The 72,089-nt window shown below is 43.5% G+C and overlaps 1 protein-coding gene across 5 annotated transcripts; it reads right to left on the bottom strand.

Annotated features, from left to right (window-relative positions):
• Positions 1 to 18,160: 18,160 nt before the first annotated feature.
• Positions 18,161 to 64,723, bottom strand: LOC117438201 (zinc finger protein 131-like). Of its 5 annotated transcripts, XM_034073690.1 has the most exons (9): positions 64,673 to 64,723; positions 61,069 to 61,191; positions 60,308 to 60,446; positions 59,619 to 59,720; positions 57,541 to 57,685; positions 49,582 to 49,942; positions 49,257 to 49,479; positions 45,506 to 45,636; positions 18,161 to 21,872 (listed from the first exon to the last, which is right to left on the bottom strand). In XM_034073690.1, the coding sequence occupies exons 3-9, from the start codon at positions 60,429 to 60,431 to the stop codon at positions 21,213 to 21,215; spliced, it is 1,746 nt and encodes a 581-aa protein (XP_033929581.1). In that variant the 5' UTR covers positions 60,432 to 60,446; positions 61,069 to 61,191; positions 64,673 to 64,723; the 3' UTR covers positions 18,161 to 21,212. The 5 variants fall into 5 exon arrangements, with proteins under 5 accessions (XP_033929581.1, XP_033929579.1, XP_033929580.1 ...); XM_034073688.1 differs by having other exon boundaries at positions 49,257 to 49,942; XM_034073689.1 differs by lacking the exon at positions 64,673 to 64,723 and adding an exon at positions 62,131 to 62,178 and having other exon boundaries at positions 49,257 to 49,942.
• Positions 64,724 to 72,089: the final 7,366 nt, after the last annotated feature.

Here is a 72,089-nt window from a genome sequence, read left to right as displayed (position 1 = left end):
GACTCCATCTCTAGGCATATTAAGGATGAGGGGGTTATTAAGAACAGCCAACATGGTTTTATGAGTGGGAAGTCATGTTTGACCAACCTTACAGCCTTCTATGAGGAAGTGACTAGGTGGCGGGAAAATGGTAGAGAGGTAGATGTGGTTTTTCTTGATTTCAGTAAGGCATTTGATACTGTCTCCCACAGCATTCTCATAGATAAGCTAAGAAAGTGTGGGCTTGACGATCAGGTAGTGAAGTGGATCAAGAACTGGTTGAAAGGAAGAAGGCAGAGAGTTGTGGTCAATGGGGCAGAATCTAGCTGGAGGTCTGTGATTAGTGGAGTCCCTCAGGGGTCAGTGCTGGTACCAGTGCTGTTTAATATTTTCATCAACGACCTGGATGAGGGAACTGAGTGTACCCTCAGCAAGTTCGCTGATGACACTAAATTGGGAGGAGTGGCTGACACACCAGAAGGCTGTGTTGCCATTCAGCGAGACCTGGACAGGCTGGAGAGGTGGGCAGGGAGAAACTTGATGAAATTCAACAAGGGCAAGTGTAGAGTCTTGCATCTGGGGAGGAACAATTCCATGTACCAGTACAGGTTGGGGGTTGACCTGCTGGAAAGGAGTGAAGGGGAAAGGGACCTGGGGGTCCTGGTGGATAGGAGGATGACCATGAGCCAGCAATGTGCCCTTGTGGCCAAGATGGCAAATGGCATCCTAGGGTGCATTAGAAAGGATGTGGTTAGTAGGGCAAGAGAGGTTCTCCTCCCCCTCTACCCTGCCTTGGTGAGGCCGCATCTGGAATATTGCGTCCAGTTCTGGGCCCCTCAGTTCAAAAAGGACAGGGAATTGCTTGAAAGAGTCCAGCGCAGAGCCACAAAGATGATGAAGGGAGTGGAACACCTCCCTTATGAGGAGAGGCTGAGGGAGCTCGGTCTCTTTAGCTTGAAGAAGAGGAGACTTAGGGGTGATCTCATCAGTGTTTACAAATATGTAAAGGGTGGGTGTCAGGATGATGGAGCTAGGCTTTTTTCAGTGATATCCAGTGGTAGGACAAGGGGTACTGGGTGTAAACTGGAGCATAGGAGGTTCCACGTTAACATCAGGAAGAACTTCTTTACTGTAAGAGTGACAGAGCACTGGAACAGGTTGCCCAGTGTGGTTGTGGAGTCTCCTACGTTGGAGATATTCAAGGCCCGCCTGGACAAGTTCCTGTGTGATGTACTCTAGGTTACCCTGCTCTTGCAGGGGGGTTGGACTAGATGATCTTTCGAGTCCCTTCCAACCCTCGGGATTCTGTGATCCCCTACCATGCACCAGCCTCCGGAAAAATCCAACAGTACAATGGGCTGTTAAAAAACACACTGGGTGGTAGGACATTCAGACATTAGGATACACATTTACCAAGACCCACCTGATTGGTCAACACGAGGGGATCTGCTAACAGGGCTGACCCAGCCCAGTGAGAACTTTTACATACTGTAGAGGGCAATAAAGTTCCTGTGGTGCACATGAAGGATTTGCTGAGGAAGATAGTCTGGATTATTCCTGCTTCATGTAAAGGCAAACCCACTCATGGGATTGCTTTTGCTCAGGAACCCGGATATACTTGGTGGGTAATACAGGAAGTTGGGGAAGTCCGATGTGTACCTGAGGGTGGTTTTATTTTAGGGAAAAACAGCCAATGAACTCAATTGTATGCTGTTGCCTTCTATATAACACTTTTGTAGCCCACCAGCCAGATGGCTTCAGATCACCATCAACTAACCCTGACTTCCCTCCAATCATCACCCCTAACAAAGACTGTACTTTGCCGAAACCAGATGAGCTCGGCAGTGACCAGACAAGTCCCGTGGTGTCATCAGCAGGCAACAATCAGACACTGCACACAGCCTCTCCTGCTCTGAAAGACTTACAAGAGATGGAGCCTGACGTCATGGACTGGATTAATTCAGCAGCTTTATAGGGACTGGTCCGTGCACTAAGGAATGGTATCTCTCTCTTTGCGTGTGAGGGGGTGTATATATATATATATATTTATATATATGAGACAAAATGATGGCATATTGAAAAATGTGGGATTTGAACATGACAGGAATGGTATGGAGTAAGTAATTCTGTCCTGGGTTCAGCAGTAGTAGTCATTTTTCTTCTTCATAGTAGCTGCTGCAGTGCTGTGTTTTTGACTTTCAGCCTGGGAGCAGTGCTGGTAACACTGATGGTTTTAGTTGTTGCTAAGTAATATTTACTTCGATCAAGGACTTTCTGAGTCTCATGCTCTGCCAGGGAGGAGGGGAAGTCAGGAGGAAGCAGAGACAGGACACCTGACCCAAACTAACCAAAGAGGTATTTCATACCACAGCAAGTCATGCCCAGTATATAAACTGGTGGGAGTTATCCAGAAGGCCCAGATCACTGCTTGGGTTGGGCTGTGTATTGGTCAGCATATAGTGAGCAGTTGTATCCTCTTCCCTTGTTATTTCCCTTATCATTATTATTATTGGTGGTAGCAGTAGTGCTTTTGTGTTATGCCTTAGTTACTGGACTGTTCTTATCTCAACCTGTGGGAGTTACATTCTTTCGATTGTCCTCCCCATCCCTCTGGGAGAGGAGGGAGTAAGAAAGAGGGGAGTGAGCAAGTGGCTGCATGGTTCTGAGTTGCTGGCTGGGCTTAAACCACAACAGTTGTTTTTGTAATTTGGTTTGCTTAGGGACAATATGATAGCCTAGTTTGGGGTACATTTTCTGTGTACCATGCTGGCAAGTATATTGAGGTTTTAGCATTCCTCTTTTAATACTGCTCACTTAAATTCTCTAAGGATCTTGGATATTCATAGAATCATAAAATCATTTAGTTGGAAAAGACCCTTAAAATCATTAAGTCCAATCGTTAACCTAATACTATCAAGCCGACCACTAAACCATGCAGCTAAGCAGCACATCTACACATCTTTTAAATGCCTCCAGGGATGGTGACTCAGCCACTTTTGTGGCCAGCCTTTTCCAATGCTTGATAACCCTTTTAGTGAGGATTTTTTTCCTAATATCCAGTCTAAAGCTTCCCTGGCACAACTTGAGGCCAGTTCCTCTTCTTCTATGGATCGCTACTTGGGAGGAGAGACTGACACCCACCTCACTACAACTTCCTTTCAGATAGTTGTAGAGAGTGTTAAGGTCTTCCCTCAGCATCCTTTTTTCCAGATGAAACAACCCTGTTCCGTCAGCTGCTCCTCATAACACTTGTGCTCTAGATCTGCTATGTTGCCCTTCTTTGAACACTGTGTTGGGTGAGCAATTGGATGAAGGGTCATACTCAAAGACTTATGGGGTTACATCATGCTGGTGGCCATTCACCAGTGAGGTTCCCCAGGGCTCAGTGTTAGGGTCAGTGCTCTTCAATGTTTTTATAAATGGTCTGGACACAGGTATATTATATTATGTAAGTTTGCCAATGATACTAAACTAGGAGGAACTGTGGACTCACTTGAGGGTAGAGAAGCCTTACAGAGAGATCTGGATAGAATAAGGAGCTGGGCAATCACCAACTGTGTGAAATTTACCAAGAGCAAGTGACAAATTCTGCACCTGGGATGGGGTAATCCTGGTTATATATACAAATTGGTGGATGAGAGGCTGGAGAGCAGGCCCGTGGAAAGAGATTTGGGGTTTTGGGTTGATGGCAAGTTTAATATGAGTCAACAGTGTGCCTTGGCAGCCAAAAGGGTCAGCTCCTAGACAACTCTGATCTCCTGGGGTGCATCACGTACAATATAGCTAGCCAGTCAAGGGAGGCTCTATGCTGCACTGGTGCAGCTCCACCTCAAGTACCGTGTCCAGTTTTGGGTGCTCAGTATAAGAAGGGCATCAAACTATTAGAGTGTGTCCAGATGGCAATCAAGACGGTGAAAGACCTTGAGGACAAAACTTATGAGGAGTGGCTGAGGTCACTTGATTTGTTCAGCTTGGATAAGAGAAAGCTGAGGGATGCCCTCATTGTAGTCTATAACTTACTCAAGGGGCCAGTGGAGAGGGAGGTGCTGAGCTCCTCTCTCTGGTAACCAGCAATAGGATATGAGGAAATGGAGTGAAACTGCATTGGGGAAGTTCAGATTGGACATTAGGAAAAGGTTCTTCACTGAGAGGGTGGGTGGTCACCAGAACAGGCTCCCTAGGGAAGTGGTCACAGAACCAAGTCTTTTCAGAGTTCAAGGAGCATTCTGATTCTCCTCCCCATCCCACAAGGGGGAGGGGGCAGTGACTGAGCAGCTGCAGGGTGCTTAGCTGCCATTTGAACTTAAACCACATCTTTGAAGATACAGTAGAAGTCTTAATCGTTTTGGGGGGTGTTGATGTGAGTCTTGACAATTTAGTAGCCAGCTGTACAGTTTCTAGGGAGTATGTACAAAGTGAGATTTTCTGAAGTCAGTAGCTTGACTGAATTTGAAATGACCACATTTTCAGAGGGAAGGTCAGAGAAATATTTGATAGAGGCTGGATCTCCTCCATTGACATCTGAAAAGTTCCTACTCTGAAGAATAAATATTTTAGCAATAATGGCCATTCATTTTATAGGAGGACAAACACATAAAAACTAATGACAACTGACATTATAGGAAAACACCATTTCTCATAGTCCATAATGGATTTTCTATTCATGTTAATTTTTACTACCTTTAGGTATGTAATTCAATTATTGAAAGCTTATGTTTTCAGTACTTACTGATATTTTTCATACCTTCGTACAATTTTTATTAATTTATAATACTCACTGTGTGTAGAACTTAAACGTGAAAGAGGCTTAAAAACAGTATTTAGCCAGCTTCTATAAGCTATCCAAATGGATTTACAAAATGAAGATATTTTAAGCTGGAAATATTTAAATAAATTTAGTTAAATATTAATAAATTAAACATTTAGGCCCTGGAAGTGTATCTTCACACTGATATTTTCAACAGCCTTGAAGAACTAAAACATTGCAGCAGAAAATCCTCATTTAAAGTAGGAAAGTAATTTATTTTGCTTTTATATTTCCTTTATTAAGATATTTAGTTGTAGATAGTGTTGTATAGAAAAGTTCCCTAGTGCTGCAGTCTTCCTCCCTTTATAGACTGCTGAGTATAACAGAGATTTCCAGAGAGTTTGATACATTATCTGGAAACTCACAGATCCATCCCCACGGCTGCCGCTGCTGAAAACAAGATTCACAATTCCATTAGTCACATACATATTCATAATTCCTGCGTATAGGCAGGGAACATTATAACTAAGTCGAGTAATTTATTATCATGAGTCTCCTCCTCTTGGCATCTACGCACTGCTCTTCAATGATTGTGGGCAGGGGTCTTGAGGATGAAGTAAGCAGTCTTCCTCATGTGAGTAGGGGTCTTCAAGATGAAGTAAGCAGTCTTCCTCACAATGTACTTTTCACCTTTGGCACAGTTGAACACCCCAATAATCACACAACTAGCTAAAACCAGCCATATCTGTAATTATTCTGATAACACACAAAGATTTAAAACAGTGTGACCTTCCTGCAAAATTTATTGCAGGATGGGCAGACAAGGAGTATCCCAAGCTAGCAGATGTTTGGGAGGCTCTGTCTCTAAACTAACTGATAAGTAGAAGGATGGTGTGAAATAACTCATTCACGTTTAGTGGGGCCACTAAATCTTGTTATCTCACCACAGACTTACAACACAAATATTGTTCTTTAAAACTAAAGATACTTTAGAGGACTAGTGTGAAACAATTAACTCACATTTAGTGGGGCCACTAAATTCCACAGGCTAACAACATAAACATTGTTCTCTTTCTACAACCTAAGTTAAGCTAAAAAGTACCTTAACTCTATATTTTACAGGCACCAGCTTTTCTTATATCAAGCATGCAAACCCACCCCCTTCTCTTTACCTTTACAGATTCTTCTATGTGACTCCGTTTTGCTAATCTTGTGTCTTTATCGAGCTATGTTTTTGTTACTATAAACTTGTATAGTTATATCCACATAACCACACCTATGATTTGCAAAAGCCAGTACATTTATGTGTTTATCACAAAATGATGAACAGATGTTCCTCTGTCGATTCATTAAAATAGTTCCACTCTTATCGTGGGGACCTAGCTTCAATTTTAGTATCTGGTATGCTGAACTTAATGGCATTGATGATCCAGATGTGGTCCAGTCATGCCTCAACTGGTACACCAAGTAGCGTGAACAGGAAGCCATTTTTCAATTCTCTATCCTATACACTGTGTTCACTGCATCTTTCAAAAATAAACAATAATTCCTATACACGCCAAACTGTTTAAATTGCTACTAACAAAATATACAGCAGGCTTTCCTCTTGCATGCCATTACCTTACCTGAAGTAAAAACATGGGATAATAGCATTGCTAAATAAGCCAAATCTAAAATATGGAGCAATTTAAATTATTCTTGATTTAAATGCCCAATCTTTTTTACTTTTTCTGAAGTTTTCTGGTTTGCTAACAGAAGGCTAAAAATCTTTAAGCTTATTTATATGGTGAAAGTGAGTGCCGTGATTTAAGCCCAGCTGGCAACTCAGAACCTTGTAGGTGCTCACTCATTCCTGCCTGTTCTTCCTCCCCCCGCTCCTGGGGGGAGAGGGGAGGAGAATCGAAGGAATGTAACTCCCACAGGTTGAGATAAAAACAGTCCAGTAACTAAGGTATAATACAAACCCACTACTGCTACCACCAATAATAATAATGATAAGGGGAAATAACAAGGGAAGAGAATACAACTGCTCATCAAATATAAATATTTTTAACATAAAATTTCACCCTTTTTCTAACAGCTACAGAAACAGAGGAAGAATGTATCCAGTGGACAGTGGAATTATTAACTTTTCTGTGACTGAATGGTTATTGGGTATCCAAACAAAAGGCCCAACTAATCCAAACCCGAGTTTCCTACCTAGGAGATGAAATAACAGGAGGACAGAGAGAACTTGGAGCTGCTAGAAAAGAAGCCATCTGTCAGACTCCATGACCGTCAACTAGCAAGGAGCTCTGGACATTACTGGGAATGACTGGATGGTGCAGTCTTTGGATCATGATTATGGTGTTCTGGTAAGACCACTATATGAACTGTTGAAAAGAAAACCTCCCTCTTTAGAATGGACTGATTCAGCAGAGGGGGGATTTTAGAAATCTAAAAACAGAGCTAATGAGAGCTGCAGCTCTGTGACTTCCGGATGTAACTAAATCCTGTTGGCTATATTCCTGTGAGGAACAGGGAATAGCTTTAGGGGTCCTTGCTTGAAAACTAGCACCCTACAGAAGGCCAGCGATGTGTTTTTCAAAACAGCTGGATGAATCGAGCAAAGGATGGCCCAGATGCCTAAGGGCTGTGGCAGCAGTTGTCATGACTATTGAAGAAGCTCGCAAATTCACCTTGGGACAAAAGATTACTGTACTCATGTGTCATGTTGTATCAGCAGTCCTGGAACAGAAAGGAGCCCACTGGTTATCTCCTTCACATTTTTTTTTAAATACCAGGCCACCCTTGTGGAACAAGACGATATAGAAATTGTGGTCACTAACGTTGTGAATCCAGCATCCTTTTGTAGGAACAAACGACAGAACCACTAACACAAGACTGCTTGGCCACCATAGAGACTGTATATTTAAGCTGACCAGACTTGAAAGAAAAACCTGTGGAAGATGCTGATTCTCGGTTTACTGATGGTAGCAGCTTCATGAAAAATTATAAACAAAAGGCAGGATATGCCATTACCACCACTTCACAGGTAATAGGGGCTAAACTTTTACCCGTGAATGCTTCTGCCCAGAAGGCAGAAATCATAGCTTTAACGAGAGCCCTGGAATTGGCTAAAGATGAAAGGATAAATATTTTGACTGATTCTAAATATGCATTTGGTGTGGTCCATGCACATAGTGCTATCTGGAAAGAACGAGGACTTTTGAACACACAAGGGAAACAGATTAAACATGCTACAGAAATTCTACAATTACTGGAAGCTGTTCAGCTACCTGAAGAAGCAGCTATTATGTACTGTAAAGGGCATCAACAAGGTGACTTTGATCAGGAAATTGGAAATAATTTGGCCAATTTTGAAGCCAAACGAGCAGTTGAACAATCACAAATCATGTCTTTAATCTCTGATGGCAAACTAACCATTGAAAAATCTAAACCTAGGTATTCAAAAGAGGATAGAAAATCGATTCAAGATCTGAAAGGACAGGAAAATAAAGAGGGTTGGGTTCAGGTACCTGATGGGCGAATAGTAATCCCCTATAACCAACTCCGGAAGTTAGTTCATGAAGAACATAATAAAATTCATTGGGGTAGCAGCTCTTTATATAAATATTTAGACAAAAAATTGTAGAAAGAAATCTATACACCACTGTTCAATCAGTGACAAAACAATGTCAGCTATGTTTTAAGAATAAGCATAAAACTGAAAATAGAAATCAAATTGGGACAATTAGGAGAGGAAGTTATCTGGGACAGCAGTGGCAAATAGATTTTTCTGAATTACCAAGAAAAGGGGGTTATAGATATTTGTTGGGGTTAACAGAGACTTTTTCCGGCTGGCCAGAAGCATTCCCTTGTAGGATAAATAATGCAAGACAACTGATTAAAACATTATTAAATTAAATAATACCTCACTTTGTAGCACCACCAGCAATTTCTTCAGACTAAGGTTTGCAGTTTAGTACAAAGTTGTTACAGGAAATTAGCAAAAAATTGGAAATTGATTGGCAAGTACATGTTCCGTACAGACCTCACGCCAGTGGGAAAGTAGAAAAGATAAACCATCTGATCAACCAACAGATTAGTAAAATATGTCAGGAAACTGATTTATATCGGTGCCAAGATTTACCCCTGGTTCTATTACAAATTTGAACTAAACCTCGGTCGAAAGAAGAGGTTAGCCCATTTGAAATTTTATATGGAAGATCGTATCAGTCCCAGTTTAGAGGAGAAAGTCTTCAGGAAGTGGGAGAAAGCTATCTCCAACAGTGTTTGATCAATCTCGGAAAGCAATTGGAGGAGATAAATAAGAGAGTAGCAGGGACAAGAGCAAGAGGTTTGGATTATCTGATTCACCCTTTCAGATCTGGATACTGGGTTTATGTTAAGAATTTTTCAGGAGATCCTCTACAGGAGGAGTGGAGGGGACTGTACCAGATATTACTGACCACCTTTACAGCAGTGAAGATAAAGGAACAACCTGCTTGGATACATTACTGAAGAATAAAGAAAGCACCAGAACCATAGAAGACATGGCAGATCGAATCTTCAGGTCCCTTCCATATGAAATTGTGTTAGTCGTAATTTGGACTCATATGATAACTGGTGCACAAGCTTGGGACCAGAACTCATATCTGAAATTAGTGCAGAATTTTACTGCAGTTTTTAATCGTAGTGACTGTTGGGTGTGTGCACAGTTGCCTAAATCAGGAGAAAGCCTGGAGCTCCCATTAATTGGAGTTCCAATTCCTAACACTGTTTCATGGACAAATCTGTGGGTGAACACTAGCAATTTGTATTCAAAGGAAAGGTTAAAATTTGGAATAGTTAATCCTAATCCAGGTAATAAATATTACACCTGTGCACAAAGATGTATTACATCAGGAACCAGGGTAGGAGACCATACTTGCTTAAATGCCACAGATGTAGGTCACCATTCAAATTGCAATCACACTATTAATATAGATGGTATCCTAGTTCAGTGGTGGCCTATTCCTAAAGGGAAAGGATGGTATTGGTTATGTGGAGAAAATGCTTTTAAGACTCTAACCTCCCATCTGGAAGGGGGCATGCAATCTAGGTGCTGTAATACCCAATTTTACTATTATCGACAGATATCCTTCTGGAACCTGGATTGGAAGTTTCGTGAAAAGGATTAAGCTATGGTTTAAACCTATTATTGAAAGGCATACGGCATTTCATAGTTTTGTGAGAGGGCTAATTCCATCTTTGGGAGTAAATGTATTAGAGAAAGCAATTGTAAATATCTCAGGAACCATAGAGGAAATGGAAAGTAAAAGCATTGATATAATCCAGGCAGAACAAGAGACAGCCAGCCTATCTAATGTCATATTACAAAACCAAATGGCTCCAGACATGTTATTGGCATCACAAGTAGGAGTTTGATCCATAATCAATGAAAGTTGTTGTTCCTGTATAGACAAAAGTGGCAGAATTGAAACGGATTTTTGGAGGAAATTTGGAAACTAACTAAGATATTTCATGAGATGGCCATGGATGACACTTCCTGGCGTTTTGAAGAAATATGGGAAAATTTAACTTCATGGTTACCTAATCTCTCCTGGTTGAGGCATCTGGTTGCAAGAATATTAACGTTAATTATCTTAATATTGATTACTTGCGGTATAATACAATGTTCCCTCTGGTGTTGTAAACTATCTATGATCAATTATGAAGACTGGAAAAGGAATAAAATTAAGCACCGAGTAGAAATGGGAAATTATTTCAAAAGGACATTTGATGGTAATGGTAATATATAAAATGTTGCAAAAGTATTTGCAACAGGACAGAAAAAGGGGGAATTTGAAACAAGGGGGACACAAAATCACAAAATGGAATATATAAACCTTTAGAATTAGTTTTAAGCAATGTTAAATTTGATAGCTTTGTAAAAATAGCAGTGGAAAATTACTGAGGTGCATAATACATAGAAAAAAAATAGAGTACAGCTAGAGAACATCCTGAGAATTCTTGTCCAAGATAAATCGTTATAGTTGACATAGTTTTAAGAAAAACAGTCTAGAAGAACAGGACACAGGGATAAGGAGTATCTGGGAATGGCAGGTGTCCAGGATGGGCTGCAGCTAAACTAACTGATAAGTAGGAGGATAGGAGTATTATTACGTCTCTGGTGCAAACGAACCAATTAAACTGGTATAAGCATCTACTGTGCATGCTTCAAAGGCTGCCAGAAGTGATGAAGATTGTTGGAAGAAGTAAACGACCCTCAGAGACCACCACCACAATTCTGTAAGCATGTGGAGAGCTTTCTGGAAAGTGATGTAATCCATACGTAGCCTCATGAATATGTATGTATGCCCAGGGACTATATAAGGATGGCTTGTGTAGCAATAGAGAGACACACGTTAGGAGGAGTTACCCCCAGTGTCTCCCGGCGCCGCAATAAAGAATACCTGCTTGTCAGCTTGAAAACTTTGTTTGCAAGTTTGTTCCTGGAGTTTTCTCCGAATCAAGAGAGCTTACAGTCAAACTGTAATATGGGATGTGCATTCTCCAAAATGCCACAGCACCTAAGACAGAATGTCTTCCTCTCTTCTTAGTTGGTGTATTAGTATCAGTTATTAGTTCTCCTCTCCTCTCATTTCCTCTATTTTCCTCCCATCACCTCTCCTCTCCTTTCCTCACATCATCTCTCCTCTCCTCTCACCTGCTCTCCTCTCCCCTCCTCTACTCTCCTATCTTCCTTACTTCTCCTCTCCTCTCTTCCTTCTCATCTCCACCCCTTGCTTTCTTACCTCTCCTCCCTTCCATGATTCTCCTGTCCTCTCTTCTATACTCTCCTGTCCTCTCATCTCCTTTCCTATCCTCTCTTCCTTACTTTTCCTCTCTTCTCCTCTGCTCTTTCTTCCTTACTTTTCTCCTCCCTTCTCCACTCCTTTCTAGACCCCTCCTCTCTTCTCCTCTCCATCTTCCTTTCATCTCCTCTCCATCTTTCTTTCCTCTCCTCTCCTCTCTTCTCCTCTCCACTCCTTTCCTCTCCTATTCTCTTTTCTCCTTTCATCCTTCCTTCTCCTCTCCTGTCTTTTCCTACCCTGTCCTCTCCTCTTTTCTCCTTTCTTCATTTCTTCTCTCCTCTCCTCCTCTTTTCTCCTTTCGTTCTTAATTCTCCTCTCCTCTCGTCTTTTCTCCTTTCTTCCTTAATTCTCCTCTCCTGACTTCTCCTCTCTTCCTTTTTCTCCTCTCCTTTCTTCTCCTCTCTTCCTTCTTTCTCGTCTCCTTCCTTCCTTCCTTCTCATTTCCTCACATCTCTTCCTTAGTTCTCCTTTCTTCCTTACTTACCCTTTCCTCTACTCTCTTCTCCTATCTTCTCTTCCTTGCTTCTCTCCTCTTCTCTCATTCTTGGTTCTCCTCTCCTCTTTTCTCCTTTCTTTCCTACTTCTCTCCTCTCTTCCTTACCTATCTTCTCCTTTCCTTTTCTCCTTTTTTCCTTCCTTCTCCTCTCCACTCCTTTCCAATCCTCTCTTATTTTCCTTACTTCTCTCCTCCCCTCCCTTTCTAACTTCTCCTCTCCTCTCTTCATTACTTACCCTCTTCTATCATCCCCCATCTTCCATACTCCTCTCCTCTCCTGTCTTCTCCTCACCTCCTCTCCTATTCCTTCGCCTCATGTCACCTCCTCTCCTATATTTCTTACTTCTCCTCTCCTCTTTTCTCATTTCTTCCTTACTTCTCCTCTCCTCTCTTCTCCTTTCTTCCTTACGTTCCCTCTACTCTTCTCTCCTCTCCTCTCTTAACCTCTCCTCTACCATCCTCTCCTCTCACCTCCTCTCCTATTCCTTTTTCTCCTCTCACCACCTCTCCTATATTCCTTACTTCTCCTCTCTTCTTTCTTCCTTAGGTTTACTCTACACTTCTTTCCTCTCTTTCCCTCTCCTCTCCCCTCATCTCTTCCTTACCTAACCTCTCATCTCTTCTTTTCTCCTTCCTTCGTTACTTCTCATCTCCTGTCCTCTGCTCCTCTCATTTCTTCCTTACTTCTCCTCTCTTCTCCTTTCTTCCTTCCCTTTCCTCTCCTCTCCTCTCTTCCTTGCTTCTCTGCTCACTTTTCCTCTCTGATTCTGAGAAAACTCCAAGAACAAACTTGTCAACAAAGTTTTCAATCTCACAAGCAGGTATTCTTTACTGCGGCGCCGGGAGACACGGGGGATAACTCCTCCTAACGTGTGTCTCTCTATTGCTACACAAGCCATCCTTATATAGTCCCTGGGCATACATACATATTCATGAGGCTACGTATGGATTACATCACTTTCCAGAAAGCTCTCCACATGCTTACAGAATTGTGGTGGTAGTCTCTGAGGGTTGTTTACTTCTTCCAACAATCTTCATCACTTCTGGCAGCCTTTGAAGCATGCACAGTAGATGCTTATACCAGTTTAATTGGTTCGTTTGCACCAGAGACGTAATAATACTCCTATCCTCCTACTTATCAGTTAGTTTAGCTGCAGCCCATCCTGGACACCTGCCATTCCCAGATACTCCTTATCCCTGTGTCCTGTTCTTCTAGACTGTTTTTCTTAAAACTACATCAACTATAACAATTTATCTTGGACAAGAATTCTCAGGATGTTCTCTAGCTGTTCTCTATTTTTTTTTCTATGTATTATGCACTTCAGTAATTTTCCATTGCTACTGTTACAAAGCCATCAAATTTAACATTGCTTAAAACTAATTCTAAAGGTTTATATATTCCATTTTGTGATTTTGTGCCCCCTTTGTTTCACTCTCTATCACGTGACCTGTAAGAATAATGATTTTAAATGGGGCCCTGTGTAACAAGCCTTTGAATAAATCAAATGAGAGATAGTTTATACAGTAGCTCTTGGATCTGTCCTGACTAGCAGATGTAAATATGTACTCTACACCACAGCTGGGGAGAATGGTCCTACTTGGAGCCTCTGGCAGAAATGTCCAGGGAAGACTTGACGTGGAACCCTTCTCTTTTAGTGTGGAATGATGCAGAGGGTCTGAGGCCAGCTATACCCCAACTGAAAAAGAAATACTGGCAGCCTATGAAGCCTTCAGAAGTGATTGGCACTGAAGCACAGCTCCTCCTGGCACCCCAGTTGCCTGTGCTGGGCTGGATGTTCAAAGGCAGGGTCTCCTCTACACATCATGCAACTGATGCTACATGGAGTAAATGGGCTGCACTAACTACACAACGAGCTCTAATAGGAACTGCCAGGCATTCAAGAATTCTAGAAGTCATGATGGCCTGGCCAGAGCGCAAAGATTTTAGAATGTCAGCAGAGGAGGAGATGAGACATGCTGAAGTGGCCAGAAACTGTCAGAAAGTGAAAAGCGATATACCGTGTTTACTGATGGGTCCTCTCATATTCTGCAAAAGCATCGGAGATGGAAAGCAGCTGTATTAAGGCTCCTGCAACAATCTGCAGAACCTGCTGAAGGAGAGGGTGAATCGAGTCAGTTTGCCGAGGTGAAAGCCATCCAGCTGGCCTTGGACATTGCTGAATGAGAAAAGTGGCCAGTGCTTTATCTCTATACTGACTCACAGACGGTGGCAAATGCCCTGTGGGGTTGGCTGCAGCAGTGGAAGCAGAGCAACTGGCAACGCAGAAGGAAAACCATCTGGGCTGCTGCACTGTGGCAGGATATATAATCATAGAATAGCTAGGATTGGAAAGGACCTCAAGATCATCTAGTTCCAACCCCCCTACCATGGGCAGGGACACCTCTCACTAAACCATATCACCCAAGGCTTCATCCAACCTAGTCTTGAACACTGCCAGGGATGGAGCATTCACTACCTCCCTGAGCAATCGTTGCCCAGGTGCAGAACCTGGTGGTGAAGGTACGCCATGTAGATGCCCACGTACCTAAGAGTCAGGCCACTGAGGAACAACAGAACAAAAAACAAGTGGATAAAGCTTCTAAGATTGAAGTGGCTCAGATGGACCTCGATTAGCAAAATCAGGGTGAATTGTTTTTTGCTCGTTGGGCCCATGACACTTCAGGCCATCAGGGCAGAGATGCAATATACAGATGGGCTCATGATCAAGGGGTGGACTTAACAATGGACACTATTGCCCAGGTTATTCATCACTGTGAAATGTGCTATAATTAAGCAAGGTAAGCCTTTATAGCCCCTTTGGTATGGAGGATGATGGCTGAAGTATAAATATGGGGAGGCCTGGCAGATTGACTATGTCACACTCCCACCAACCTGCCAAGGATGCACCATATGCTTACCATGGTGGAAGCAACGACCAGATGGCTGGTAACATATGCTGTGCCTTATGCCACTGCCCAGAACACTATCCTGGGCCTTGAGAAACAAATTTTGTGGCGACACGGCACCCCAGAGACAATTGAGTCAGAGAGTGGGAGTAATTTCCAGAATAACCTTATAGGCACTTGGGCCAAGGAGCATGGCACTGAGTGGGTATATCACATCCTCTACCACACACCAGCCTCTGGGAAAATTGAATGGTACAATGGGCTGTTAAAAACTACACTGAGAACAATGGGTTGGGGAACTTTCAAACAGTGGGATACACACTTACCAAAGGCCACCTGGTTGGTCAACACCAGAGGATCTGCCAACAAGGCTGGCCCAGCCCAGTCAGAACTTTTACATACTGTAGAAAGGGATAAAGTTCCTGTGGTGCATGTAAAGAATTTGCTGGAGAAGACAGTCTGGGTTATTCCTGCTTCAGGTAAAGGTAAATCCACTTGTGGGTTTGCTTTTGCTCAGGGACCTGGATATCAGATGGCCTGGCACTTCACTCCCACAGGAGTATAAGGCTCTAGTAAATACTGGTTCCCAGTGTACCCTGATAGCATCAAGCTATCAAGGGGTAGAACCCATTTGTATTTCTGGAGTGATGTCATGGTTTAAGCCCATTTGGTAACTCAGAACCATGCAGCTGTTCACTCTTTCCCGCCTCATTTCCCTCTTCTCCAGGAGGGATTGGGAGGAGAATCTAAGGAATGTAAATCCCATGGGCTAAGGTAAGAACAGTCCAGTAAGTAAGTTATAATGCAGTGCTACTGATGCTGCCACTAATAATAATAACAATAATAAGGGAAATAACAAGAGGAGAGAATACAATTGCTCACCACCTGCCGACTGATATGCAGTCTGACCCGAACATCTATCTGGGCCTTCCAGATAACTCCCCCCATTTTATATACTGGGCATGACGTGCTGTGGTATGGAATACTCCTTTGGCTGGTTGGGTCAGGTGTCCTGTCTCTGCTTCCTCCCAGCTTCCTCTGCCCCTTCTCACTGGCAGAGCATGAGACTGAGAATGTCCTTGGTCAGAGTAAGCATTACTTAGCATCAACTAAAAACATCGGTGTGTTATCAGCACTGTTCTTACACTAAAGTAAAAAACACAGCACTGCACTAGCTACTAGGAAGGAGAAAAACAACTGTTACAGCTGAACCCAGGACAAGTGACAGGAGGATCCCAAGAGCTGGCTGTACTGGAGGCTGAAACCAGCCTAACTGGGAAGTAGTGGCAAAAGCTCTCCTTTTGTGAGTGGTCAAGAGGCTCTGTGCATCCCAGGCTCAGGAGAGAGTACTTCAAGGACCCAAAAGGGTTCCAGTGGGCTTTTGGTATAGCTGCCTTGGAGACAGATGAAATAAAGCCACTGTATTCACATCTTACCTCATCTCTCAGAGGATCCTTCTGTTGTGGGACTGAAAAGATTGATGTAAAACAGGTGCAAATCACTACTGCAATGATGCAGCAGCAACAATATCATACCAAGCGAGACTCTGATTCCCATCCATAAGCTGATCCGTGAATTGGAGACTCAAGGAGAAATCAGCAGGACATGCTCAACCGTTAATTGCCCCATATGGCCAATACTAAAATCTAATGGAGAGTGGTGACTAACAGTAGATTATTGTGGCCTGAATGAGGCCACTCCACTGCTGAGTGCTGCTGTACCAGACATGCTAGAACTTCAATATGAACTGGAGTCAAAGGCAGCCAAGTGGTATGCCACAAGTGATATTGCCAATGCATTTTTCTCAATCCCTTTAGCAAGAGTGCAGGTCGCATTTTGCTTTCACATGGAGGGTAATACAGTACACTTGGGCCAGTACTGGGACCAGTGCTGCTTTGTCAGCAACATGGACAATGGGGCTGAGCGCACCCTTAGCAAGTTTGCTGATGATACCAAGTTGCGTGTGTTCTGCTGACAAGCATGGTATGCCACAAAATGACCACACACTAGCTGTATAATATGCAGAGTTTATTAAACAAGCACACTAAAATGAATAAGCACATCAAAGCAAAAAATAACTCTAGTGTGAATCAGTTATACATCTATATATATATAATAAATAAGTACAATAAAGCAAATCATATATGTATATATAAGTACAGAGGAAAATTAGCAATGCAACAAATCGTTACTGCATAGAGAGAACAGAGATTAAGAAGAAATACATCACAAATTACCACTGAATCATCATCTAGGCCCAAACTTCCCACTGGGAAGCCCCATTGCAACCCATACCAGGAGTCTCAGGTAATTGGGAAAATTCCTACATAGTGTGTCTACCCATAGGTGAGGATTTGTATTTAGCCATTAGAAGGTCATGCTTTTATACCTTTAGAAAAACAACCAGATATATGTTAGATCTGTCACTGTTTATTCGTGGGTCTGTTCAGTTTCTTGTGATTGCACTGCTGTCCATGCTGAGAAGTGTTGGCCAGTCATGCTGGTGTGGCCAGGTGTGAAGATCATAGAACAGCTGCACCCTCATGTTTTCCTACTTCTTTCTGACAAACACTCATGATAAACATAAACATATATACTACACCAAATGCTCTTTGATGAAAACATACTTTGTTATGTCTCTCAGTCATGAGAGGGAATCAACTCTCAGACAGGTTCCCACCCATTAGTGTGGTGCAGTTGACACACTGGAGGGAAGGGATGCCATCCAGAAGGATCTTGACAGGCTCAAGAAGTGGGCCAGTGCAAACCTCATGAATTTCAACAAGGCCAAGCACAAGGTCCTGCACCTGGGTTGGGGCAATCCCAAGCACAATTACAGGCTCTGTGAAGAATGGATTGAGAGCAGCCCTGAGGAGAAGGACTTGGGGGCTGTTGGTTGATGGGAAGCTCAACATGTGCCAGCAGTGTGTGCTTGCAGCCCAGAAAGCCAACTGTATCCTTGGCTGCATCAAAAGCAGCATGACCAGCAGATGGATGGAGGTGATTTACCCCACCTGGAGTACTGTGTTCAGCTCTGGGGCCCCCAACACAAAAGGGAAATGGACCTGCTTGAGCAAGTCCAGAGGAGGGTCATGAAGATGATCAGAGGGCTGGAACACCTCTGTGAAGACAGACTGAGAGTTGAGCTTGTTCAGTTTGGAGAAGAAAAGGCTCTGGGGACACCTTATAGCAGCCTTCCAGTACCTAAAGGGGGTCTACATGAAATCTGGCGAGAAAGTTTTTGCAAGGGCATGTAGTAACAGGATAAGGGGGAATGGCTTTAAGTTGACGGAGTGTACATTTAGATTAGACATTAGGAAAAAATTCTTCACTATAAAGGTGGTGAGACAATGAAACAGTTTGCCCAGAGAAGTTGTGGCTGCTTGATCTCTGGCAGTGGCCAAAGCCAGGTGGGATGGAGCTTTGAGCAAGATGGTCTAGTGGAAGGTGTCCCTGTCGTGGCATGGGTTTGGAAATAGGTGATGTTTAAGGCCCCTTCCAACTCTAACTGTTCTATGATTCTATGATGACTGACCCAGGGTGGAAACACAGCCCTACCATCTGCCATAGACTGATCCATACTGCACTGCAACATGGGAAAGCTCCAGAACACCTGCAGTATATTGATGACATTATCGTGTGGGGCGATACAGAAGTTTTTGAGAAAGGGAAGAAAACAATCCAAATCGACACTCAGTGGCTCAACCTCCACCTCCTGCTGTGATCGGCTGTTGGGAGTCCAGCAAGTACCACCCTGGGGTGCTTGGCTGAGGCAGTGCCATTTCTGTAGTCTGGATCTCTGCCATTGGAGCTCCCACTGCTGTACCTGAAAACAGCTCCCTCCAACCCTGGTTCCACAGGGCCTGCCACCCCTTTCCACCTCCCAGGAGACCAAACCTGGGCCCCATTGTCACAGTGGCTCCTGCCAACTGCCTGCCATTTGATGCCATCAGGCAGCCTGCCATTTGCCTGTCTTGCTCTTCCCCTCATGTGGCAGGGATGACCTCCTGGAGGTGGGGGTATGAATAGCCACTGATGAGGGGGCTGGCAGCCAGGATTGCTCATGCTCCCACCGTGTAGTGGAACAGGTGGTTGCCTTAGGCCAGTGGACAAGATGTGTTAGGAAGACCTTCCCATTGAGTCACAAGGTTCAGAAAAGACCCCTTGCTTTCCAGCTGATCATCAGATATTTAGAGGGGCTGGGTGTGGCTAGAACCAATCCTAGTCTCAGACTTGGTCAACAGTTTATGTCTAAAGGGTTGTGTCACCTTCTTGTCCAAATTTGTCCTGCATGCCAATACTGTCACATTACAAGGGGGGTTTCCTTGAACCCTTTATATTTGACTAGCCTGCCAGTTTCCCAAGAAAGATGAGACCCTTGTGCTTGACCAGTCTATCTGCGTTCCAGTACTCAACTCTATGACAGCCCACCGAATAGGAGGGTGATTTGTCTAACCTATTCAGGGACCTTCACTGACAGTGTCAACGAGTCAAATCCCTTATTTAAATTATTCAAGTCTCTGGAGACTTACACAAAACAGACTTCAGCTGAAGATTTTTATTATACAAAATACAAGTTTGTGACAGGATAAGATTCACAGATTATCGGTGATAAGATACTGTCTGCAAAAACAAGCTTGAAATGATACACAACCAAACTATAATCACTAATAACAGCTAGCATGAGTTAGTCATTTGGCATGCATAATAAAAAGTTCTTACCCAATAAATGTCCCTATGCGGGAGAAGACAAGTTCAGCCTGTCAACTGATCTCAGAAGTTATGATGGAGTCTTCTCTAACTCCTCCCTTCTTTCATTCACTTTTATACTCTTCTTTAATCTCAGGTGGAGCTTGAGTGACTCTAGTCACACATTCTTTTATTATTGATTGATGCAAAATTCTCTCGCTTTTATCTTAAAGATATAGCCAATAAAATAGCACATGCTCAGTGAGGAGTGGTTGTACCTTGGAGGTGGGTAACTTTGGGATGGAGGTGTGTCATTAGTATTGCAATGAGATTATAATGAGCAGGTTCACCTAAGGAAAGTGATTTTGCCACAGTTGCTGGCCCAGCAACAGACATCTCTTATATTTTCCATTTGACAGCTGCTATGCGGCTTATCAGCTGCATGGTACCATCAAGTTCCCAAACCTGCAGGGAGTACAACAGAGCCTGGCCACAGTGTCTCCACTCCACTCCACCCTCCATTGCTCCTCTAAGATAGCAGGTTGTGTTGCCTGGGGAAATGTGGTGGAGTAGATTCCATGCATGCCAACCGTCCTGAAAATGGCAACTGTATTTCACCCTAAAAAGGTTTCTTGTAATATTACAACTTCTGTTAGGCTCCAGTTTTCTCTTAACACACCCCGCCCCCCAAGTGATTTTCCCATACACCACACTCCCACTCAGGCTCAGCAGGAGTCTAGATGGAGGCAGCACTGGGCACAACAGCAGAGCAGTTTTTCGCCTACCAAATTTGCAAGCTGTCATTGTGTCAAATGTCAGAATTTAATTTAAAAATGACAATTTATAAATGAAGAATCTGCTGGTAGCTTTCTTCCAGCTCATGCTTACCACAGATTCTACTGGGCTTTTCCTAATTTAAAGTGTCCCTTTTAGAGTGTCTTGCTGCCTCCACATGGAACCTGTTTCCTCCTTCACCCCCCAAATTTAATGAAAAAAAAAATCAGTAGCTGACAATTTTAAGCAAAAATATAAAGCATTATAACATTACCTACATTGCCTTTTACTGAACTAGGCTCTTGAACACCCTAGGAGTTCTGTGGAAATTTAACCAGTGTTGAAAAGGCACAGGATTTTTGTGCTCTGAGACTTTCAGCAGCAATGCTTTTTCCCCACATATTGCTGACAAAGATGTTGAACAGCTCTGTTCACAATACCGACCCCTGAGGAATGCCACTCGTCACTGATCTCCACCTGGACATCAAGCCTCTGACCACAGTTATTTGAGTCTGACCATACCCAGAGATGATGCAACAGTGATACAAGCTATTAATTATTAAAATCCTCACAAAGCTGTCCGTGTCTGGTAGTTTTTGTTCCATGGTATAACATGAACGGGTAAGTTATTTTTCACATAGAAGTTTAGTTGTACATAAAGATAACTTTGGTCCAAAGGACAGCATATTGGAAATGCGACCACTGATAGTTCAAAAATCAATGTAAAAGCTAACAAAAATAATTGGGCATTTTATTTCTAAACCTGCACAGTGTGGTTGTCCTAGTAATTAGCCTTTTCATTCTGTGTGTCTGCTAACTGTTGAGTTTTTAAGTCTTCAGCTTGTTCATGATCTTCCTTATCCACATCATCTACATGACTAGATTCCTTTTCTTCTGCTTCTCCTTGATCAACACTTCCATATTCTACTTGTTCCAGGTCTGTTCCACTTATAAGTTCAGCCTGTACATCTTCCACCTGTTGATTTACATGCTCAACATGTAACTGCTCTATGTGAACTTCAGCACTTTGTTCAGTCTGAATATGTTCAACTTCCAAATAACTAATTTGCAACTGTTCTTGCAGTTCATCCACCTGTGTGCTTTTTATTAGATTGTCCTGTATGACATCCTGGTGCATCTGTTCCACAGTTACCTGTGCAGGATCCACTTGTACCTGAATTATTGGTAGGACATGGACTTGCTCCACTTGTTCTATTATAGTCATTGATGTCACTGGTTCAGCCTCTACAGCTTCCACTGGAAGAACCTCTTCTGTTACTATTTGTTCTGAAATATTGTGCATGTCTTTGAGATGCCTTCTCAGCTCACTGCCTTGCATAAACCACAAATCACATAAGGTACAGTGGTTGGGTTTGTCACCGGTATGTATTACCAAGTGATCTTTGAATTGATCCCAGCTGTTAAACACACTGTTACAAACCTGAAAAAAAGATACAGTATGTTAAATAGTGCCAAGAGAAATATGACAAAGTATAGTGCTTATTTCAGATTATAGCTTCACATAGTGTAGTTTCTTGCTACTTGGATTAAAAAACAAAACAAAACAAACCTGCCATGTACATTAGAGATAAAAGCTGAGAAGTCAGCTTCAGATGAACAGAAGACCTGGTATTTATTTATTTTTAAGAAATGGTGTGCCATTCTGAGTTGTGCATACACAGGATATGTACAAAAATTGAGTCAGCATAGCATTTGAAATTCACATACAGATTCATGCCTCAATAAATGTCTGGTGCTAGAATTTTGGGTGAAAAGCTACTTATATAATAATATCATATGATGAAAGTGTAATACAAACTGTTATTTTACTGAAGTTCTAGATGCAGTACTACCAACCATTTAAAAAAAATACTTGAGTGATTTCAACAGATAAAAATCTCTTAAAAATTTGTTCCTTTAAGTCTATTCCAGCTAAAGTACTGCTTTGAATGCAGGCATACTAGTTTCAAAAAGCACTGGAACATACTTCTTTCCCTTCAGCTAGCACTGAGATAAGTAACCTGAAAAACACAGAGGGACTGCAGAAATGAATGAGATGACAGGGTAGAGAGAGAAGAGTGAGGTAGAATCAGGCTTGGAGTAAAGAAACGGGTTCAGAGGTCTTTTGTCCATGTAAGTGTTTGTGGCTGAACACACATTTCACTGTTAGAACCCCTTCAATATTGGCAAAAATTTGTGAAACAGAATGTTCCATCTCCTTAATTTAAAGGAACACAGAAGGATGGAGTATCTGACAGGGATTAACTTGAAGAACAGATCTGTGTAATAGACCTGAATATACCCATTTTGCTGTTGAAGTCTTAAAACCGTGTTTCTGACGCCAGTGACATGCTTTCTGTCCTGCCCCCCTCCCCCAACACTTTAGAAAGAAATTAAGGAAGAAATTATTTACTGTGAGGGTGGTGAGGTACTAGAATGGGTTGCCCAGGAAGGTTCTGAATGCTCCATCCCTGGCAGTGTTCAAGGCCAGGTTGGATGAAGCCTTGGGTGATATGGTTTAGTGTGAGGTGTCCCTGTCCATGGCAGGGGGTTTGGAACTAGATGATCTTAAGGTCCTTTCCAACCCTAACTATTCTATGATTCTATGATTCTTAAAATATTGACCTTATAGATAAGCACTCAAAATTACTTATCCATTGTCCTGGTTTTGGCTGGGATAGTTAATTTTCATCCATAATAGCTGATGCAGTGCTGTGTTTTAGCTTTGGTTTGAAAACAATGCTGATAACACACCCATGTTTTAGTTGTTGCTAAGTACAATCAAGGACTTTTCAGTCTCTCATGCTCTGCAAGTGAGGAGGGGCACAAGAAGCTATGGGGGAGCATGGCCAGGACAGCTGACCAGAACTAGCCAAAGGGATATTCCACAGAATGTCATGCTTGACCAATCTGATAGCCTTCTCTGACGACATGGCAGGATGGGTTGACAAAGGGAGAGCAGTGGATGTTATCTATCCCAACTTCAGCAAGGCTTTTGACACTGTCTCCCATAACATCCTTATAGGTAAGCATAGGAAATGTGGGTTAGATGAACAGTGAGGTGGATCAAAAACTGGCTGAACTGCTGAGCTCAGAGGATCCTGATCAGTGGAGTAGAATCCAGTTGGAAGCCTGTAGTCTGTGGTGTCCCCTGAGGGATCAATACTGGGCCCAGTCTTATTCAACTTCCTTATCAATGACGTGGATGAAGGGCTAGAGTGTACCCTCTGCAAGTTTGCCGATGATATGAAGCTGGGAGGAGTGACGATTACACCTGAAGGCTGTGCTGCCATTCAGCAAGACCTTGATAGGCTGGAGAATTGAGTGGAGAGAAACCTGTGAGAGACTGAACTGAAATCAGACTCCACTGCCCATTGTCTCAAATATTGGTATTGGTCTCAGAGATAGGTGGAAGGAGTTGAGATGAGACCTCAAGGTCCATTGCCTGAGAGAAGGGTGTGAGGAACTGAAATGGGACTCCACCATCCATTGCCTGAGAGATAGGTGGGAAGAGCTGAGCTAAAACTCTCCAGTCCATTATCTGGAGGACTGGTGTGAGAAATTGCTACAGACATGTGCAGTTGAAGAGATGGATGCAAGACCAGCAAAACTGTTCCATCAGGAATGTGTAGTACTTGACAATAAGAACAGAGGTACTCCCCCCAACTCATAATAAAAGGGGGGAAAGGTAATTGCCATTGTGGGACACCCTCCATAAGGACACCTCCACAAGGACACCTCCACGAGTACACCTCTACGAGGACAACTCCATGGGGACACACATCACTGATGACTACTACAGACCCTTGGGGACAATTTGCTCCAATACCAACCGCAAAACCTGAAGGACTCCCACCACCGAGGACAACGACTACAGACACTTACAAAACCTAATGAGGTTCAACAAGGGCAAGTGTAGGGTACAGCACCTGGGGAGGAAGAACCTTAAGTACCAGTACAGGTTGGGAGCTGACCTACTAAAGAGCAATTCAGCTGAGAAGGACCTAGGAGCTTTGGTGGATGATAAGTTGACTATGAGTCAGCAGTGTGCCCTTGTGGCTATGAAGGCAAATAGTATCCTGGGGTACGTCAGGAGGAGTGGGGCCAGCAGGTTGAAGGGAGGTGATCCTCCCCCTCTGCTCAGCCCTGGTGAGGCCACATCTGGAGTAATGTGTCCAGTTCTGGGCTCCTCAGTACAAGAAACTGCTGACTGGTGTCAACTGGTGTCAGAAATTGTTTTTTTTTTTGACCATGGTTTGGTTTACATGGCACTAGGTCTGCTGGTGGCAGATGGGGTATGCCTGCCCCAAAAGGGAAAAAGTATCCTAGCTAAGGAACTAGCAGGGCTCATAGAGGGGGCTTTAAACTAGTTTTGAAGGAGGAAGGGAATAAAACCAGGCTCACTATAGCCAGGGGGTAGCATGCCACTGCTGGAAGCCAGATCCACAGGGCAACTTAAATGCATCTATGCCAATGCCCACATCATGGGCAGCGAACAGGAGGAGCTGGAAGCCATTGTGCAGCAGGAAAACCATGACATAGTCACCATCACAGAAACATGGTGGGATGATACACATGACTGGAGTGCTACAATGGATGGTTACAGGCTTTACAGAAGGGATAGGCAAGGAAAAAGAGGTGGCGGGGTTGCATTGTATGTCAGGGAGTGCATTGACTGCCTTGAACTTAATGCTGTGAGTGAGAAGGTTGAAAGTTTGTGGGTGAAGATCAGGGGAAAGCCAACCATGCAGATATCTTGGTAGGAGTCTGTTGTACACCACCCAACCAAAACAAAGATACAGATGAAGTGTTCTTCAAACAACTGGGAGAAGTATCATGATCACTAGCCCTTGTTCTCGTGGGGGACTTCAACCTACCAGATGTCTGCTGGAAGTACAATACAGCAGAGAAGAAACAATCCAGGAGGTTCTTGGACGGTGTGGAAGATAACTTCCCAACCCAGCTCGTGAATGAGCATACTAGGGGAGTTGCCCAGCTAGATTTATCATTTGCAAACAGAGAAGGACTGGTGGGTGATGTGATGATTGGAGGCCATCTTGGGCAAAGCAATCATGAAATTATTGAATTTTCAATCCTTGGAGAAATCAGGAAGAAAGTTAGGAGAACTGCCACCTTATACTACTGGAGGGCTGACTTTGGCCTGTTTAGTATGCTAGTTGGGAGAATCCTTTGGGATACATTACTGAAGGACAAAGGGATCCAGGAAGGCTGGACACCGTTCAAGAATGAAATCTTCAAGGTGCAGGAACAGGCAGTCCCCATGTGCTGAAAACTGAACTGGTGGGGAAGAAGAACAGCCTGGCTGAACAGGGACATACTGGTGGAACTTAGGAAAAAAAAGAGAATTTATCATCTGTGGAAGATGGGACTGTCAACCCATTAGGAGTACAAGAATATTGTTAGGTTATGCAGGAAGTTAGAATGACGAAGGCACAGCTGAAACTTAATCTGACCACTGCCATCAAAGATAATAAAAAATACTTTCACAATAATATTAGCAATAAAAGGAGGGCCAAGGAGAACCTCCATCCTTTACTGGATACTAAGGGAAACCTAGCGACTGAGGATGACGAAAAGCCTGAGGTATTTAATGCTGCCTTTGCCTCACTCGTTAATAGTTACACCAGCCATCATCAGGTTACTCAGTTCCCTGAGTTGGGATTACAGACATGGGGAGTTGATCGAAGTCCACCTAATCCAGGAATAAATGGTTAGTGACCTGCTGCACTTAGATGTACGTCTATGAGGCTGGATAAGTTCCACTCAAGAGTGCCGAAGGAGCTGGCACATTTGCTCACCAAGCCAATATGCATCATTTATCAGAAGTCTTGGTCTAGTGGGCAGGTCCTTGAGGATTGGAGGTTGGCCAACGTGATGCCTCTCTACAAAATGGGCAGCAAGGAGGACCACTGAAACTACAGGCTTGTCAGCCTGACCTCAGTGCCAGGGAAGGTCATAGAGCAGATCATCCTAAGTGAGATCACACAGCACATGCAGGAAAAATAGGGGATTAAGCCCAGTCAGCACAGATTCATGAAGGGCAGGTCCTGCTTAACCAACCTGATCTCCTATGACAAGGTGACCCATCTGGTTGATGAGGGAAAGGCTGTGTACATTGTCTATTTGGACTTTAGTAAAGCATTTGACACTGTCTCTCACAGCAATCTCCTGGAGAAACTGGCTGCTCATGGCCTGCATAGGTGTATTCTTCACTGGGTAAAATACTGGCTGGATGGCAGAGCCCAAAAAGTAGTGGTGAATGATGTCACATCTAGTTGGTGACTGGTCACTAGTGGTGTTCCTCAGGGCTTGGTATTAGGGCCAGTGTTGTTTAATATCTTCACTGATGATCTGGATGAAAGGAGCTGGGCCTGTTTAGTCTAGAGAAGACTGAGAAGGGATCTCATTGATCTCATTAATGCATATCAATATCTCAAAGGCATGTGCCAAAACTCTTTTCAGTGGTGCCCAGTGACAGGATGAGGAGCAATGGCCATAAATTAAAACACAAGAAGTTTCAACTACACATGAAGAAATTCTTTATGTTGAGAGTGGCAGGGCAGTAGAAAAGGCTGCCCAGGGGGGTTATGGAGTATCCCTCTCTGGAGACATTCAAAACTCTCTTGGAAACGTTTCTGTGTAACCTGCTCTAGATAGCCCTGCCTTCTAACCCTAACAATTCTGTAATTCTGTAATCCTCAGTATATAAACTGGGGAGAATTGTCTAGAAGAATCTGACTGCTGCTTGGGGAAGGGCTGGGCATCAGTCAGCAGATGGTGAGTATTGTGCATCACTTGGTTTCTGTTTGTTTGATTCCTCTCTCCCTGTTTATTTCCTATTGTTACTATGATTCCTCTTCTTATATTTTATTTTATCTCAATTATTAAATGGTTCTTACCTAAAACCATAGATATTATCTTTTTTTGATTCTTCTCTCAATCCCATCGGCGAAAGGGGGCAGTGAGCAAGTGGCTGTGTGGTACTTAGTGGCCAGCTGGGGTTAAACCACAACAGTCCTTCTTGGTACCCAGCATGAGGCTTGAAGGGTTGAGATAACAACAGATCTGACCAGAGCATGTTAAAACAAATTTGTTAAAGCATTCACTGCATTGGTTTAATAGTCACTAGTCACAATTTTGATTTATTTGCTCTCAGAGTTGTTCTTGGTCTCAGAGTTGCAATATGTAACACCTTACTTGCAGTAGGTATTCCCTGTGGTGATATTTATCATTGTTAGGGCCTGGGCTAAGATTATAATTTTGTTGTACTTTGTAACACTGGCTTATGAAATTATAGAAATGCTGATCATGAAACTAATCTGGTATGTGCAATCAGCAATGCTGTCACCTCTGTACTTAAGGAGTCAGCTAATAGGAATTATTAATACCTACACTTTTTGCTTTTTCTCAATCAATATATGGGGGAAATATCTTCCTACACCTTGCTTCCTTTCTTCCCTCCTTCCTTCTCCTCCAGGTTGATTACAGTAGCATTTGAGAATTTTAAATTTTTTTAATATCCTTGAATACCCTTGAAACCAACCTGGTCCTTTTGCTAGGAACTAGCATGTTGCTGAATACGTTTCAGACCCTGTTTAAGGTTAAACAACTATGTAAGAATATCACCAGGAAATCTTCCCCGAGGATGGATAGTTATGAGTGGCAGGGTGTGTGAGATAGTATGATCAAGGACTAGGACAGCAGTCACCTACAGTGTTTTGGGATATGACCCCTGAAGAGGTGCAAGATCCAGAAAAACTAGTAAAATATTTGAAAAAAGTATGCAGGCCACAGTTTGCTTTTACTTGGAGGGGCGTCCAGTACACTTGGAATCAACTGCCCCAGGGGTGGAAACACAGTCCTACCATCTGCCATGGACTGATCCAGACTGCACAGGAACAGGGCGATGCTCCAGAACACCTGCAATACATTGATGACATCATCGTATGGGGCAATACAGTGGAGGAATCTTTTGAAAAAGGGAAGAAAATTATCCAAATCCTTCTAAAGGCTGTTCTTTCCATAAAACAATGTAAGATCAAGGGACCTGTACAGGAGATCCAGTTTTTAGGAATTAAATGGCAAGACAGACATTGTCAGATCCCAATGGGTACGATCAACAAAATAACAGCAATGTCAGAAAGAAACACAAGCTTTCTTAGGTGTTGTGGGGTTTTGGAAAATGCACATCCCAAATAACAGTTCAATTGTAAACCCTCTCTATCATGTGACCTGGAAGAACAATGATTTCAAATGGGGCCCTGAGCAACAAGCATTTGAACAAATTATAGAAGAGATAGTTCATACAGTAGCCCTTGGACCAGTCTGGACAGGGCAAGATGTAAAACATGCGCTCTACGCCACAGACAGGTAGAATGGTCCTATCTGGAGCCTCTGTCAGGAAGCACCAGGAGAGACTCTGTGCCCTTTCTCTGAAGAAGGAGAATATAAAAGAAACCACAGCAACAGGGTACTCCGTGGTTTTACCTGTGAGACCATGGAGAGGACATGAGGAAGGGAGATGGAAATCTACATCAATCCAGAGGCACAGGTACATGACTTGCAAGGAAAAACAACCACAAACGGGGGTTCTTCCAGGAGAGTTGCTGCTCCAGTCTCCAGTGGGCAGTTTCCCAAGGAGTGGAAGGGCTCATCTCACACCTGTTCCTACGGAAAGGAATTCTAACCCATTTCTGCAAGAAGTGGAGAATCCTATAGCCAAGACCAGAAGAGCCCTGCCTCCAGCCAGATGCAGGAGAGGGACAACTGGGTTTTCTGGACTGAGTGGATCAGATGGCTTGGCATGTCAGACCCACATATAAAGCTCTAGTAGACACCTTTGTACATTGTGTCCTAAAGCCATCAAGCTACCCAGGGGCAGAACCCATTTGCATTTCCAAAGTGACAGACTTTTGGTAAAGCTGCCTTGGAGATAAAAAAAATTAAGCAGCTGCCTACATTGTCTGGTGTCTCGGAGGACCCTTCAGCTGTGGGGTTGCTGAAGGTTGAAATCAACAGGTGCCAATTGTGACCACAACAGTGCACTGGCAGCAATATCACACCAAATGAGACTCCCTCATTCACATCCATAAACTGATTTGTCACCTGGAGATCTAGTAATTCAACAGGATCAGCTCACCCTTTGATAGCCAAATGTGCTAAGTACAAAAGTCTACTGGAGACTAATAGCAGATTATCATGGCCTGAACAAAGTCATGCCACCACTGAGTGCTGCTGTACCAGACATAAAGGCAGCCAAGTGGTATGCCACAATTGATATTGACAATGCATTTTTCTCAATGCCTTTGCAGCAGAGAACAGGCCACAGTTCACTTTTACTTGGAAGGGTATGTAAATTGTGAAAAATGTGCTCTACACTGCAGCCAGGGAGAATGGTCCTACCTGGAGATTCTGGCAGAAAGCTCCAGGGTAGACATGTCATGGTTTAAGCCCAGCCAGTAACTCAGAACCACACAGCTGCTTGCTCACTCCCTCCCTCCTTATTCCTCGCCCTGCTCCCAGAGGGATGGGGAGGAGAATTGAAAGAATGTAAATCCTACGAGTTGAGATGAGAACAGTCCAGTAACTAAGGTATAATACCAGGCTGACCCCATAGCTTTTGGAGTCAGGGATACAGAGGATCCCAGGCCCAATACATCTGAAAAAGAGATACTGGCAGATTACGAAGGGGTTTGAGCTGCTTCAGAAGTGATTTCCACAGCTATTCCTGGCACCCCAGTTGCCCATTGTCGTGGTTTAAACCAAGTCCCCCAACTCCCAGAGAGTTAGGAAGGAGAATCCAAGGAATGTAGCCCCCACGGACTGAGATTAAGAACGGTTTAATAGCTAAGGCATAACACAATAGTAATGATACAGCCAATAACAAGCGAAAAGAATACAACACCCCACCAGCCACCGACCCATAACTCACTCCACCCTGCCCGGCTGAGCACCGAGTGCTCCTTCCTCCATTTTCCTCTCGAGCTCCCCCCTCCAGCTCTCTTTTTCCCAGTATGCATCCTGGGCATCACGTGCTATGGTATGGAATACCTCATTGCCTAGCCTGGGTCAGGTGTCCTGTCTCTCCTTCCTCCCGGCCTCTCCTCCTCCCCGGCAGAACACATGCCTTGAACAAAAGGCACTTGAACAAAAACAAAGGCCTTAAACAAAAACACCCTCAAAACATGCTCACTATCAAGTAATTACTCCCAGCCCAGAAGTCAAAACACAGCACTGCACCAGCTACAAGAAGGAGAAAAATGACTGCCACGGCTGAACCCATGACACCCATGCTGGGCTGGATGTTCAAAGGCAAGGTCTCCTCTATACATCATGCAGCTGATGCTACGTGGAGTAAGTGGGTTGCACTGATCATACAAAGAGGTCAAATAGGAAATGCCAGTCATCCAGGAATGTCGGAAGTGACCATAGGGCAAAGATTTTGGAATGTCACCACAGTCCATGTCACCAGAGGAGGTGACATGTTAAGGAGACCCAATTGTCTAAGGAAGTATAAGGTAAATCTACCCAGTTCACAGAGGCAAAAGCCATCCAGCTAGCCTTGGACATTGCTGAATGAGAAAAATGGCCAGTACTCTATACTGACTCTTGGATGGTGGCAAATGCCCTGTGGAGGTGGTTGCAGCAATGGAAACAGAGTAACTGGCAGTGCAAAGGGAAAGCCATCTGGGCTGCTGCATTGAGGCAAGGTATTGTTGCCTGGGTGCAGAACCTAGTGGTGAAGGTATGCCACGTAGATGCTCATGTACCCAAGAGTCGAGACACTGAGGTACACCAGAACAACCAACAAGTGGATAAAGCTGCTAAGACTGAAGTGGTTCATGTGGATTTAGATTAACATCATAAGTGTGAATTATTTTTAGCCCTGTGGGCCCATGATACCTCAGACTATCAAGGAAGAGATGAAACATATAGATGGGCTCATGATTGAGGTGTAGACTTGACCATGGACACTATCACCCATGAATATGAGATGCTCTGCAGTTAAGCAAGGCAAGTGGTTAAAGCCTCTGGTATGGAGGATGATGGCTGAAGTACAAATATGGGGAGGCCTGGCAGATTGACTATATTATACTCTCACCAACCGGTGGAAGTAACCACCAGATGGCTGGAACATTATCATGTGCCTTGAGAAACAAGTCTTGTGGTGACATGGCACCCCAGAAAAAACTGAGTCAGACAATGGGACTAATTTCCGGAACAACCTCATACACACTTGGGCCAAAGAGTATGGCATCGAGTGGGTATATCACATCCTCTACCATGCACCAGCCTCTGGGAAAATCAAATGGTACAATGGTCTATTGAAGACTATGCTGAGAGCAATGGATCTTCAAAAATTGGGATACATATTTAGCAAAAGCCACCTGGTTAGTAAACACTAGGGGATCTGTCAACCAGGCTGACCCAGCCCAAACAAAACCTTTATGTACTGTAGAAGGGGATAAAGGTCCTGTAGTAGGTATGAAGACTACAATAGGGAAAACAGGCTGGGTTATTCCTGACTCAGGCAAATGCAAACCCATTTGTGAGATTGCTTTTGTTCAAGGACCTGGGTGCATTTGGCAAGTAATAGGGGAGGCTGGGGAAGTCTGGTCTGTACCACAGGGGTATTTGATTTTGGGTGAGGATAGCCATTGCATTAAGAGTGCTGAACACTGGATATTATCATTTGCATAACAGCTATATGCCCATCACCACACTTGGCACCTCACATCATCTCTGCCCCTCCAGATTTGAGGATCTGAACCCAACTCCATTCTGATCACCATATTAATGAAGAATTAACTTTGATGAAACCAGACAAAGGTAGCAGTGATGGAATCTGAACTGGCTTCAGCATACAACAATCCAATACCACACACCATCTTTCCTCCCCTGGAAGACTACTATAATAGAAGGAGCCTGAAGTCATAGACTAAAAGAACTCAACAAACTTTTCTAGGGTTGTTCCATAGACTAAGGGAATAATATCTGCATGTATACAGCAAAAGACAGGAAAGGTGATGGTATACTGGAAAGTTTGGAACCTGGCATGGTGTAAATGATCTGGAATTAGATGTGGATACTGTCCTGGTTTTAGCTGGTTTCTCCCATCTTTCAGTTTAAAGCCATTCCCCCTTATCCTGTTACTACACGCCCTTGCAAAAACTTTCTCGCCAGATTTCATGTAGACCCCCTTTAGGTACTGGAAGGCTGCTATAAGGTGTCCCCAGAGCCTTTTCTTCTCCAAACTGAACAAGCTCAACTCTCAGTCTGTCTTCACAGAGGTGTTCCAGCCCTCTGATCATCTTCATGACCCTCCTCTGGACTTGCTCAAGCAGGTCCATTTCCCTTTTGTGTTGGGGGCCCCAGAGCTGAACACAGTACTCCAGGTGGGGTAAATCACCTCCATCCATCTGCTGGTCATGCTGCTTTTGATGCAGCCAAGGATACAGTTGGCTTTCTGGGCTGCAAGCACACACTGCTGGCACATGTTGAGCTTCCCATCAACCAACAGCCCCCAAGTCCTTCTCAGGGCTGCTCTCAATCCATTCTTCACAGAGCCTGTAATTGTGCTTGGGATTGCCCCAACCCAGGTGCAGGACCTTGTGCTTGGCCTTGTTGAAATTCATGAGGTTTGCACTGGCCCACTTCTTGAGCCTGTCAAGATCACTCTGTATGGTATCTTTCCAGCATGTCAACCACACCACACAGCTTGGTGTCATCAGCAAACTTGATGAGGGTTCACTTAATCCCACTGTCCAAGTTCCTGACAAAGATGTTGAACACCGGTCCCAATACCAACCCCTGAGGAACACCACTCATCACCGATCTCCACTTGGACATCAAGCTGTTGGCCACAACTCTAAGGGTGAACATCCAGCCAACTCCTTATCCACTGTGTGGTCCATCCATCAAATCCATGCTTCTCCAATTTAGAGACAAGGATATCATGCAGGACAGTGTCAAATGGTCTGCCAGAAGTCCAGGTAAATTATGTCAGTCACTCTTCCCTTATCCACCAATGCCATGGCCCCATCATAGAAGGCCACCAAATTTGTCAGGCCCAATTTGCCCTTAGTGAAGCCATGTTGGCTGTCACAGATCACCTCCTTGTGCCTTAGCATACTTTCCAAGAGGATCTGCTCCATGATCTTGCCAGGAACCAAAGCAAGACTGGTCTTACTTTTTTCCTTTTTAAAAAATGGGGTAATATTTCCCCTTTTCAATTCAACAGGAACTTCATCAGACTTCTCAATGGATAATGATGGATAATGGCTTGGCAACAACATCCTTCAAATCCCTCAGGACCCACAGATAAATCTCATCAGGTCCCATGGACTTGTGCATCTTCAGGTTCTTTAGATGATCTCAAACCTGATCTACAGCATGCAGTTCCTCATTCTCCCAGTCCCTGCCTTTGCCTTCTGTGACTTGGGTAGCATGGCTGGAGCACTTGCCAGTGAAGACACAGGCAAAAGAAGTCATTGAGTACCTCAGCCTTCTCCATGTTCCAGGTGAACAGGTCTCCCGTTCCCTTCTGGAGGGGGGCCGCATTTTCACTTGTCTTCCTTTTATCCCCAATGTACTTACAAAAGCTTTTATTGTTGACTTTAATATCCTTGGCCAGATTCAGTTCTGTCAGGGCTTTAGCTTTCCGAACCTGATCCCTGCCTGCTCAGACAATTTCTCTATATCCTTCCCAGGCCACCCATCCTTGCTTCCACCCTCTGTAGGCCTCCTTTTTATGCTGGAACTTGTTCAAGAGGTTGTTGTTCATCCACAAACACCTCCTGGAACTCTTACCCAACTTCTTAGTTGACATGCATTGTTTCTGAGCCTGGAGGAGGTGATCCTTGAATATTAACCACCTTTCTTGGGCCCTCTCTTCCCTCCAGGGCTTTATCTCATGGCACTCCAACAAGCAGGTCCTTCAAGAGGCCAAAGTCTGCTCTCCTGAAATGCAGGGTAGCCAGCTTACTGCACACCCTCCTTACCACCTTAAGGATCTCAAACTCCACCATTTTGTGGTCACTGCAGTCAAGGCTTCCCTCCAGCATCACATTCCCCACCAGCCTCTCCTTGTTGGTGAGAACAAGGTCCAAAATAGCCCCTGTCCTTGTTGGTTCCTCTATCACTTGGGGAAGGTTATTATCAGTGCATTCCAGGAACCTCCTGGATTGTTTGTGCCCTGCTGTGTTGTCCCTCCAACAGATATAGGGGTGGTTGAAGTCCCCCCATGAACCCCAGGGCTTGAGAACATGAGGCCACACCTTTCTGTCTATAGAGGGCATGATCTGGTAATTCTTCCTGGTCAGGTGGCCTGTAGCAGACCCTCACTGTAACGTCCCCTGTCCCTACCCTCCCTTTAATACTGACCCATAAGCTCTTGGTTGGGTCCTCATCCAGCTCCACACTCCATATGGATATTCCATACCATAGTGTCCTGGTTTCAGTTGGGATTGAGTTAATTTTCTTTCTAGTAGCTGGTATAGTGCTGTGTTGTGGCTTTAGTCTTGGAATAATGCTGATAGCAACAACTGAAACATTAGTGTGCTAAACAGAACTTTACCTGATCAAGTAATTTGCAATATTTCATGCTCTGCCAGTGAGGAGGGGCACAAGAAGGCAGAAGGGAGCAGAGCCAGGACAACTGACACAAACTAGCCAAAGGGATATTCCATACCACAGCACATCATACCCAATATATAAACTGGGGGGAGTTACCCGGAAAGGACCAATCATTGCTCAGGTCAGGCTGGGCATCAGTCAGCAGGTGGTGAACAAATGTACTGTGCATCACTTGTGTTTATTGTTTTTTGTTTGGTTGGTTTGTTTTTCCCCTTTCCACTTTCAGTTTAATGTTCTCTCCCCTTGTTATTTCCCTTATTATTAGTAGTAGTATTATAATTTACTTTAGTTTTTAAACTGTCCTTATCTCAACCCACAGGTTTCACATTCTTTATATTCTCCTCCCCATCCTGCCCAGGGAGGGGGAAGGGGGTGTGTGAGCAAGCATCTGCATGGTACTTAAGTTACCAGCTTGGTTTAAACCACAACAGATAGATTTGATTTTGGGGTGAAAAATAATTAATGAATTAAACTGTATGATGCTGTATAATATTGAATATGATCACTTTCATGGAGGCTATACATCCATCACTGCACTTGACACTTCAGGGCACTTGACCCCTCTGCTCTGGATTTGAGGATTTGAACCTGAGTCCCTTTTGATCACCACATTAATGAATTTTGATAAAACTGGACAAGTGCAGCAGATGATGGAATCTGAACTGCCTTCAACATGCTACAATCTAACACCACACACCAACCATCTTTCCTGCCCTGACTGCTATGACAGATGCTATGACAGCCCCAAGTCATGGACTAAATGAACTTAACAAAATTTTCTAGGGATGTTCCACAGACTAAGGGAATGATATCTCTGGGTGTATATATATATATATATGTATATTTCTATCAAAAGACAGTAAAGGTGATGGTGGGAAGCACGAGATCTGGCATGATGTGAATGGTATGGAATAAGCCGTGGATACTGTCCTGGTTTCAGCTGGGATAGAGTCAGTTTTCTTCCTAGTAGCTGGCACTGTACTGTGTTTTGGCTTTAGCCTGAGAATAATACTGATAACACACAGATGTTTTAGTTTTTGCTAAGTAGCACTTACCCCAATCAAAGACTTCTCAGTTTCTCATGCTCTGCCAGTGAGGAGGGGCACAAGAAGCCAGGAGGGAGCAGAGACAGGACACCTTACCCAAACTAGCTAAAGGAGTATTCCTTACCACAGTTCATCATGCCCAGTATATAAAGCGGGGGGGGGGGGGGGGGGGGGGAGTTACCTGGAAGGGACTGGTTGCTGCTCAGGTCGGACTGGGTACTGGTCAGGAGGTGGTGAGAAATTGTATTGTGCATCACTGTTATTGGTTATCATTAGTTTTTTTTTGTCCCTTTCCCCTTTTAGTTTTATATCTCTTTCCTTGTTATTCCCCTATTAGTAGTAGTGGTAGTAGTAGTATTATACTGTACTTAATTTAGTTATTAAAGTGTTCTTATATGAACCTGTGATTTTTACATTCTTCTGATTCTCCCCATCCCACCCAGGAAGGGGGGGGGGGGGGTGAGCAAGCGGCTGCATATTACTTAATTGCTGCTGGGTTTAAATAACAGCTTCTCATCATGAGTTTTAATCATCAGTTTTCTCATCATTTCAGCAGTCAGTGTAGATGGTCCATGTGATGTGATCCACCATCATTTCTTGTCCTTTTTCCACTGTAGTAGACTGGCCAATTTATCTTCTTTTTCCCTTCATTCCAGGGGTTCTACTTCTTTTGATGGAATTAGAACATGAATTCTAGCATTCAGTGCCATATGTTTTTCAGCCTCATCTGCTATCTGGTTTCCTTGAATTACATTAGAATTTCATTTCTGGTGGGCCTTGCAATGGATTATAGCAACTTCATTTGGTTTTTGTATTGTTTTAATAAGTTTAAGATCTCTGTCCCATATTTTATAGGTGTACCGCTGCCAATAGAAGTCCTTGTTCTTTCCAAATAGCTCCATGAGCATGATTAACTCTTTTTCCTTCAGTCCAAGAGCTCTAGTTAAGACAATTATTTCTGAATGCTTTAATTTCTCAATCTTCAATTAGGGTTACTGCAGCACAGCCAGCCTTCCTCTCCCATCTCACAAGAACGTTGCTTCCATTGGTATATAGTTCTTTGGAGCTCTGAGAGGAATATCTTTCAAATTTGGCCTAATAGCATATACCTGTTCAATAATTTGCAAACAGTCATGATTAGAATAACTTTTTTTTTTTCTTTTAGATTGCGGGGGGGGGGGGGGGTAGGATGGCACATTCTACAAATGGCTTGTTTTCCATCATTTCCCAATTTTCATTGTGTCCTGGATTTAGCAGTAGCAGTCAATTTTTCACCTTCAATGGTGCAGTGCTGTGTTTTGACTTTCAGCCTGGGAACAGAGCTCATAACACCGATGTTTTTAGTTGTTGCAAAGTAATGTTTACTCTGAACAAGGACTTTGTGAGTCTCATGCTTTGCCAGGGAGGGGAGGAAGCAGAGACAGGACACCTGACCCAAGCTAGCCAAAGAGGTATTCCATGCCACAGCATGTCATGCCTGGGGAGGTAACTGGGAATTCCTCAGAAAGCTCACTCTCTTCCAGGTCGGGCTCATTCTGGCAGGTGTTATTGTGTTCTCTTCCCTTGTTATTTCTCTTATCATTATTATTACTGGTGGTAGCAGTAGTGATTTGTGTTATACCTTAGTTACTGGACTGCTCTTATCTCAACCCGTGGGAATTACATTCTTTCGATTCTCCTCCCCCTCCCTCCAGGAGTTGGGGGGGGGGGGGGTGGGAGTGGGAAAGAGACTGTGTGGCTGTGTTTAAACCATGACAGTTCATTTTGTCGCCCAGCGTGGGGCATGAGGGGTTGCGATAATGACAGATCTGACCAGAGTGTGTCTAATCGTATTTGTGATAAGCATTCATTGTTTTAGATTAATAGTTACTCATCACAATGCTGATTTATTGGCTCTCAAAGTTGTTTCTCTTGAAGTTTCAGTATATCATAACTTACTTAGAGCTGGTATTTGCTGTGTTAGTGTTTTTTAAGTGTGGGGCTTGGGCTAAGATTCTTGTCTCATTGTACTTTATGATAATGACTTGTAACACAACAGACTCATTGACCATGAAACTGATGGATCATGCTTATGTTCCCAGTGTGATCACCACCTTTATACTTTGGGAGGTATATAATAAAAGTGCTTAGCAATTACACATCTTTTTTCTCCTTCTCGGGTGGTCAACCTGTGAAGGAGACATTCTTTTATCCCTCCAGTGCCCCCCCACCGCCCCCCCCCCCCGGCATTTTACAGCATCATTTGAGAGTTTTGAAGTTTTTGAATGGCCTTTGAGTACCCTTGACACCTGCCTGCTGATTGTGATGGGGATCACCATGTTGGCACACATACAGAGTGTGTTTTGCTCACAACCATTTTGTCTGATTTCTAGAGTAAAGCAGAGTCAGGTTTGGGTCTTGACTGGGGTTAAATGACGATACAGGAGGACCAAGAGGTTTTTCCCTGAGGCTGGAGACCCATGAATGGCAGGGTGTGTGAGATAGTATGGGCAAGAATCTAGGTCAGTGGGACACTCCCATACTTTGGAATTTCACCACCAAACAAGTGCAAAATCCAGAAAAATTAGTTAAACACTTAAATGAGGTCTGTTGTCATTCTGGCCATACCAGAGATGGACAAATCATGGCAACGTGCTGGGCCTTGGCCTATGCTTACAGGGCCTTGTTTAACACTATCCAGCACCTTCAAAAGGAAAAAAATATCCCTGGATCTGAGGGCAAAGCAACAGTAAGCGTAGCTACTCCAGCTCCAAGCACAGAAGCTACACCACACACCACCCCCAGTGACAAGTGCAGTCGCTACCCAAACCACAGTGATAATCACTGCAGCTGAACCAGAGGACCAATTCGTACCAATATCGGCTGCCCCTGTACACAAGAGAAAAAGCAAAAAAGAGGCAAGAAGGGTGAAGCAATATGAAGAAACAATGTATTCACCACCTGGTCCAGCATTTGATCAGGAGTCATCATCACATGATGAAGAAGAAGAAGAGGTGACTTCTCGACTCTGGACCTCAACTGAGCTACGAAATATATGAAAAGATATTACACGTCACCCAGGGGAGCACATTATCACCTGCTTGCTTTGATGCTAGGATAATGGGGCCGATGGTCACGAACCAGAACGTACAGAAGCCAAGCAGCTGGGATGACTTGCTAGGAAAGGGGGAATTGACAAAGCAATTGCAAGAGAGAAAAAGTCCCTCAGTCTTTGGAGGCGGCTTTTGGCAGCTGTGAAAGAAAGGTTCCCATACAAGGATGATGTTATGAGTTGTTTGGCCAAGTGGACTACTTTAGACAAAGGCATCCATCTCTGAGGGAATTAACCCTTGTAAAGATGATCTATCACATCAAGCCAAATAACGGGAATATACCCAAAGACCCAGATGAAGTCAAATGTACACGACCCATGTGGCGAAAACTTACACGGAATGCACGGTCATCATACGCCCTTTCATTAGCAACAGTAACCTGGAACGACATAGTACCACTAACAGTGGATGAAATGATTCATAAACTCTGAGAGTTAGAAGACAATCTCACCCCTTCCATCATCTCAGCTGTGGAAAAACTGTCCCAGGAGTTCAAACAATTGAGAGATGATCTGTCTGATCTATCCAGCTCCTCACGTGTACCAACACACATCTCAGCTATTAACAAAAGGCGTCCTACTGCTCAAGAGAGAAGATATAAAAGGCATATGAAATGGGTCACCCTATGGTTTTACCTGTGGGATCATGGAAAAGACACGATAAAGTGAAATTGAAAGCCTACTTCAGCTCTGGAGGAACGGGTGGGTGAATTGAACAGGTGAGCAAGGGCCAAGATTGATCATCCCATGAGAGCTGAAGCTTCAGTCTCTGGTGAGCAGGTTCCCAGATGGAGGGGAAGAGCTGATTTTACTCCAGCTCCTATGATAACGAAGAAGAATCCCTTTCATAACGACTTAAGTGTCCAACGTTGTGATGACTATTAGAGGGGACCTCCCTCCAGCCAGGTAGAGGTAGGGGACAATTGTATTTACTGGACTGTGTGGATCACATGGCCTGGCACATCAGTCCCACAGGAGTATAAGGCTCTAGTAGATACCGGTGCACAGTGTACCCTGATGCCACCAAACTCTCGAGGGGTGGAACCCATTTCTATTTCTGGAGTGACAGGAGGATCCCAAGAGCTGACTATACTGGAGGCTGAAATCAGCCTGACTGGAAGGAAATGGCAAAAGCACCCCATTGTGACTGGTACAGAGGCTCCATGCATCCTTGGCATAGACTACCTCAGGAGAGGGTACTTCAAAGACCCAAAAGGGTACCGATGGGCTTTTGGTATTGCTGCTTTGGAGACTGAGGAAATTGAGCAGCTCCTGAGACCTTGCCTTGTCTCTCAGAGGATCCTTCTGTTGTGGGGTTGCTGAAAGTCAAAGAACAAGTGCCAATAGCAACCACAAGAGTGCACTGGCTGCAATATCACGCCAACCGAGACTCCCTGACTCCCATCCATAATCTGATCCGTAGACTGGAGAGTTAGGGAGTGATCAGCAGGACCCACTCACCCTTTAATAGCCCCATACGGCCACTGTGAAACTCTAATGGAGAGTGGAGACTAATAGTAGATTATTGTGGCCTGAAAGAACTCACACCACTATTGAGTGCTGCTGTACCGGACATGCTAGAACTTCAGTATGAATTAGAGTCAAAAGCAGCCAAGTGGTCTGCCACGACTGATACTGCCAATGCATTTTTCTCAATTCCTTTGGTAGCAGAGTGCAGGCCACAGTTTGCTTTTACTTAGAGGGGTGTCCAATACACTTGGAACCGACTGCCCCAGGGGTGGAAACATAGCCCTACCATCTGCCACGGACTGATCCAGACTGCACTGGAACAGGGGCAAGCTCCAGAACACTTGCAATACATTGATGACATCATTGTGTGGGATAAAATAGCAGAAGTCTTTGAGAAAGGAAGGGAAATAATCCAAATCCTGCTGAATGCCGGTTTTGCCATAAAACGGAGTAAGGTCAAGGGACCTGCACAGAAGACTCAATTTTGGGGAATAAAATGGCAAGATGGACGTAGGCGGATCCCCACATACATGATCAACAAGATAACAGCAATGTCTCCACCAACTAATAAGAAATAAACACAAGCTTTCTTGGGTGCTGTGGGGTTCTGGAGAATGCACATCCCAAATTACAGTTCGATTGTAAACCCTCTCCATCATGCGACCCGGAAGAAGAATGTTTTTAATTGGGGCCCTGAGCAACAAGCCTTTGAGCAAATTAAACGTGAGATAGTTCATGCAGTGGCCCTTGGACCAGTCGAGACGGACCCACATGTAAAAAATGTACTGTACACTGCAGCAGGGGAGAATAGTCCTACCTGGAGCCTCTGGCAGAAAGCTCCAGGGGAGACTCCAGTTCGACCCCTTGGCTTTTGGAGTCGGGGATACAAAGGATCTGAGGCCAGCTATACCCCAACGGAGAAAGAGATACTGGCAGCCTATGAAGGGGTTCGAGCTGCTTTGGAAGTGATTGGCACTGAAGCACAGCTCTTCCTGGCACCCCAGTTGCCTGTGCTGGGCTGGATGTTCAAAGGCAGGGTCTTCTCTACACATCATGTAACTAATGCTACTTGGAGTAAATGGTCTGCACTGATTACACAATGAGCTCTAATAGGAATTACGAGGCATTCAAGAATTCTAGAAGTCATCATTGATTGGCCAGATGGCAAAGATTTTGGAATGTCACCAGAGGAGGAGGTGATGTGTGCCAAAGAGGCCCCACCATATAAAGAACTGTTAAAAAGTGAAAAACAGTATTCCTTGTTTCACTGATGGGTCCTGCCATATTGTGGGAAAGCATAGGAAATGGAAAGCAGCTGTATGGAGTCCCTGAGGACAAGTTGCAGAAACTGCTGAAGGAGAGGGTGAATCGAGTCAGTTTGCTGAGGTGAAAGCCATCCAGCTGGCCTTGGACATTGCTGAATGAGAAAAGTGGCCAGTACTTTATCTCTATACTGACTCATGGATGGTGGCAAATGCCCTGTGGGGGTGGTTGCAGCAATGGAAGCAGAACAACTGGCAATGCAGAGGGAAACCCATCTGGGCTGCTGCACTGTGACAAGATATCTCTGCCCAGGTGCAGAAGCTGGTGGTGAGGGTACGCCATGTAGATGCTCATATAACCAAGAGTCAGGCTACTGAGAAACACCAGAACAAAAAACAAGTGGATAAAGCTGCTAAGATTGAAGTGGCTCAGATGGACCTCAATTGGCAACATCAGGTTGAATTATTTTTGGCCCAGTGGGCCCATGACACTTCAGGCCATCAGGGCAGAGATGCAACATACAGATGGGCTCGTGATCGAGGGGTGGACTTAACAATGGACACTATTGCCCAGGTTATTCATGAGTGTGAGACATGTGCTTCAATTACACAAGCCAAACGGTTAAAGCTTCTTTGGTATGGAGGACAATGGCTGAAGTATAAATATGGGGAGGCCTGGCAGACTGACTATATTGCACTCCCACCAACCCGCCAAGGATGCACCATATGCTTACCATGGTGGAAGCAACCACCGGATGGCTGGAAACATATGCTGTGCCTTATGCCACTGCCCAGAACACTATCCTGGGCCTTAAAAAAACAGATTTTGTGGCAACACAGCACCCCAGAGATAACTGAGTCAGACAACAGGACTCATTTCCAGAATAACCTTATAGGCACATGAACCAAAGAGCATGGCACTGAGTGGGTATATCACATCCCCTAAAATGTACCAGCCTCTAGGAAAATCAAATGGTACAATGGGCTGTTAAAAACTACACTGAGAGCAATGGGTGCGGGAACTTGCAAACATTGGGATACACACCAAATTCCACCTGGTTGGTCAACACCAGAGGATCTGCCAACAGGGTTGGCCCAGCCCAGTCAGAACTTTTACATACTGTAGAGGGGGATAAAGTTCCTGTGGTGCACATAAAGAGTTTGCTGGGGAAGACAGTCTGAGTTATTCCTGCCTAAGGTAAAGTGAAACCCACTCATGGGATTGCTTTTGCTCAGGGACCTTGATGTACTTGGTGGGTGATGCGAGAAGATGGGGAAGTCCAGTGTGTACCTCAGTGGAATTTAATTTTGGGTGAAAACAACCAGTGAACTCAATTATATTCTGTTGCCTTCTATGTAAGACTTCTATAGCCCACCAGCTAAATGCCCATCTCTGCCACTCTGGGCTTTCAAAAGAAAATATATGCTGCAATGATTGTCAGCAGAGAATAAAGTCAGCAGCAGCAGGAGTCTCCCAGTACTGTCCTTAGGTCAGCATTGACTGAACCCAACTTCAGTGTGAACATCACCCCAACAAAGAATCAACTTTGATGAGACAAGACGAGATCAGTGGCATCATCAGCAGGCAACAATCTAACACTACACACTGTTTCTCCTGCCCTGAAACATGACAGATGAAGCCCAACATCATGTACTGAATGAACTCAGCGAACATTATAGGGATGGTCCATGGACTAAGGAATGATATCTGTCTCTGTGCGTATGTGTATACATGAGACAAAAAGCAATGGCATACTGAAAAAAATGTGGGACCTGAGCATGACATAAATGGGATGGAATAAAGGGTGGATACCATCCTGGGTTCAGTTGTAACAGTTATTTTCTCCTTCTGCATAGCTGGTGCAGTGTTGTGTTTTGGCATTAATCCAAGAACAATGCTGATAGCAACAACTAAAACATCGGTGTGTTAAAGTAATGCTTACCCTGATCAAGGACTTTTTACAGGAGTGAGTGAGCAGCTGTATGGTTCCAAGTTACTGGCTGGGCTTAAACCAAGACAGAGTCTCAGAAGAGTAGAGTAGAGGGGGGAATCCCCTCTCTCAACCTGCTGACCATGCTCCTTTTGCTGCAGCAGCACAGAGAATCTATTCATCTCCTGCATTAATTCTCACTGCTTTCTGTGAATAAGATCAGTTTCTCTGTAACAAATAAAGCCAATATCCAGCAGTTTTGTTTACTACAGAACCCAATTTAACCTCAAACCTCAGTAAGGTCAGAGTCTTAAGGAGGAAGAATATTCTTAATTGAGACTGTCACAGCAGTGAAGCAGCAAAATGATATATAAAAATGCTACAATAAACTTCAGTTCTCAAGTCTTCTAGCTTTACAGAATCAAGTTTTAAAAGCTAAGTAATATCCTTCTGAACAGCTTTTCAAATGTCAGCTATGTATTAGTGACCAGGTACACTAGTTATCCATCTACAGCATTTATATTTGCTTAGAAGACATTACAGATTTTCATCATAAGTTGGAATGACTTTCCAAAGTCAATATATAGGTATTAAACAGAATAATAAAACAGGAAACAAAAATAGTACTCCTGGGTTGGGGCAATCCCAGGCACAGCTACAGGTTGGACAGAGAAGAGATTCAGAGCAGCCCTGTGGAAAAGGACTTGGGGGTGTTGGTTGATGAGAAACTTAACATGAGCTGGCAGTGTGTGCTTGCAGCCCAGAAAGGCAACCGTATCCTGGGCTGCATCAAAAGAAGCGTGACCAGCAGAGAAAAGGAGGTGATCCTGCCCCTCTAACTCTGCTCTCATGAGACCTCACTTGGAGTATTGTGTGCAGTTCTGGTGTCAGCCTGGAGAAAAGAAGTCTGTGAGAAGATCTCATAGCAGCCTTCCAGTATCTGAAGAAGGTCTTCAAGGATGCTGGGGAGGGACTCTTCATTAGGGACTGTAGGGATAGGACAAGGGGTAACAGGTTCAAACTTAAAAAGAGGAAGTTTAGGTTAGATATGAGGAAGTTCTTTACTGCGAGGGCAGTGAGGCAGCGAACAGGCTGCCTAAAGTTGTGAATGCTCAATCCCTTTCAGCATTCAAGGCCAGGTTGGATGGAGTCTTAGGTTTAGTGTGGGGTGTCCCTGCCCATGGGAGGGGGGGTTGAAATAAGATGATCTTAAGGTCCTCTCCAACTTTCACTATTCTATTCTATGATTTATATTTTGGACTTTTGTGAAGCATGCTCACAAGCAGGAAAGGCCTAGGTCAGTGCATTAAGAACCTTGAAAAGGAAGCAGAAAGATCAGTAAGATGCAGATTAACACTTACCTATCCACAAAACTCTCCCTGGTTAACAAAGTATTATGAAGCTCCATATCACTAATTTCTTATTTTAAAATGGAACTACTTAGATATAAGAATTTACCTTCATGTTGTGGTTGAATGCCATCTTTATATTTTATTTTACTAAAATTAGTTCTTGGAGACATAAGCCCACTCTCGTTGTGTTTCCTGCTCAGTAGTCCCACGCTCCCTCAGCACAGGAAGGAATATCTAGCCTCAGACTCTGCTACTTCTGTTACCCACCTGACATTCATATAGCTTCTTTCTTCCCTTTCTAGCTCCAGCTCCAGACTGACAGGCTGCGAGGTGACATTTGAGTGTGCTATTCCTAGCAAAGCGTTCATGGCAGTTTGGACATTCAAATGGTTTTTCACCTGTTAAGACAGACACAGGGATTTGTAAGAGTATAAAACCAGTTTTTGGTCAGCTCTCCCTTCCCTTCTTCCCCTCTCCCATTTGTGTAGATTGATAAATATGCTATGAAGACATGGCCAACTGGATTATTCTACAAAAGACATTCTATGTAAAAAAAAAGGGGCAAAAACCTAAGGTGGACTCATAACTCTCATTTATAAAACAAACAAACAAACCCCAAACCAAAAACGTAGCATAATTCCCAGTGCCATTTAAGGTACATTTAGGTTTTTACGGAAATTAGATTACTATTAAGAAATATCTTAAATAAACAGCAGCTATTTATCTCTTTTCACCTGATAATATTAAGAGTTAAAGACTCAACATAAGTATATACTGACACATTAAAGAAGTATTTAAATAATAAAAAGTTTTATTTTCAAAAACAGCTTATGCTTGAGAGCTGAAACTGAGCTCCTGAAAAAGAAGTTGGCACAAAATGACTCTAAAGTAACAATGCATCAGTATTAAAACAAACAACCCCCCCAAAAACTTTCATCCAAAGTAGTATATTATCATCATCATCAAATAGTAACAAAGAACAACTTGTATCCCTGTTTACTAATGTCATCATACACAAATGCAATGAAATTCAAGGAAATTAAAAAGCAAAAAGTTAGAAACAGTGTGTTTCTTCTGAAAGTCTAATTATTTTTCTGTGGAGGTACCAATACCAACATAACTACTGAAAGAAAACTACTTAATGAACTCCAAAAGAGGCCAAGACATTTCAGTGAGTAACATCAGAATCTATTCTAGCTAGATTAAGTTTAAAAGCCTTTTCAGGAATGCAGTAGTTATTGATTAATGAAATAGAAAGCCAATAAACCTGTATTTTCAGAAATAAGGATATTCAGAGGTGCCTAACTAGCTTTTAAAAAAACAGCAAACAAGTAGCATATAATTCTTGCTTATATACCTAAAGGCCACAGAAAAACATTAAGTGGTGGGAACATTCCCCTTAATGCTTACAAAATGCTATGTTTTTGGGGAGTGTTGTACACGTAATGCAGAGGATGCTGAACTGCCATCAATCTTGTAGATCAAAAATAACAGACTTTTCACAAGCAACTAAACACATTGGTGAGCCAAGAGGATACTACAGAACAAAGCTCGCACTACAGACCTTCACCTGCCCTACAATTTAGTCACATTTAAAGAGTTACTTGGAGCAAAGCACCACCCAGTTAAGGACAGATTTACTCTATTTTTTCTCAAATTCTTCAATCACCTTCAATGTGTTCTGCCAAAAGTATCTGAAAGTGACAATCGAAAGACAACAGTGGTGATATCCAGAGGTGAAAAGACACTGTGTGACTACTTGCACAGTGCAAACCAAGACTGTGAACTCTGCTGCACCAGTCACAGTAGTGATGGAAAAGAGAGAGCATGTCAACCTGCCTCTAGCTTAAACACACTGGCAAGCTGGGGGGATAAATTCCACTAAAGATGACACCTTACTTCTCTACAGCCAGGTGTCATCCAACTATGAATTTAGTCTGATCTAAGTGAGATTTTAGGAAGAGAAAGGGTTCTGGCTTGATCTAACAATTATCTTTTCTCCATTTATGAAAATGGGTGAGATTTCAGTTGCAATGTAACTCACAGGACAGAAATTCTGACCTAAAATAGTCCAATATTGTGCTGTTCCTTTATAATCCTACAGCCAAAGGAAGGAGACTGCCCAAAATAAATATTTCTTAACACAATGTCCTGGGTTCAGCAGTAGCAGTCATTTTCCTCCTTCTTAGTAGCTGGTGCAGTGCTGGGGTTCTGACTTTCAGCCTCCAGGATGCCCTGTTGCATCACCTTTTCAGGGATGGAGGTGAGGTTGACTGGCTGGTAGTTTCCCAGGTCATCCTTCTTGCCCTTTTTGTAGATGGGAGTAACACTGGCCTTCCTAGGCCAATCATACACTGACCAATATCAACACTCAACAGTCCCATACGCAGATGCAAATAAGTTTCATTTAAAAGGATTTGGCAGCAACAAGCTGAGAAAGAAGTAGGACTGCTACTCTCCATTAAATTCTGATGATTCATGAATGACATATTAAACAAAAACATCTGAAATATCAGGACAACATATATTTTATATATTCATAAATATGCATATAATGGTCAGTACCTATTCAGACAGTACAAACTTTTCAGTAAGATGAAGTAGCACCTTAACCTCCCATATAAAAGTACTCAAAATATGCTATCCATATTTCAGAGGCATATTTCACAGTAGTAGACTTTTTTTGTCAGAGTCACTAGAAAAGATTTGCTGTCTTAACTAAGAAGATTAAGTCATAGGTGAGATATCAAGAGGAATAACAAAACTGAGACAAGATGGTACAAGAGAGCTGTTAGGGGCTACTTTACACCTAATCCATTAATAAGCATTTGTTCACAGGTTCTGTTAGTTAAAAGGTTTCTTTAAACTGTGTATTCCACTAAAGCTCACAATTCAGATCATATTTCAACAGAAACACCTACTGGTAGAATTGTGAAAATTAGTAGCTCCCTGGTTTGGCAATTTTGAAGAAAACATGCTTTAAGAAATTATTCTGAAAAAAAACTTTAAGATCTAACAGACTTGAGAAAGAAGCTTCATTAGTGCTTTCTGTTTTTAGGTGCCTATTTTTAACAACGTCATTCCCCTAAAGCTTCTATCAATGGTATCATGGTTTAGACCCAGCTGGTAACTCCAGACCACACAGCTGTTCACTCACACCACCTCTTCCCCTCCCTTGGCAAGATGGGGAGAAGAATCAAAAGAATGTAAATCCCACAGGTTGAGATGAAGACAGTCCAGTAACTAAAGTACAATATTATATTATTATTAATAACAAGGGAAATAACAAGGGGAGAGAATATAAAGCTTAAAGTGGAAATGGAAAAACAAACAAACAAACAAACAAAAAAAAACAGTAAACACAAATGATGCACAATTCAATTGCTCACCACCCCCTAACTGATACCCAGCCTGACTCAAACAGCAACTGGTCCCCTCCGGGTAACTCCCCCAGTTTATATACTGGATATGACAAGCTGTGGTATGGAATATCCCTTTGGCTAGTTTGGGTCAGGTGTCCTGTCTCTGCTTCCTCCCAACATCTTGTGCCCCACCTCACTGACAGAGCATGAGAGAATGAAAAGTCCTTGATCAGGGTAAGTGCTACTTAATAACAACTAAAACATCTGTCTGTTATCATCATTGTTCTCAGACTAAAGCCAGAACACAGCACTGCAACAGCTACTAGGAAGGAGAGAGAGAAAAAACAAACAACCCCCTCCCAAAAAAATACAACCCCAAAAAAAATACAACCCCAAAAACAAACAACAGCACACACACACACACAAATAACCCAAACAAAAAACTGCTACAGCTGAAACCAGGACAAACAGTGAAACAAAGAAAAACAAGACACCCCCCCAAAAACCAGCATTTTAGCTGTAACTAGAAGCCAAGTATTTCTAGCACTCAGGACTAACATGTTCTCTTCAGTATATTCTCTATTTCCCCAAAACATGCAAAACCCCAAAATGTTAGAGCTAAGGTCACAAGGACAGAACTATAGAAATGCTCTTACCTGTGTGCTTCCGAAGGTGCTCTTTAAAATGTCCAACGTGGTCAAACTGCTTATCACAGTACTGGCATATATGTATTTTTTTGCCAGGTTTTTGCTTCTTGCTGGCACCACCTTCATCAAGGTGGTAACAGGTGAGGTGCTGTTTCAAAGCACTCTCTCGTAGGTACCTTTTTTTGCATATGTCACACTTGTACCTCTCAGTAGAGTGTGTTTTCATGTGTTCCTTAAAATGGCAAGACAATTTAAACGAACGGTTACATTTCTCACAGCAGAATAAATTCTTCATATGTGACAGCTGAAGTTCCACAATTTCAAAACCTTCTACCTGTTTGCACAAGGTATCAGATGCACTATCATCTTCTTCCTGGATCTGGCATTTTCCCTCTCCCTGACGATACTTGCTGGTGATATCTGCTAAAAGAGCCAAAGCAGATGCATCTGATGTACCTGTTGTCTGTATGTACTTTAAGGATTGCTCTGCAGAAGCTACTTCAAGTGTTTCGATGCTGTCATCTTCCACTTCAATCATCCCTTCAGCAATCTCAACCTCAATTTCAACAGGCTCTGATTCTGCAAGTGGTAGTGTTTCCGTGATAACATTAGAGGTTTCAGCTACCTTCCTCTTCTTTGGTTTATCTTTATCTTGTGTTTGATTTTTTTCTAAGGGTGATGAAATTTCTTTGTTCCTGCAAAGCATTTACATAAATGTAGTTAAGATGCATAAGTACTTATATAAAAATTCCTGCCTAATAGCTTCTACATTAAACACTATCTGTTTCTCAAAGCAGCTGAATGATGAAGTACTACACAACGTGTATGCATTTTGGAAGCTACTTTGTCCTTAATCTATATTCCTTACAGCTATAGAATAGCAATGTTAATGCTGTGGAAACTTTGACATAAGGTTACTGAAGTGATGGACGGGTAGAGCAGTTGACATAATCTACCTGGACTTGTGCAAAGCGCTCAACACTGTCCTGTGTGGAGACAGTGTTCTCACAGGAGAATGAATATCTGGTACATGAACTCTGAATAACCCCGAAAGATACAACAAGGCCATAAAAGGCCCGAGGAAGCTTAAGCAAGCAAGATAAGAAGCTGGAATTCACTGAGTGATGAGAACTGTGGACTGTTGGCAAGCTTTCGAGGTCAAGTTCTCACACCTGTGATTAACCTGTGCTTCTCACTTAATATTTCTCACACCTGTGCTTAACTTAATATGTTAGTCACTAAGGGTCTTCAAGACAAGTATCCAATCATGATATGCCAAACTGCTGTAGATGTGTGTAAGCAATAGTATATAAGGAGTTAATGCTTTGCAATAAACGGCTTTTTGTCTGATCATACTGATCTCTGACTCCACTCCACGGCAAATGGTGCCCGAACAGGGACCTTCTATAAATCCACATTGAAACGGAAGAGGGTGAATTGCAGCGCTGAGAGGAAGAAAGAAAAAGAAGAAATCAGCTGGAATTGATCTGGCTGGACCAAGATCAGGAGGCAGAAGCCTCGGAGGTGAAATCCTCGGATCGGAGCCTTGTGAGCCCGGAAGACACTGCCCAGTGCAAATAAGGTGAGCAGCTGGACCATTGGAAAGGAGCTTAAGGATGGCAAATCAGTGGGTTAGGGTTAGGGTAAAGAAGAAGAAAAAATACTTAAGCTCTTCCAACATATCCTCTCTGTGAGAGGGACAGACTATGATGAAGCTATGCTAAAAAGATTGCTGCTCTGGAGTAAGGAGAAGGAGTTAATTGTGGGGGTCGGCAAAGCTTCTAATCTTGAGACTTAGGAAAAAATTACTAATGAAAAAGCCTTCTTTTTATGGGTGTTTTCAGTCCTTCTTAAGGTGAAGGGAGGAACCTTTAAAGAGACAAACTTAAAGTTAATGTTGAAATGGCTGAAGACACATTACCCAGAGATTGATGAGTCTACCTTATTTGAGAGTTCTTCATGGAATGGGGCAGGAGTTAAACTATGGGATGCAGCTACAAAAGGAAATGACAGTGTGAAAAAGTTGTTAGTCATTTGGAGAACTATTTTAGAGACCTTAAAGTAAAAAAATGAGACCGTGGAGCCCAGTGTGTGTGTCATCCCCCCCCCCCCCCACCCCTCCCCTCCAACCTCCGCTGGTTGCCACCATGGCTGCGAAGACAGAACGGGGATAAAGATAATCCTTTCAAACCATGCCCTACTGACCCCGAGAAGGAGCCTGTGCACCTTCATTAGACTGCTGTTGCCAATCCTGAGATTCTGACACCTGATCATTCCAATGCTGACCTGGAGCCTATTCATCCAGAAAACAAGCCTGATTTATATCTCCCAGATCCTCATGATAAACAGGCAGCTGTAAAGGGAAAAACGAGATGGGTGGGGGATGCAGATGTTTTGCACAGTTTCCTGTGGTGTGTATGCTGGATCAAGACCCATGGTGGGAAGGTCTCTCGTATGCTCCTATCAGGGGTATCGGGCAGAATGTGTCAGACCATGGACCCCATATACAACTCCTTTGATACAGTCACTCTGTGATACTCATGAACTAGAAGTTGGCAAATATAAGTATGTCCATGTTTCTAGCAACCTTTGGAGACCTTTATAGATACTGCTGGCAACTTCTTCCGACTTAGGCTGGCCACCTGTGTCAGAATGAGTGTGCATTTTGGTCAGTATAAAAGCCCAAGCCTCGTGCGATGTGAGCGAGGCAGAGCCTCTGCAGGGACGCCTGCTAAGGCTGAGGCTGCCACCTTGCACTGCGATGATGCTTCTCAGAGCTGGTTTCCTGATAATCTTCACAAGGTCTTTGTGCCATGTTCTGTATGTGGGACCATGTACTGGGAGTAATGTTGGGCTGAATTTTGTGTTTCAAATATTGTAGTTGTGTGGAGTGTACTTGTGGAATCCCAAATGTGTGTGTGTAATGAGGGCAGACAGTGTTCTGTGTATTTTTTGTTGTCAGGTTCATGTAAAAGTTTTTAACAGGTAGCAGTTTAACATTTCGGGCAAGGAAAGGTTAATACAAAAGTGCAGTTGCTGGCAGGTATTTGTTGCTGCTGCCGCGCAGGCAGGCATTTATAGCTGCTGCCGAGCAGGCCACTGTTTGTAGCCATGCAAAGCAAGGTGAGCGACTTCTGAGAAAAAGACAAAAAAAAAGTATTGGGGCAGTCTGTAACTTGAGGGTGAACCCAAAACTTAGAGGAACAGATCAGTTGAAACAAGAACTGAAAAAGCAAGAAGGGAAATGCAACCACAAGCTTTATGAGCCATCACCTAAGCAGTATCAGGGTGGCAGAGAGAGAGAAGAAAAAAAAAACCAAACGGGGTAATGACACAGCAAACTCCTTGACTGTTAATGCTGCTTCACATTGCTTTTGCATAAGAATGCTTCTGCTTTAAGGAATCATTTTAACCTGTCTACTTCTCAAGAAGTGATAACCTGGGAGAGGGGGTGTATTTGTGTCCTACCTACCTACAGGTCCATGGCAACTGCCTGCAGAGTTTGTCAAGCCTTGCCATGAGCTGGACAGACAAGTGGAATAACTCCATGCATCAGCTACAGGAGCTGACCATGAATACCCCAAGCAGAATGAGATAGAGGAAGAGAAAAATGAATGATTGCAAAACATCATTTAGAGGCAACTGAAAAGTAACAACTTGATTCATGTGTGCTTGTAAATTATTAGAGGCTGTGATTTTGTGTATAAAACCACCTATATATATTAGCCAGTTGCTAATACAAAACTCCACCTTGCATTGTATGGATTTATCACTTGTAAAAGAGATGTTAGAGCATGCAAATTTGCAGCAGCTGCTAGAAAATGATAAGGCAAAAGCTAGAAAGATTCTAAGATGATAGTAGTGTTATAAAGCAGGTAATGGAACAAATTAAGAGGGTGGGAGAAATCCACTGTAAGAAATGTCTTTGGTTAGTCACTCGCTGCCATCAGCATCTTCAACATGCTGATGCACTCTGTAACAGTTACTCTGCTACTGTAAATCTGTGTGTGCTTTGCTGTAGTAGTGACTTGTTACTGGATGCAGCAGGTGAAACTCTGCATTGACAACAAGGTGCAAGGACTGATATTGACCAATGCCTGCTACCACAGTCAAGGGCAAGACTGGGTTGGCCTCTGTGTTTGCCAGCAAGAACTTTTAGCTCCGCTGTTGGCTACAACCCAGCAGGTGTGGAGTGGTGGGGACACATGCCATGCCAGACCTTGATGTGAGGGATGGCCTCCCCTGTTATCAGAGAGCCATCCAGGAGAAAAACAGCAGGCCCAGAAGCCTGTGGTTGGCATATGTTGGAGATATAATCTAGTCCAAATCCTCTGTTCAAGTAGGGCCATCTAAAGTAGGTACTGAAAGTAGATTAAAAAAAAAAAAAAAGGGGGGGGGAATGCCAGGATTTTCTCCATGGACAGTTAGCAAAAAGCACAATTTGTACTAAATCCTTTAAATTTGTCTAGTTTTGATTCTCTTTCCACAATACAGCAATTGCGACATCTGACGGACAATTCCTTGCCCAAACCACTGGTTCTATATAAAGACCTACATGATAACGAGTGGAAAGGACCAGTGCCATTGCTGACATGGGTCAAGGACACGGCTGTGTACAGCTATTGACAGTACCATACTGACTGCCAACAAAATGTATAAAGCCCCAAAACTCAACAACATAAAGAAACAGCAATGACTGAAATCTCTGTAATATCTGTTCTATTATGTGTGACCATGGATAATGGACAAGTACACTGGGCACATCTGTTAAATCCCCAATATTCCATCCTGTTACATGGTGCGTAGGATTCACTGGTATGCCACATATTATAAAGGTTCAAGTGACTTCAAATCAGACTAGTCTTACTGAAATAATGCTGCCTAGAGTAGTGGGTTGTTATGTTACACAAGTCCAGCAGTAATAGAGCAGACACACCAAATTGTAAAAAACTTTTCATAAAACTGAAAAGGGGGAGATGTGAGACAGTGTTCTCACAGGAGAATGGATATTTGGTACATGAACTCTGAAAGATACAGCAAGGCCATGAGAGGCCCAAGGATGCTTCAGCAAGCAAGATAAGACAGAGCTGTAATTCACTGAGTTATGAAAACTGTGGACTGTTGGCAAGCATTCGAGGTCAAGTTCTCACACCTGTGCTTAACCAATTATATGTTAGTCACTAAGGGTCTTCAAGACAAGTATCCAATCATGATATGCCAAACTGCTGTAGGTGTGTGTAAACAGTAGTATATAAGGAGTTAATGCTTTGCAATAAATGGCTTTTGGTCTGATCATACTGATCTCTGAGTCCATTCTGCGGCAGTCCTGCACATCATCCTAGACTCTAAACTGGAAAGACAACAATTTGATAGACAGACCACTCGATGGATCAAGAATTGGCTGGATGGCTACATACAAACAGTTGTGGTCAACAGCTCAATGTCCAGCTGGAAAACAGTAACGAGTGGTGTCCATCAGGGATTGGTGTCGGGATTGTTCTTGTTCAATATCTTTGTTGGTGACATGGACACTGGGACTGAGCGCACCCTTAGCAAGTTTGCCAATAACACCAAGCTGCGTGGTTTGGTTGATACACTGGATGGAAGGAACACCATCCAGAAGGACCCCAACACGTTTGTGAGGTGGGTCAATGCCAACCTCATGAAATTCAACCAAGCCAAATGCAAGGGGTCAGGGCAATCCCAGGCACACCTACAGGTTGAAAAGAGATTCAGAGCAGCCCTGCAGAAAAAGGACTTTGGGGTGTTGGTCGATAAGAAACTGAACGTGAGCCAGCTCCAGTGTGCACTCACAGCCCAGGAAGCCAACCATATCCTGGGCTGCACCAAAAGGAGTGTGACCAGCAGGTCAAAGGAAGTGATCCTGCCCCTCTGCTCTCATTAAACCGCACTTGGAGTATTATGAACAGTTCTAGTGTCCTCAACCTAAAAAGGACATGGAACTGTTGGAACAAGTCCAGAGGAGGGTCATGAGGATGATCAGGGGACTGGAGCACCTTTCATATGAAGACAGGCTGAGAAAGTTGGGGCTGTTCAGCCTGGAGAAGGCTGCGTGGAGACCTCAGAGCAGCCTTCCAGGATCTGAAGGGGGCCTACAGGGTTGCTGCTGAGGGACTCTTCATTAGAGACTGTAGTGGCAGGACAAGGGGTAACGGGTTCAAACTTCAACAGGGGAAGTTTAGGTTAGATATAAGGAAGAAGTTTTTTGCTGAGAGGGTGGCAAGGCATTGGAATGGGTTGCACAAGGAAGTTGTGAATGCTCCATCCCTGGCAGTGTTCAAGGCCAGGTTGAACAGAGCCTTGGGCAACATGGTTTAGTGTGGGGTGTCTCTGCCCATGGCAGGGGGGTTGGAACTGGATGATCTTAAGGTCATTTCCAACCCTAACTATTCTATGATTCTAATTGTTTTAAATAGCTCCTTTTGAACAATACACAGTACCTATCAAGAAGAAAAGCCAGTCTAATGACATAAGTTTATCTAAGAAAGTTGTGAAATTCTGTACTTGGTAAGAAAATCTGCCCAAAGGAAGGAGTTATTTGGCCTGCCTACTCAGAAATAAGGTTTAAGTCCTTCCTATGCTACTCGCATCTTAAGCTCTGTAGTGAATGCAATTGTCTGCAGTACTTACAGCTTGCTAGAAAACACTACAGCTGTGACTTCACACACTGATTATTATAACATCTCATACTTCAGGAAAGCACACAGCTAAGGGTTTTGTTGGGTATTTTTGTTTGGGGGGGGTGGATTTTTTTTTTTAAAGCAGCCACTGGGATGTGGATAGAGCACTCTAGTTTAATTTTCTGGGCTTAAACACAACCCCCAACTCTGCTCCTCTTCTTGCACCATAAACACACCCTTCCTCCAAAATGTCAGGGATAACATGCCATCTTTAACACAGACAGCTGAGTAGGCCAATGCTTTCAAGTCACACTCTCACAGGTGCCGACAGCACTTAAATCAGTAGCAAAACCTCCAGCATGTATCAGTTTTGGAAAAATGAGCAGCTATCTTCCCCTCAAATCAAACTAACAAGAGTAATTCGGGCTTTTACCTTCCTTTACAGCCTAATGAATCCTTTTATGTAAGCTACTCCATATCTACTTTCAGGTTTTGTAGTAACAGGAGAGATAAGATTTATCTAGAATATATGTATGTCATACGGCAGAGATGTGGCTAATGACCTAATGCAGGATATAGCTTATTAAATTACTTATTAAATATTCAGATACAGAAAGACATGGCAGCTAAACTTAGTTTCATCTAGCCTGGATTTCTGATGTCTAGGTGGTGACAGTTACTTTGCACATTACTGCAAGGAGCTCCAGGATCACATACCAAAATAATAATCTGCTCAGCAAAGAGCAGAGAGACTACCATCCTTGAGCACATTGTGTGACTCAGGTGTGAAACTATGAATGGGGATACACACATACAACACACTGTACCTCAAGGAATAACAGCTGGTTGTTTTCTTTCTAGTCTAGTTTATGTGGTATGGAGCTTATTACACAAATGGTTAGTTCTATAATAATCTCTACCTGAAATTTCTGAAGCTTACCCCTTTCAGTCAAAGCTCAGACAGAGGCACTGTATTGCAATTATTCCCCCTCCTACTGGGGTTGGAGAAAACTGAGACTGATAGTGATACACGTTTGTTTTTCTAACCAAAGAAACCCTACAAAAAAAAACCAACAAAAACCAAAAAAAGCCCACCTACAAGTGATGGAAATAGCTCTAAAACATTTGATTAAACAGCAGCATTTGATTAAGTACTGATCCCATATAAAGCCAATAACAGTTACATTTGTTCAAGAGATTAACTTTGCACCAAGAAATTTTTTAATCACTGGCTATTCTCTTGAAAGCCGAAAGCTACATGAAATCAAAACACCAGCACTAATTGGTTAATGTGGTCTAATTACCTGAGGCAAATTGTCACTGTACACCCAACTGTCTTACCAGGTGTGGGCAGTCAGACAGCACTGAGACCTAGCATTAGTTAACATAAAATCACAGCCCTACAATGTCCGCAACATCTACCAGCCATGTTACCTGTCATCAAGTTCCATCCCAAAGAATGTGACATTCACTTTTAAGCCTTTATAATTCTGATCCATATTTTATAGTCAAAGATTATATGGTCCCACACAAGTTTAGAAGGTCCCAGGATAAGAAACAGCACTGCAAAATACAGGCAGCCAGCTCTTGAAAAAGGATTATTAAGACTCTATGTCTCAGTGTTGGGAAGAAAAAGAGACTTGTGTGTTTACCTGATTTCAAGTGCTTTGATTGCTTCTAGCATCTGTAGGTACTCAGCTGCTTTCCAAACATCATTTGCTTCTTCCTCACCTTGGACCATTAGCTTTGCTGTATAGGTGAACTCAATTAGGTGACGAAATGCCATGTTACTTACACCTATTTACAAGCAAAAAAACCAGCCTCTTTTACTGAATACTTCATCTTGCACACTTGTCTACTTACCATTTTGCTCACAACACTTAGACAACCAGTTTCATGAAGATGCCATTCTTGAAAAGCTCATGTTGGAATAAAAGATCTACTATAGAAATGTATGAATCTGGAACAACTATAGGGTTACATCACACCATCACGGTTTAAGCCCAGCTGGTAACTCAGAACCATGCAGCCACTCGCTCACTCCCACCTTTCTTCCTCCCCCTGCTATTGGAGGAATGGAGAGGAGAATAAAAAGAAAGTAACTCCCATGGACTGAAATATGAACAGTCCAGTAACTAAAGTATAACACAAAATCACTACTGCTACTACCAATAATAATGATAAGGGAAATAACAAGGGGAGAGAATACAACTGCTCACCACCCACTGACAGATACCCAGCCCAACCCAAGCAACTATCTGGGCCTTCCAGGTAACTACCCCCAGTTTATATACTGGGCATGACATGCTGCGGTGCAGAATATCCCTTTGCTAATTTGGATCAGGTGTCCTGCCTCTGCTTCCTTCTGGCTTCCCATGTTCCTCCTCACTGGCAGAGTATGAGACTAAAAGTCCTTGATCTGAAAACACTGGTGTGTTATCCGCATTGCTCCCAGGCTGAAAGTCAAAAACACAGCACTGCACCAGCAACTAGGAAGGAGAAAACTGACTGCTACTGCTGAACCCAGGACACACCAATGATAAAAGGAATGCCAAGATGGACAAAAAGCTGTTCGCATAAAATAATAAAACCCATAAATTTAAACATTAAAAAAAATGAGATCGCTATCTCTCAGAGACCTCTGAGCAGAAAGATACTAGAAGCCATATTACTCCAGGAAATTGCTCCTTGCCTGCCAAGCAAGTATTGTTTCACACATACCCTGTTCTTGCATTCCTACCAAGGCATCTTTCTCTATTTTTCCTCAGAAGTTTTTTCCAGTGGCAACAGCTATCTGTACTGGTTTTAGCTGGGACAGAGTTAAATTTCTTCATAGTAGCTTAAGAAGTGCTGTATTTTGGATTTGTTCTGAAAATAACTTTTATCAAACACTAATGTTGTAGTTACTGCTGAGCAGTGCTTACACTTGAGTCAAGGTCTTTTCTACTCCTCATACTGACCCACTAGCAAGGAAGTCAAGGGGGTTCAAAAAGTTGGGGTCAGCTGTCCTAGCTGTGTCCCTTCCCAACTGAGCAAAGGGATATTCCATACCATATGACACCATAGAATCATAGAATAGTTAGGGTTGGAAAGGACCTTAAGATCATCTAGTTCCAACCCCCTACCATGGGCAGAAACACCACACACTAAACCATGTTGCCCAAGACTCCATCCAACTTGGCTTGAACACTGTCAGGGATGGAGCATTCACAGCTTCTTCAGGCAACCTGTTTCAGTGCCTCACCACTAATTCACCTCACCTTATGCTCAGAGGGGGGTGGGGGAGGACAGGCAGATGACATCAGTCAGTAGGTGGCAAGCAACTGTGTTCCTTTGCATCACTTGTCTTTCTTGGGTTTTAATTTCCTGTTACATTTTTTCCCGTTATATTTCCTCTGTTATATTTTCTCTTTTCCTTACCATGTTTTGAAAATTATTATTTCTTTTTAATTATTACACTGTTTTTATCTCAACCCATGAGTTTCTCAATTTTACCTTTCTAATTCTCCCCCCTATCTCACTAGTAGGGGAACAAGCAAGCCTTGCTGTGCCGTGCTTAGCTGCCAGCCAGAGCTAAATCACTACACTGTCTCAGAAAAACTCAAGAGCTGAGATCTAGAAAGAGAATCAACATGACCAAGCATGCCTTTAAGTCCATACCAAGAATACTACATTATTTTGAGCTTAGGCACACAACTCTGAAGGCTTTTATTTGCATGAATAAGAATACCTTCTATCTCCACCAAGGGCTCCTGAGTGAAATCTTGGAAAAAATTGTAGAAGAACTGGCTGCAGGCAGCAAGAACGGCCTTATGAGCTTTGAAATGGTGACCTACAATAAGAGGGGACAAAAAAAAATCAGTTTAGGATAACACCATCCTTACTTACATGAAGACAGGCTGAGAAAGCTGGGTCTGTTCAGCCTAGGGAAGAGAAGGCTGTGTGCGTGGAGACCTCATAGCAGCCTTCCAGTATCTGAAGGGGGCCTACAGGGATGCTGGGGAGGGACTATTCATTAGGGACTGTAGTGATAGGACAAGGGGTAATGGGTCGAAACTTAAACAGCAGAGGTTTAGACTGGATATAAGGAAGAAATTCTTTACTGTTAGGGTGGTGAGGTACTGGAATGGGTTGCCCAGGGAAGTTGCAAATGCTCCATCCCTGGCAGTGTTCAAGGCCAGGTTGGATGAAGCCTTGGGTGATATGGTTTAGTGTGAGGTGTCCCTGCCCATGGCAGGGGGGTTGGAACTAGATGATCTTAAGGTCCTTTCCAACCCTAACTATTCTATGATTATATGATTCTATGATAATTTGTTAGCAACCCAACTTGACAGCTGACCTGTGACAAGCCCCACAGCTTCCCAGCACAGCTTTCAGAATTCTCTTCACCAACTGGTTCTCAGGCCTGTACATACATACCATCAACAATCAGAGTAATATCTGTAAAGTGATCCTGCTCACGTTGTTCATTCAGTCTATTCAAAATAAATTTATAATGCTCAGGGAATTCCTGGATACATTCCATCATTTCTTCAGCTTCCATGGCAAAAGGACTAGTCTGCAAAAAATGTGGTAGAACAGTAAGAATATTACACAAGCCAGTAAATACTACACAGTTTGGTTAGTATACAAACATGAACTAACTAGCACTTTTCAGGGACTACAAAACAAAAAAAAAGAAACCCGATAAATTGTCTCAGGAACAGGTTTACTTGATTTTAGCTGACAGGTTGGAAGCATTCAGGTTAATGGTGTATAGCATTACTTTTACACATGGAAAACATGGTCAAAGTGGGCAAGTGCATTTCTTTATTCTACAGATTCATCGGAGACCCACCTCCCTCAAAGCAAATACTGCAGGGATATAACATCTCCACAGCTAGCTATTCTATAACACCTCAGCAGTGTAATGTCAGAATCTTTATAAAATTACTTCTTGCAATTCTACCAGTCCACTCGGTAGAAAAACAGTTCTGACAGTTTCCATACTTAAGTCACATTTTGTATCTAGTGAACACAAGATGTTTACTTCCTTTAAATAAGGATGCAATAAAGCAGCACTTTTCAGCTTCTGAGTACAAAGGAGTTGCCAGGAATATAATATGTTGTCACAACCAAGAGCTTATTTTCTTAGCCTTCTTACACTTCTCCCCCTGCAACACGAAATAGTCTTTGCCAACCTTTTGAGAGAAACATGGAGGCTTGTAATCTGATGGCTCTTATTCCCTTACTTATACAACAAACACAGGGGGTGGAAGCCGCAGAGATTCTTGAGACTGAAGAGGTTTAACAGAACTCTGTGCCTGTAAATGAGACACATATGTTAGTGTGCTGCTTATGCAGAAGGATCTGTGGAGAACGTCTAAGTGCTTCAATTAAAGCATTTCAAAAATTAACTCCCAACAAAAATTACTTCAGATCTGTACAGCAGCACTCATCTTCAACTCCCACATTCACATGGCTCTAGTATCAAAAATGCCACAGAAAAAGCAAAGACATTTCAAAGTCACATTAAAGGAAGAAAGGCAGAAGAGCAGCTAGCATCAAGCCAAGTATTAAACAGAAAATTCTAGGTGCTTCCTAACTTCTGGTGGAAGTTTTATGGTGTGATTGGAAATTCCTGAGCAGAAACTTGTTAAACCTCTTCCTTATGTGCACTAACAACATCTGAGTGGATACCACTGTTATAAATTGAGACCACAACGGATCATAATCCAATTAGGATTTTATTAATTATAGCAAGTAGAATATGAGCAAAGACAGCGCTGGACGGCAGGGGAGTCTGCGCTCCGCCTACTGCCGTACTGAGCAGTTCAAAAAGCCCTCCCTTATACATCTTTTACTTCCGTGTTCATGACGTAGTTGAGGTACTCTGCGCATGCTTCAGCTGTTGCTAGGGGGTCGACCTCTGCCTCCCGGTGGTCGGTGAGGCCGAAGTAAGAAGTCTTCCTCCTTTGTTCCATAGTTGACCCTTCATTTATGTCCTTATATGGAGTGGTTTGTCTTATTTCTGCCAGTTCCTGGAACATCTTGCAAGCCAGTTTCTGTAACACCTTGTGGTCATCTTATGTTTGCATAAACGGTTTCTGGTTTAATTGGTGTAAGCGATTGTGGTTTATCTTATCTTGCATAAACTGTGTCCGTTAACTGTGTGCATAAGCAATTTCATATCTTTTGTTGTCTAACCTTTATATTGGGCTTAACATATATATATACCTAACATATATCTTAATAAACAATACCTTATTCTTTAGTTTTTCACACCACCATGCTTGCTAAATCTCCTGTGCAGATGTATAAGTTCTACCTCCCTTCCAACAAACACTGGTATATGGGGTTCAACAGAAGTAGAGAGAAGAATTACCTGGTTGTGATAAAAGCAGAGTTATTTTTTATTACTAACATATCAAGTAAAGAAAATTGTGGAATTCCTATTGTTATGGTTTAAGCCCAGCTGGTAACTAAACCATGCATCCACTTGCTCACTCCAACCCCTTCCCCCCCCCCCCCCCCCCCCAGGGGATGGGGAGGAAAAGCAAAACAATGCAAATCCCAGGGATGGAGATAAGACCAGTGTGGTAACTAAGGTATAACACAAAACTACTACTGCTACCACCAATAATAATAATAAAGGTAAGGGAAATAACAAGGGGAGATAACATAAAAGGGGAAAAGGAAAACAACAAACACAAGTGATGGACAATACAATTGCTTACCACCCACCAAACAAAACCCAGCCCAACCCAAACAGCCATCTGTACCTTCCAGGTAACTTCCCACAGGACACCTATTTTTCCCACAAAGCACACTCTTTCTTGCATCTCAGAAAAACTGTTCTATGGAGAAGTCATTTTGCCAAGAGTACGAAAGAAGAGCAGAAGCAACTGCTTATGGAAGTCTAGCTCTAGCTGCTATCACTGCCTTGCCAAGCAGATGCCGAAATACATATCAGGGTCTTGTGAAGGCAATAGGAAGGTGAGGCTGAAGGGAGAGAACACTGTTGCTGTCTTTACCTCATATGTAATGATGGGTCTAAATGAGATGATCAGCAGCCCCTACCTTCCTTTTGTTTGGTATTCCACATAAAGTTTCATGTGGGAAGCTGTAAGCCACTTTCTACACTGTTTAATTCTTCCAGTCCATTTTTGATACATCATACAAGGACAGATGGCTTGCAGTTAAAAGCCTATGTCCCCAAAAGTTAAACCAAACAAAATTTTAACCCCCACGTCTCACAATTTCCACCTACCCAAAATTTACTACTAAATCACATTCATAGGAAGTTCTTACAAAAAAAACCCAAAATAACAGAGCAAGCCAAGATAAATTTAAAAATTTCAGTCTCAGAACACTGAAAGTCATGAATAGGAAAACTACAACTTATGATAGGCAATTTATTGTCCTGAATTAACACAGGACTAGGAAAAGCCATGTGAATTTATCACATACCTAAATACAGTTGCAACATTCATTGAGTATTTTCATTTTAAACTAAGTGATATTGCATAAGAAAGCCCAAGAGAACAGCACATTTTCATAATGCTATTTTGGAGCAGGAAGTGAAAGGCACAAATCCTCAAAGAAAAACCAAGCTGCCAAGCAAGGCAAACAGAAGCAATCCAAGCTGGCACTTACATGCAGGCTCATAGATGAGAGATGGAAACTGAAATAATTCAGTTGTTTACCTGGATTTCCTTGGAAGACCAAGTTGACTACTGACTTCACCATATTAGCCTCTGACATGGATGCATCTCATATGCATGCAATTTGCATATCTGCCCTCACAAATGGACCTCAATGAGGCCATCTTATTATTTCCACACTCCTGGACTTCAACAAGAACTCTTCTTAAGCACTAGACATTTTCTTTGCTGATATGGATCATACACAAACACAGACAGGAAGAATAGTTATTGCACTTAAGACAACACAGGTCAGCAAACAGACCACCGGTCAAACCACTGCCATCTCATTGTAGCCATCTTAGAAAAGAAACACGAGGGATACTTGGCAAGTAACCTCTTCAAGAGAACACAGACAGGAGAACTTCTCGTGCGTTTTGCTATATATTTTCCTTCTAAAATAACAGCCACAGAGCAAAGATATGAGCCAGTCCCTCAGTCCCCTCTCAACCATGGACAAGACCTCACTCTGAGGCAAAAGTGACCCAGGCACTCATGCCCTACCGAGCTGAGCAGGACCCACACCAGCTATTATACTGCCAAGAGGCAGTAAGAAGCCTCTCTCTGGCCATAGAGACCGTGAGGTGGCACCACGACCCCCCCGTCAAAGTCCTTTAGAGTCTCCACCACACAACTTCTCAAAGACTGACCAGACCAAACCAACCACCTCAGAGCTTTAACCTGCACTGTAGCCAGCTGCAACCGCATTGGCAGGCGCTCATGACAGTCAGTGCGTCCACCACCAATTGTAGGGCGGTGGCAGAGCACGCCCCAGGTGGAGAAGCCAATGAGCGCTCGCCGAGTCCCAGGAGCGGGAGGAGGCGGAAGGCCTAGTTAGCGCTGAATGCCTGTTGGGCACGGGTATTTCAAGAGCAGCGCGGGTGACTATCGGCAGGTGCAGTTATCCCACGGGAGTGCCTTCGAGGATAGGACCTGACCGGTGCCGGTCCGAGCCATGCGTTTAGCAGCACCGCAACCTCGTTAGTCATTATTACGTCATCAAAGCGCGCATTAAATCGCTGCCTTTTTAATTCCCGGCCGGATTGTTTCTAGGCGGCGTGGTGTCCTGTGAGGTGGGAAAGCAGTTCTGCTAGGTACTCACCGCGAGGAGCCCCTTGTCCTGCCGCGCTCACTCCTCCGTTACCGCTTCCTGCTCCCCAGAACGTTGACAAGCAGGGCAAGCGCCAGCCAATCGCTACTCGCATTCCCAACGTGTACTACACAGCGGAAGTCGCGTAGTACAAAATCACCTTTCACATGACAGGGTGCGCAGTTTGATTTTTCGGTGTATTCTGGGAGTTGTAGTCTGGCACTCTCTGTCAGTCTGCTAGTCAGCACCACGCGGCTCAAGACGGGGCACGGCCGTTGGGGGTGGCCGGTGCCGCCGCGAGGAGCCGAGCTGAGCTGCGCCGGGCCGGGCCACGCCAGGCCTGGCCTAGGAACAGAGCGGGACAGCCAGGCTGTCTACCTCAGGGCTAGCACACTTCGTGCAGTCTCGGCCCGGAACAGGGCCGGGAGCCCCGATGGCAGGCGGACACTATTCCCAGCAGGACGGTTGGCTGGGGGAGCGACCAGCTGCAGCCCACCTGAAGCCCCGCAGGAAGGCGGTGTGGCGGCAGGGAGGTGGCCTCGGCTTCTCGGCTGTTCCGCCCCTGGGAGGGGCACGGCTGCTTTCCGATCATGAAAGGAAAATGCATTAAATTCACCATTAGGATAAGATTAATTACCGTCGTTTTTCCCAGACCTCAAGTCTATGCGTTCGCTAGTTTCATAAATGAACCAACAAATCCGTGCAAATTGCCACTGTAACAAAGTGCTGAAAATATTTGACTGCTCTTACTGTGTTATGGAAATTATGAATGCCAGCCACTATAAAGGGGTTTGACTCTAGGTTTCCGCTGAATCAATAGACTGAGAGGAGATTCTTCTATAAAGTCCTTTTTATTAATAGCACTACAGCTTGAGCTGGGTGCCTCGGAAGAGGGATTTTGAACAAAGAAATCCCATGGCAGTTATACCCTTGCAATCTAAATTTCCCACCACTTATTCAACAATAGCAATATTAGGGTCTTGGGTTTGTGAAAGAACTTCATGACTTAAGATTTAGCAGAGTGTCTGCTTGTTTTCCACAGGCTGACTGTGGAAATTTCCATTGGAAACCAACTAGAAAGTTGAAATGTGAAGTATAATTCAAAACAGAACTCTCATGCAGTTCACAGGGCGATACAGCTGTTGCTGGGTGCTGTATGCCAGTGCTCCAGAAGACCATAAAGGCATTGAAGAATCTCTAGGTGTCATAGGAATTTCATGTGTTTAGAATGGATATAGAGGTGGGCAGCTTCCCAGATGTGTGGAAAGAGTAGAAAACTGGACCTGTTGCTATCTGTTGGACCACAGTTTAATCTTCAAAGTACTGTACATAAAATGCTTTTGGTAGAACTGCAGGAAAAAAAACCCCAACATATTAGGAACAGCAGGATTTCACAAAATATGTTGGCTTTGCAGCAGCTGGCTCTTGTTTTAAAAGTTCAGTAATTAAAATGCTTCAATTTTTGTGTAATATGTTAAGATTGACAAAAAGCATGTTATTTATCAGAACTTTATGTTTCCAAAAGATTCTGTGTTTACTGTCAGACTCTGATGCAAGTGATAAAATTTTACAGTTATAGGACATGTTGGGGAACAGTTTTATAATGCTATATATTTCTCAATAATGGATGTTTTCTGAACATGTTAAGCCAAAATTATTATGTTAATGAAATAAAAGGTAAGGATAATTACAGAATTTATGTTTTGATTTTCATAAACATTAAATGGACTCAGTGTGGGCAGGAGATTTTGTAAGATCTGAGGAATCCTGAAACTGAGTTTTCATTTCCTATTTTTGTGAAATTGTTTCTAGTGCCTACATTCTTAAGAAATTATTGTCAATGGGATTCAAATGTTACAGACTGACTTGTAAAAATCTTTGCATCTTTTTTTTTTCCCTGCTAGGTTTCATAATATTTGCTATGTACCAAAATACACTGTTGGTGCAATTACTTTTAAGTCAGCAGAATTACTCTGGAATTAGTTGGAATCACACTGGAATCTGGAATGAACTGGTCTAAATCCTTATGGGTGTAAACTGACTCAGTACTGATTTCAAAACACAAGAAATGAGGCCACTTTAAAATCACTTAAGTGTTAAAAACAAGTCAAGAAGAAATTACAAAGAGGAAGGAACAACCTAGTCTGATTAGTAGCATTAAAAGAAAATCCGGTTATTTTGAACACTTGCTCTTCAGCTGTTTACATGTAACAACAACAAAAACAAAGTCTATTTATTGTAGGGGAACTCCACTGCAAAATAAAAGAAATATGATCAAGCAGTAAACATACTAGCTCAAATTTATCTATTTATGTATGTATTTATTTTCACTGAGTGGATCCAATATCCTGCTGTGTTTTGCTATGGGAAGTTCAGAGTCTGAAATTTGTTTAGGCATGGATCTCATTTTGTTTTTCTCTCTTTTCAGATAAAGTGCAGCCATGTAAGCAGGGCTAGGGCTAGTTCAGGCTCTCTGTTTCCTCCCAGGAGGAGGGACAGAGACCAAGAACTGCAAGGAGCCCCAGAATGGCATACTGGGGAGGAGAAGAGTGCTGAATTCTAGGGACTCGGTGAAAGTGGTGGCTCTCCTCCAAGCTAGCTGATACTTGTGTGTGCTGCAGACTTATAGGTAAACGCAAATGTCTTTCCCAGTTGTTGTTAAAACATGACTGGTCAATAATTTATTGACATATGAGGATAATACATGTGCCCAACTACAGATGCACTCAATGAACTCTAGCTTCCTCAAATGCTGCCAACTCAGGTAGCATGTGAGACCCAGTGACCAGGTTAATTCCCAGTGGAAATGCTCTGTACAAGTGACTCAGATTCTTCAGTGATGTGGTTTAAGCCCAGCTGGTAGGTCAGAACCACGCAGCTGCTCACTCACTCCCCCCTCCCCACTTCCTCCCCCTGCTCCTGGAGGGATGGGGAGGAGAATCGAAAGAATGTAACTCCCACAGGTTGAGATAAGAACAGTCCAGTAACTAAGGTATAACACAAAACCACTACTGCTACCACCAATAATAATAATGAAAAGGGAAATAACAAAGGAAGAGAATACAACCACTCACCAACCACAGACTGATACCCAGCCCAACCCGAGCAGCGATCTAGCCCTTCCAGGTACCTCCCCTCATTCTCCATCCTGGGAATGACTTGCTGTGGTATGGAATACCCCTTTGGCTAGTTTGGGTCAGGTGTCCTGTCTCTGCTTCCTTCCAGCTTCCCCTCCTCCCTGGCAAAGCATGAGACTCAAAAAGTCTTTGGTCAGACTAAATATTACTTAGCAACAACTAAAACCATCAGTATTATCAGCATTGTTCCCAGGCTGAAAGTCAAAAACACAACACTGCACCAGCTACTAAGGAGAAAAATGACTGCTACTGCTGAACCCAGGACAGTATCCATCCCTTATTCCATACCATTCACATCATGCTCAGATATCACATTTTTCAATATCCTCATCACTCTTGTCTCATATGTATATATGTACACACATCCATACACAAAGAGAGATATATCATTCTTTAGTGCATGGACCAATTCCTATAAAGCTGCTGAGTTCATCCAGTCCATGATGTCAGGCTCCATCTCTTTTAACAGTCTTTCAGGGCAGGAGAGACGGTGTGCAGTGTTGGATTCAGATCAAGGATGTTGCAGAGAGGCTGCCTGCTCCAGTAAGTCTCACTGACTATTATCCACTTCTAGTTGTTCATGTGGGTGCTAGTGATATAGACAGCAGTAGCCCAGAGAACATCAAGAAGGACTACAGAGCCCTGGGACAGCTGGTTAGGGGCTCTGGAGCTCAGATTTTCTTTTCATCAATTCTCCAGGATAAAGGAGAGGACCTTAAAAAGGCTAGGAGGATTGGCCAGGTTAATAAATGGTTAGAAGTGTGGTGCCATAGTCAGGGGTTTGGAATTTAGAACATGGGCCTCAATTTCGGATGCCAGGTCTACGGGAGGCTGCTGGAGCTGGTCTGACAAGGAAGGGGAAGAGCGGTTTTGGTAGGAAACTTGCCACGCTGGTCAAGACAGCTTTAAACTAGATGTGTTGGGGGAGGTGGACATCATTCTATCCCAAAAGTCCCAGTCAATTGCCAGCACCTATAATGAATGCTCGAAGCAATGCAGAGATATTCCAGCCGCTCCAGCCAATGAGCTGGCTTCATTTGGATCTCTACTTAGATGCCTCTACACAAACATGCAGGACAATAAGGAATAAACAAGAGGAATTAGAGGTGTGTGCACGTCTACAGGGACATGATATAACAGGTATCACAGAAAAAGGGTGGGATGGCTCCTATGACTGGAGTGTTGGAATGGAAGGTTACAGGCTCTTTAGAAAAGACAGGCCCAACAGACAGGGAGGGGGAGCTGCTATTTATGTTCGGGATAGGCAGGAAAGTATGTAACTCTGTCTGGGGACAGGGTATCAGTTAAGAGACAGTTTGTGGGTCAGGGTTAAAGGGAGAACAGCGATGGGAGGCATTACTGTGGAGATCTCTTACAGACCACCTGATCAAGAGGAACCTGGGGATGAAGCACTCGATAGACATATAGGAACAGCCTCATGTTCCCAGGCCCTTGTCCTCATGGGGGACTTCAACCACCCTGATATCTGTTGGAGGGATGGTACGGTCCAGAACAAGCAATCCAGGAGGTTCCTTGATTGTGTGGAAGACAATTTTCTTCTGCAAGTAATAGAGGAGCCAACAAGGAGAGGTTACATGCTTGACACTGTGTGCACCAACAGTGAGGGGCTGGTTGGAAATGTGACACTTGAGGGAAGCCTTGGTTGTAGCAATCATGAGATGGAGGAGTTCGAGATCCTCAGGACAGTGATAAGAGCATGCAGCAAGCTCGCTGCCCTGGACTTCAAGTGAGCAGACTTTGGCCTCTTCAGGAAACTGCTTAGTAAGGTTCCATGGGATTTAGCTCTAGAGGGCAGGGGGGCCCAAGACTCTTGGTTAATATTCAAGGATCACCTGCTACAAGCTCAGGAGTGTTGCATCCCGACTAGAAGGAAGTGCAGCAGGAGGACCAGAAGACCTCCTTGGATGGATAAGGAGCTGCTGAGAAAAATTCAAAGGAAAAAATAGGCTTATAAAAGGTGGAAGCAAGAACAGGTGGACTGGGATGAATACAGGGATGTTGTCTGGGAAGTTAGGGACCAGGTTACGAAAGCTAAGGCCCAGTTAGAATTAAACTTGACCAGGGATGTTAAGGATAACAGAAGGGGATTCTATAGTTACATTGCAAATAAAAGACAGACTAGGGACTACATGGACCCTCTCTGGAAGCTATCTGGGGAACTGGCTACCCTGGATTTGGAGAAGACTGAGGTTCTGAATGACTTCTTTGCCTTGGTCTTCACTGGCAAAGGCTCTTACCACACCGCCTAAGTCTTGGAAGGCAGACACAGGGACTGTGAGAATGAAGACCTTGGGCCCACTGTATGAGAGGATCTGGTTCGAGATTATCTTAAGAAACAGAAAGTGCACAAGTCCATGGAACATGATGAAATCCATCCGCGGGTCCTGAAGGAGCTGGCGAATGAAGTTGCAAAGCCACTGTCCATCATATTTGCAAGATCATGGCAGTCAGGTGAAGTTCCCGATGATTGGAAAAAGAGAAATATAACCCCCATTTTCAAGAAGTGGAAAATGGATGACAGATCCTGTTCAACATCTTTGTCACTGACATGGACAGTGGGATTGAGTGCGACCTTAGCAAGTTTGCTGATGACACCAAGCTGTGTGGTTCCATTGATATGGTGGAGGGAAGGAATGCCATCCAGAGTGACCCTGACAGGTTTGTGAGGTGGGCAGATGCCAACCATGCCAAGTGCAAGGACCTATACTTGGGTAGGAGCAATCCCAGGCACAGCTACAGGTTGGGCTGAGAAGAGATTCAGAGCAACCCTGAGGAGAAGGACTTGGGGGTATTGGTTGATGAGAAACTGAACACGAGCTGGCTTCAGTGTGCACTCACAGCCCAGAAAGCCAACCGTATCCTGGGCTGCATCAAAGGGAGTTGTTGTGGTTTAAAACCCAACCTCAGTCTCCCTCTCACCACACACCCCACACCCTCCCTCCACTCCTGGAGGGATGGGGAGGAGAACCGAAGGACTGCAACTCCCAAGGGTTGTGACAAGAGTCTCTTTTCTGACTTACTTCTCCTCTCCCCCCTCTCCTCTCTTCTCTTCCTTACTTCTACTCTCCCGTCCCCTCTTCTCTTCCTTAGATCTCCTCTTCTCTTCCTTAGTTCTCCTTTCTTCTCCGCTCCCCTCTTCCTTACTTGCCCTCTCCTCTCCTGTCTTCCTCACTTCACCTCTCCTCTCCTCTCCTCCAATACTTACTTGTCCTCTCCTCTCCTTTCTTCTCTTCCTTACTGCTCCTCTCTACTCCTCTCCTCTCCTCCATTCCTTACCTCTCTTCTCCTCTCCTCTCTTCACTCCTTACTTCTCCTTTCCTGTCCTCCCTTCCTTAATTCTTCTCTCTTCCATACTTCACCTCTTCTCTCTCCACCTCCTTACGTATCCTGTCTTATCCTATCTTCCTTATTTCTCCTCTCCTCTCCTCTCTTCTCTTCCTTACTTCTCCCTTCTTCTCCTCTCCAGTCCTGTCTTCCTTACTTGCCCTCTCCTCTCCTGTTTTCCTTACTTCCTTTCTCCTCTCCTGTCCTCTCCTCCATTCCTTACTTCTCCTTTCCTCTATTCCTTACTTCTCCTCTCCTCTATTCCTTACTTCTCTTCTCTACTTTCTTGTCTTCTTTGCTTCTCCTATCTTCTCTATTACGCTCCTCTCCTCCATTTCTTAATTTTCCTCTTCTCTCCTTTCTACTCTTCCTCCCTTCACCTCTCCTCTCTTCCTTACTTCTCCTCTCCTCTCCATTCTTCTGTCCCTTACTTCTCCTCCTTTCCTTACGTCTCATATCCTCTCTACTTCTCTCTCCTCGTCTCTGCTTCTCCTCTCCACTTTTCTCTTCCTTAAGGAAAGGAGAGGAGAAGTAAGGAAGAGAAGAGAGGAGAGGAGAGGGCAAGTAAGGAAGAGAGGATAGCAGAAGGGAGGAGAAGTAAGGAAGAGAGGAGAGGGGAACTAAGGAAGAGAAGAGAGGAGAGTAGAAGTAAGGAATTGAGGAGAGGAGAAGACAGGAGAAGTAAGGAAGAGAAGAGAGGAGAGGAGAAGTAAGGAAGAGAAGAGAGGAGAGGAGAAGTAAGGAAGAGAAGAGAGGAGAGAAGGCGAGAGGAGAGGAGAGGGGAATTAAGGAAGGCAGGAGAGGAAAGAAAAGGAGAGGAGGGGGAAGTAAGGAACAGAGGAGGGGAGAAGAGAGGAAGTGTAAGGAAGTGAAAAGAGGAGAGGTAAGGAGAAGTAAGGAAGTGAAGAGAGGAGAGGTAAGGAGAAGTAAGGAAGTGAAGAGAGGAG

This window comes from Melopsittacus undulatus (genome assembly GCF_012275295.1).
Source record: "Melopsittacus undulatus isolate bMelUnd1 chromosome W unlocalized genomic scaffold, bMelUnd1.mat.Z SUPER_W_unloc_1, whole genome shotgun sequence".
Lineage (NCBI taxonomy): Eukaryota > Metazoa > Chordata > Aves > Psittaciformes > Psittaculidae > Melopsittacus > Melopsittacus undulatus.
Note: the sequence above shows the minus strand (reverse complement) of the source record. Positions and strands in the feature narration are given on the sequence as shown.

What these genes read in the sequence shown, in the direction of transcription:
- LOC117438201 (XM_034073688.1), bottom strand. Translation starts at nt 60,431, where the DNA reads ATGGAAGCTGAAGAAATGATGGAATGTATCCAGGAATTCCCTGAGCAT. An exon ending in GCCCTTGGTGGAGATAGAAG is followed by an intron (nt 57,686 to 59,618) that starts GTATTCTTATTC and finishes GCTTGTAAATAG; the next exon opens with GTGTAAGTAACATGGCATTT. An exon ending in AGAAGCTATATGAATGTCAG is followed by an intron (nt 21,873 to 45,505) that starts GTGGGTAACAGA and finishes TCTTTTTTTCAG; the next exon opens with GTTTGTAACAGTGTGTTTAA.